The sequence below is a fragment of the Mytilus edulis genome, chromosome 8 (assembly GCF_963676685.1).
Source record: "Mytilus edulis chromosome 8, xbMytEdul2.2, whole genome shotgun sequence".
NCBI classification, from domain to species: Eukaryota; Metazoa; Mollusca; class Bivalvia; order Mytilida; family Mytilidae; genus Mytilus; species Mytilus edulis.
Genome location: NC_092351.1, coordinates 60,981,863 through 61,053,951, shown reverse-complemented (window position 1 = coordinate 61,053,951; position 72,089 = coordinate 60,981,863). Strand labels below are relative to the sequence as shown.

At 32.7% G+C, this 72,089-nt stretch overlaps 4 protein-coding genes across 4 annotated transcripts; all 4 read left to right on the top strand.

The window, feature by feature from the left end:
* The first annotated feature begins 4,435 nt into the window (after positions 1-4,435).
* On the top strand, positions 4,436-13,035 carry LOC139484259 (uncharacterized). The gene is made up of 10 exons (XM_071267995.1): positions 4,436-5,015; positions 5,552-5,673; positions 6,269-6,360; positions 6,742-6,782; positions 7,368-7,529; positions 8,861-8,977; positions 9,786-9,844; positions 11,029-11,701; positions 12,271-12,331; positions 12,506-13,035. The coding sequence occupies exons 1-10, from the start codon at positions 4,557-4,559 to the stop codon at positions 12,805-12,807; spliced, it is 2,088 nt and encodes a 695-aa protein (XP_071124096.1). The 5' UTR covers positions 4,436-4,556; the 3' UTR covers positions 12,808-13,035.
* A 7,219-nt stretch (positions 13,036-20,254) lies between these two features.
* LOC139484258 (uncharacterized) lies at positions 20,255-22,416 on the top strand. Its single transcript, XM_071267994.1, has 2 exons — positions 20,255-20,496; positions 21,243-22,416. Exons 1-2 carry the CDS (start codon positions 20,255-20,257, stop codon positions 22,414-22,416), a joined length of 1,416 nt encoding a protein of 471 aa, XP_071124095.1.
* A 2,584-nt stretch (positions 22,417-25,000) lies between these two features.
* Positions 25,001-35,188, top strand: LOC139487065 (sialate:O-sulfotransferase 1-like). Its single transcript, XM_071272074.1, has 6 exons — positions 25,001-25,114; positions 29,480-29,552; positions 30,218-30,236; positions 32,600-32,748; positions 33,895-34,042; positions 34,514-35,188. The coding sequence occupies exons 1-6, from the start codon at positions 25,110-25,112 to the stop codon at positions 34,780-34,782; spliced, it is 663 nt and encodes a 220-aa protein (XP_071128175.1). The 5' UTR covers positions 25,001-25,109; the 3' UTR covers positions 34,783-35,188.
* Positions 35,189-39,527: 4,339 nt separating this feature from the next.
* Positions 39,528-41,562, top strand: LOC139484257 (uncharacterized). Its single transcript, XM_071267993.1, has 3 exons — positions 39,528-39,540; positions 39,839-39,903; positions 40,165-41,562. Exons 1-3 carry the CDS (start codon positions 39,528-39,530, stop codon positions 41,560-41,562), a joined length of 1,476 nt encoding a protein of 491 aa, XP_071124094.1.
* The last annotated feature ends 30,527 nt before the right edge of the window (positions 41,563-72,089 follow it).

Genomic DNA, 72,089 nt, shown 5'->3' with positions numbered 1-72,089 from the left:
TGATCAAAGACTTCAAGATACATTTGGGTAGTTATTGGCGTTTTTTTTAAACCGAATATATACTGGACAGAAAAAGGGGGGTTTAAGGCGTTCGCTTATATACCTGGTTCGGACACATTCTAAATGTGCCTGTCCCTATTCATGAGCCTGGAATTCAGTGGTAATGTTGTCGTTTGTTGCTGTTTTATTATTTATGTGAGTTTATTAACATATTATTTTTTTCTATCCTTATTTTGTTCATACATTACGCCGTTAGTTTTCTCGTTTGTGTCTTGTTGAAGGCCGTATGGTGACATATAGCGGTAAATGTCTGTGTAATTTGGTCTCTTGCAGAGAATTGCCTTTTGTAATCATATCGTTTTTCTTTTATTACATTTATTGTTGTGATTATATCTTTCACTCCTTTTTAAAAGAATTTAACATATCAAATGCAGATCGATCATATATATGACTTTTCTTTGGGTATGCTTTAACATTAAGATCAGGGAAAATTGGTGGATCTTATTAACCTAATAAATCAGATAAGAGAAAGGTTAATCTGGTATTTTTGAGGATAAACATCGATTTGCTAGTTAGACGTGGGTAGCAAGACTAAAATGTTTCCTTTTTTTTTTTATATATATACAAAATTTCTCTCCTGGAAACTGCACATGTTTGTACCTTCCTATCCTATTTTCGACGTGCCATATACAATTTCCTACGACCATCGTATTAAATTCTGTGACAGTAAAATAACCTAGCACTGTATATTTTAAAATAAGCTGAACTTGTTTTTAGTCACGGGACTGATATCAAATGATACATTTTAAAAGTATGGGGTCAGCAGCGGACATCTAATAAAAAAAACACTTAGACAAGTTTATCGAGTTATGATTTTTTTCACAAAACAGACTTTAATATAATCTTGTTAATAGTAACGTATTAATCCTCCTAAACGTTACATGTATAATTGGAGATCTAATCGCATTACATGTAAGTGTTTTCTTGCTTTGATGATTTGATCGCGAGTAAGATTTTTCGTTATAGATCGGAATACTTAGTATACATACATTACTTTTACGGCAATTTTCACCACGGGGCGCAGCTTCTGTAACATTTTATCCGGACATTGCATAACTTAAAAGCTACGATCCACACATTCAGTGGGATTAAGTCTGAAGCAGTGGTGATTGTTTCTTTGCTATTTGTTTTAGCTACTGTAACAACTGTTTAATAAGCCTATATAATATTGTATGAATAAAGCAAGACGACAACTCTAAATAAAAAAAAAATAAAAAAAATAGGTAATTTATACAGACCTACAGTTACTTTGTGTTCTTGTTTTGTTTATTCCAGCACGTTTGTACATGTGTAAATAGTATTTTATTTCATATTCTTTAGTGACTTATATATATGCATTTTAATAGTCTCTTATAATGGCTCTCATTTTATTTGTGTTAGTTCAAGTTTATACAATGTATTTACATGTATTTGTTGAGGGATGAGACTTAAATAACACTTTCAATTGAATGTTGTATGTTAAATTAAGAAGAAAACCAAGAAAATTTAACGTCACAATTAAATTTCAACCAATCAGTTGCCGAGAACAGATTTTTAAATAGTGAGGAGAAATATTTTCTCTCACACGCACCTTACCCGAATAATTCAGTCGTTTTATTCCGCTGATCTACGAAGGCTACATTAACCTCGTGTAGGAGACAACCGGACACGGAAAGAACTTGCATTATTTGAGTTATCTCACACCGGTCAGGAAATGTGAACATAGCACACACATTAGAGAAATATTTTTCTCACACCGATCAAGAAATGTGAAAATAGCACCAAAATTAGAGAACGACCATTAAACTTCAAAGGGGAGGGAATTGTGATTTTTTTTTCCTTAAAAATATATGCTGATCCCAAATTTGATGGATTTTTTTTTTGGGTGAAGATAACAACAAAAATTAATTTAAATCCATCTGATTTTTCTCATAGCTTATATTATTTTAAATATTGAAGAAGATCAATTTTGATTGATACATTGTTGCGTCGAGGAACAACCCCTCCCTTTTTTTACTACACGCACTTACGTAAAAGTAAAACGTAAAGAATTCAAAACTATCAATAGTAAAAAAATGTCAAGCAATACAGTTTCAAAACGTTTACACTATATGTATGCAGTATATATATATATGGGTTGATGTTTAGACGAGTTGTATATATATATATATACGAGTCTAAATTGAAAACTACGTTCAAACCTATGATTGCGTTGGATAAAAACCGCAATTTTTATACGTGTGCATGTCAAACAAATTTCGTTGTAGAAGGGTCTATATATTATCCCTTAGTCTTTTCAATATTCATACGTTTCAAGGCTTCATCATTTTTACATAAATAATGCCGTTAGTATTCTCGTTTGAATTGTTTTAAATTGTCTTATCGGGGCCTTTTATAGCTGAGTATGCGGTATGAGCTTTGATCATTGTTGAAGGCCGAACGGTGACCTATAGTTGTTAATATTTGTGTCATTTTGGTCTTTTGTGGATAGTTGTCTCATTGGCAATCATACCACATCTTCTTTTTTATATATTCATCAGCTTTCTGATTTTTTACCGTATGAATATATATACGAGTAAAAAGAGATCGTGGGTAACATGAACACAGTAACACAACAAAAACTGCCGGAGTTCAGCGAATAAAATACGACTACAAATATCCATTGTCACTTTTAACAGTTTATGCTCATAATAATCGATTGTTTATTTCAGAGACGGATATTGACATTCTCCATTCAGGTGCCGGAAATTATCCTACCTGTTGAATCAATTTTGAATGATGTGACTGTTTTCGCTGATGCATCGAGCGCTACTGATGAATATACATTTGTAAATTCAAGTAATCTTGGTGGTTCTCATTTTTTAGAATCAGCGGAAAACTCAGTAGTGTGTTTAAATTATACCGAAAATCACGGGGTAAATTTAGGAGATTCATTGTCGGAGCCACATAATTTAGGGGATTCGTATAATCTTGGACATTCTGTTATACATAATCTTGGACAGTCTGATTCATATTGTTTTGAAGACTTAAGCAAGACTGCTGAATCCAGCCTGTCGTTAATTCTAGAAACAAAAACATTAGAGTCATTTGAAGAGGATGCAGTAAATTATGACACAACATTAAAATCGCCAAACAAAGCTTTAATGACCAGTACACCCAGAAAAATACCAGTGATCAGTAAGGTCGGAGACATATCAGATGATAATTATGACTTTGGACTGTTTGATTATTCCGTAACTGCAACTTTAATCGAGTTAGAACCAGCTTTCGGAATTTCCAGCAGTGAACATGAAAGTTCTTGTTATATGGGTTCAGAAATTAGCACAAAACTGAGAAGCAATATTTGCCCTTCGTCGCCTTATGAATTCAACGAAGAAGATACGGAAACACTTCATCTAGCATCAACCGAAATACTGTCACTATCTTCTGGTTTTGAAGGAATGTCATATCTTGCTAGTTCTCGCTCAGCAAGCAATATAAATGAAAATGTTTCAGTGTATTCAGATGCATCAATTGGTATGGCAGAAATGTATCATGATGTTAGAGCTACATTTCCCCAAGAAGAAACAAAACCATTGCTTGAATCGCAATCACGTAAGTGTTTTTTTTTGTTTGTTATCATAATAGATAAAGGAACTTGATGTGGTATGAGTGTCAATGAGACAACTCTCTATCGATAAGTTGGAAAGTAATATAAAGAGAAATACGACCTGCCTTTGCTCGTCAAAAGATAACACACTTGTTTCAGTACCGGTACATTAAATGGTTGTGAATTTCCTTAACAAAATTTAGTGTTTACTACCGTAATTAGAAACGTTTAAAACTACCTTCGGCAAAGTTGGCGTTTGAAGGACTTTGGCTATTATTTTTTAGTGATTTTTTATAAAATAGCTATTCAACTGTATCGTTTTTATACATCAGGGCTTTGTGAGTTCTTGTTGGGTGTTAATCTAGAAAAATGCACCTAACGCATTTAATTTATTGCGTATTGTTTTCGTGTTTTAAAAGAAGAGCAGCCTAGCTATTAAAATCTGACATGATTTGAGAATCATGTTTCAATGAGTGCCCATTATTGCTAACGTTGATTGATGGTCCTAAAGATTCATACAGATATTTTGTGAAGGTCAATTGTTCTTTATCAATTCATATGTTAAATGTTGTTCGTTAATCTTTTCTTTTGTCAGTTGATTAAATCACATGTGGTTGAAACACTTAGTACGGTCAATTGCATGTTCAAATACATGTACATAAGATTAATTGATTACATTTAATGATCCAATTATCGTATAGCTATAAGAAAAGCGGGAAAAAAAGCAAAGAGAAAAAATAAAAATAAAAAAAATTAGTGTTTTAGTTTATTAACAAAACTATCATATCACATTTTTGTAGATCCAGAGAGAAGTCGTCTCCTTGCTCGTCATACAAAAGTAGCAAGTATTCAGAAGGATTTAAAGTCATGTAGACGCTGTTGTAGTAAAGTTTGTACGAAGAAATTCTCTTTCGTGGAGGTTAAAAACATGCGATTAGAATTCTGGTCAAAGACAATAAATGGTCGCAACCAGTGGTTATTAAAAAAGTTCTCTGAAACTAATATGGAGTATACACCATACTTCCGTATACAGAACGGACATGTAGTTTGTCCAAAGGCATTGATGAGAATGCTTGGAATTCACAAAAATTTCTATTACTCTAATCGAAAAAAGTTCATAGGAGGAGCACGTTTTTCTGTATCGGAGAGACACTACTGTGCCAGCATAAAATCACTCCAAGCTATAAATTGGCTGGAGGAATACGCTACATATTACGTTGACAGGATGCCCGACTGTAATACACTATTACTACCTTATCGGACACGACAGTGCATGATTTATTTAAGATATAAAGAAGATATGAAGGAAAGATCAGAAGAATTTTTAATGCCATCAGCCTTCTACGGAATGTGGAAAAAATATTTACCCAATCTTAAAGTCAAAAAGGTATAAATTAAATCAAGTTAGGCCATATCTTTAAAAAATCAAGTTAAAACTTATATATTAAAATAAAAATAAGGTCTGAAACGCGTACGTTCCTTTGCGTTATAAAAATGGTACTAATAATATTATTCCATTATATTAAGTACATTACGAAACAAAGGTGATGCTGTAAACCAGGACATATTTTGGACAGTTTAATATTAACCAATTTCACTATAATAATTGTATATGCAGAGGCGAATTTAGGCGGCCCCCTTTTCTTGGAAACTTTGGTTGGTTATATAGGGAATCACTGAATCATGACCAGAGCTGGCCCCTTCTTGGGCAGTCAGTGGGTCCCCACTTATAATTTTTTTGGATCCGCCACTGATTTGATTATTTGCAAAACGTTTACTGTGGATTTAACTTATAAATTTAGACTTCTTACGTATATGTAGATGTGAGACTGCAACTAAAATAGTTACAAATTAGTATTTGGAATGTAGCTCAAACATTTGTCAGTATATGCTATGTGTATGTAATTGTATTTACACTTTCAGACCAATTCCTTTTCGAAATGCACAGTATGTACAAGTTTGGAACGACAGATAGAGACCACGCATGATCCAGTGATGAGAGAAAAATTGCGAGCTGAACGAAGAGAACACAATAGCAGACAGATGTATGTAAATATGCAATTAATAAATATGAAATCCAACTTAAGTTATAAAAAAGGGAAGAAAGACACCAAAGGGACAGTCAAACTCGTAAATCCAAAACAAACTGACAACACCATGGCTAAAAATGAAAAAGACAAACAGAAAAACAATAGTACACATGACACAACATAGAAAACTAAAGAATAAACAACACGAACCCCACCAAAAACTAGGGGTGATCTCATGTGCTCCGGAAGGGTAAGCAGATCCTGCTACACATGCGGCACTTTAGACTACACATAGAAGAATATAAATTAACTATAGCTACAGCCAATAACATTTATCGATAGTGTTCTGTTGTGTAGGTTTGTGTGTAACAGTGACGGTGTCTGCATATTTATTGTAAGCTGCAGGTCACGATATGAAGTTTTTTGTCGAGTGAGCGCAGCGAACGAATTCAAAACGCTCCATATTGTATCAAGCAGCTGATATTTAACAATACAAATAAAATAAAAATCTGACAATCAATTTATCGGGTTGTATTTGTGGACTTTGCTTGCTAGACACAAGCGGAACAGCAAACTAATATTTTAATATGTTTAATATCTATTTTTGCAGGTTGGAAAGAAAGTACTATTACACAAAGAAAAATGCTGCAAAGACATCCCCATCACAATATCTAAGCTTAATTATAGATGGAATGGATCAGTGTAAGTTATGATCTACGGATAAATATTTGGACTTTTTAGAGAAAAATGGGTCGACCGTAAGATAAATGGTCGGTCATTTTTGTAAAAGTCAGTTAACATTGCGTCAGTTTTATATAAGTCGATATACTATTGACTCAGTTTGCCAATTTCTAATTGCCTTTGAGCATCTGATTACTTTAAAGGCAAAACCAATAAGATCTGGAAGGAACAGAAAAAAACATTGAAGTTAAAATCTTTTCTATTTTATTTAAACTAATGAACCGAATAAGGAATTATTTTTTCGCATTTTTTTAATTTCAAATGGGAAGTGTGATGTTATTCTATTAAAACAAACTTTGATGACTGAAATATAATGAACTTTAAGTTTTGTTTTCATTGTAGCAAAAACGAATCTTCCTCATTTTGTTGGTCGAATGGCAAAGGTAAGTTAGGTATTTTATATAACAGAAAATTCCCTCTTCGGAAATATACGAACATCATAGTTTTTCTTTCGATTATAGAGTTTGATGTGGAACTTTGGAATTATGCAGATTTTATTTTGTATCTTTTACCATACGTTTTCTTTTAAAGAGCAATACAGGTTGAGCAACAAACAATAAATCAATCTATCCATTTAGAGCGATTTTTTTATGTACAATTAATTTAACATACTTTAGCTTTTATCTCATTGCAAGTTTTTAGACGGCAATTTGAGAGGAATTATTCGCGAATTGACGCCACAACTGTAAATTAAATGACATATCCATACATTCATACGTGTACATTTTTTTTTCTCATTAAAATTCATGTACCAAGCTACAAAAATGCAGGAATATGGCAGTAACTTGTTCCGTAAACATCGTTTGATATTGTCAGTTTGTTACAGACTTCCTCTTTATAGTATGCCTTGTAAATCATTGTTTTATTATATTTCTTTAGGATAGTAAAATATTTAATTTAAAACGAATTTATATATCTTTTACTTTGGTCCATATATGTGGTTGTCTTATTGACACGTTTTATTGCAGGCTGTGAATAAAGTTGACCAACTAACGACACATGTCACCGGAGTTTTAGCTCATGGACAAAACAAATTTTTCACCTTTCTCGACTGGAACCAATATGCGCACGACTCTAATCTGACCATGAATATCCTTATGCTAATTCTTCACCAGATTTCAAAACTTATGGTAAGTAAAACACTTCACAATTTAAACGTATGATCAGTCAATACATGTATGACTTCGGGTGGGGTAAGGGTGGTGATGAGCACTCCCTATACTGGTTTATTCCTCGAATGCCAACATCCTTGGTTGTATACAAGTGATAGGGCGTTCAGCTTGAATTGGTCACATTTCCAGCTTGAAGAATATATTGGAAAACAATCGGAAATAAGATGAAAAGAGTTCCAATTACTTGTTATATGACACGCCCTGTATTTTTTCACAGCAAACAGTCTCGCCGTACGTCAACATGACACAAGGAATCTCTGATTCTTAGATTTGAACTCCTATGAAGACATCACACAAAATCATAAGAATAAAAAGTTGAATTTATCCTAGGCAATATATGAAAAGTAATATATTTTTTGAATCGAAAGTATATGTAAAGGATAAGATAACAGACCCATATCAATTAAGTAGTGAATTGGTCCCCGAGTTTTACTGTGGTCCACATTTCTACATATCTTTTTAATTTGTTGAAACTAATTAATCTATACACCCAAAACAAATAAGTTCGCCCGATTAGCCATATAATTTGAATGACAGAGTTTTGTGCTTTTAGAATGGTTTATTGTTATATTTAACGTAATCCCTGTTATATTTAACAAGAATGTGCCCAAAGTACACGAACAAACGAACAGACGTACGGACGGACTTACGGACCCACAGACCAGAAAACATTATGCCCCTCTACTATCGTAGGTGGGGCATAAAAATAGCTATTGTAACTTGTTGCCTTTGAAAACGGGTTAATGTGCCCCCAAAAAGTTTTATGTAAATCCGTAATTCTACTCCATCATGATGGCGATTCAATATTTTGAATACAATCTTCATTAATTCTTTAAACAAACTTGATTTTTCCATAAATTGAATTCTTTTTTTTTATTTCTTTATGATTATCATTTTATAATCTCACTGCATTTTCATTAACGGTCCCAATTGCCTTCTTCATAGAATCTCGTTTAATCATTTATAAAGTAGAAACTCTCTTTGTCTGAATAGGCTGATCCCAGTTGACTTTGTATATGGTTCGAGTTAATCTATGAACAATCCCTGGTATCCTGCACCGCTTCACATCCACGGATTTATCTAACGAGTCCTTAAGCATCACACACATTTACAAACCCTTACGATTTTGTCATTTTTTGCGACAATTTTGACAGTTGAAATGAATTATTAGGGAGCTATTTACGGATTACTACGAGTAATTATAAGAAGTTTATTATAAAACTATGTCCATAAGGTAAAACATGGTAAGATACGATACTGAAGTAATTTTATGATTATTGTCCTTGTAGGGTAACAAGTTACCGCCTATTTTGTACTTGCAAGCAGATAATTGTTGGCGGGAAAATAAAAATCGATATGTATTGGGTTTTTGTGAACTCCTTGTTCACCAACGTATTTTCAATGAGGTAAGTTGCAATTTACATATCATTGCGATTCTTGTTACTTCATTTAAAAGAACAGTTACCAGGTGGTTGTGAAGGTACATGTATATACATATGGGCGTGTGCACCCTTAAAGGTGAAAATAGTTTTACGCATAAAATAATATGTTCCTCTTTCCTCCCCTCGGCAAATTTATTTGGGACTTCCTCTTCACTTAGAAATTATCTATTGCTAGATTTAAAAAGTGTGGTTATTTCTAGATTTAAAACGGTTAGGTTTAAGGGTTAAAACTGTGGGAAGTATTAAGCATATTTGCATAGGCAGATCCAACCGTGGGGGGTATGGGTATTGGATGATTATAAGGGCCTGTGCTCCCTAAAATTCTTGAAAATATAGTGCATTAAAATTCATCAGCACTGAATTCTTATGTGTTATCATTACGCGAGAAATAAATACAATGATTTGCTTTATTCGAAATTTAATGGTTCTTTGAGGGGCGGCAGGACCTTTTTCGGGGTGTTTTTAAGCTCGGGATTTACGCTTTGGGGATCCGGGAATTCTCTTTCCGAAGTTCGGGATGTCGGGTCTTTTTTTTTTTTTTAAATTCGGGACCTAGGGATTTCATGTTTTTAAGCCCGGGACTTCGGGATCAGGGCCGTCTTCCCCCTTCTTTTTCACGAGGAGGGACTATAATGTAAGACTGGACTTGAAAAACGTAGCCTCTTGTTATATACTATATTAATTTAATGATTTGTATATAATTCTTCTCTAACATATAATCTGTGACATCTTAATAAGGATTAATTATCTTGTGTCAACAATAATTCCACAGATAAAGATGCTAACCACATGGGGTCATTCATCTCAAGTAGATAAAAAGAACAGTGCACAGTATATACATACATTGTATACATTGTATCTTACCAGACAATGAAAATATATGATCAATTGACACATTAATTATTGCCTATCAATATAATTACCTCTGAAATTGCACACATGTATCATTGATTACAGTTTATACATGCTATTGCTACGCCTCTCTGTAAAACATCCATTTACAAGACCCCTTTTTGGGAATTTTTTGTGGGACTTTTGGTTGATCATGTAAGTTATGATGCCTGTAATATAAGGTTTTAGCATGGAAGTAAAATACTTCTACGATTTTAGTTAGAAATTGTTTTCCCAGTGACACTTATAATATTGAATAGAAATTACTATTTAGGATGAAAAATGTTGTCCTGCATTTTTTTTTAAGCTGTAATCTCTGTCCTGCCTTTTTATTTTTCACTCTGTTTGGTCCTGCCTTTTTTTTTTTAGTTTATCCTGACTTTTATTAACCTAAATAGTCGACCTGACTTTTTTTTCAAGTGTCTCATTTTTTTACTCAAAACTGTCCTGCATATTGTTTTCAAATTTCATCCTAGCCCCCCCCCCCCTCCCCCCCCCCCCCATTAAAATCAAATGGTAGCTCCCTTATATAGATCTGTCTACCTGAGTTTCTTTCTATTTTTATAAATTATAGATTTTAAAAGTGTTCAAGTTATAGGAATTTTATCCATTTAAAAGGGGCTTTTTCGAGTGTTTTCGTATAATAACTGTCAAATGCGTAGAACATTTTTCATGATATTTTGGTGAAGTGTTTATTGAAGTATACTATCGATGTTGCATATTATGGCAATTATCGTTCCGAGTTGTGGAATTTTAGTCATAAAAGGAGGGGGGGATTAGTCAGTTTTCGGACAAAAACTCAAAATGATTTCATGAAACCTTGTAGGCTGGTTTATATCTATCAGTATAACATCCCTTGAAGGTTATTTTTTTTATAGATTTATAACATGATATTTAGAAGTACTAGAACTTCATTCTTTGAAAATAATACGGGCATATCACGTGCTCTTTATTCATATACATTTTGAAGTTTCCTGCCTTTCAATACGAAGGGTATTGTCAACTCTTATAATACAAGACATACTATGAATCAATTTGGCATTTTACACACTTATAATGTAAGTTCAGTCTAGCATTACATGTTAGCGTATTTAAATCACCTATTATTATACTGTTACAAATAGGAAATTTTCTTTTCAGGTGCATTTATCATTTTTACCAGTAGGACATACACACGAAGATGTGGATGCCGCTTTTAGTCGAATAGCTGAAACTCTTCGTAGAAATGATGCTGAAACAATGCCTCGTCTGAAGGAGATGCTTCCGAACGTTAAGGATATAGAGGCTATTTATGACATTCGTTCATGGATAACATCAAGCCTTAACGACATTCGTAAGCATACGAAACCTTTGCATTATAAGTTTATACGGGATTTAGCAACAAATAATGTGAAAATGCAGTACAAAGCTTTCCAAGACAGCGAATGGAAAACTGAACATGGCATTATTCAACTCATTTCCGGAAAACCTAATTTACCAAAGGGAATACCAAAAGTTATCAATCCTCTGTTCGAGAAGATAGATATAAATAAGATCAAATCTAGAATACCACAGTGGCAATGTCTTTTCACCGATCAAATAGAACATACAGAGCAAAAGTGGTGGGGAGGATTTCTTGGACATCTAGAAAAAAATAGAGACAGTTTGCCATACAGAAGGACAAAAGTTCTATCAAAGGCAAAATGGATTTTACCTTTGTTACCCAAACAGCAATTGAAAAGACAAGGACCATCCGTTGATCAAGACATTCCAGCAGAACTAAGGAGATTATTGGAAAATGAGCGAGAGGAATGTTTTGTAAGTCGGTCTAGTTCTTATCTATATAAGTTTTCATATTTCTCATTTAATATATTAATAAATTTAATCTCCAGTTTCATTGTATTGAAATAAAAAAGTATAAAAGGTATATCATCACAATATAAATAATGCTTTAAGTCTGTGTGATAAGTTTGTCCGTATATTATGCTTTCCAGAGTTCATTAAACTAAAAGATAAGACATAGTTTATCAATATAGGACACAAAATTACTATACGTCACGAAATGTTTTAAATCAAAGGAACAGCGCTCTACGTTTTTCATTCGAAAGTGACAGTGAACCTTCAACATGGAGCAAAGTAAAAAAAAAAACCAGTCCTATCGCTCCAACTTTAGAGCGACCCACTACACATTTTAATACTTGTTTCTGTGGAAATCATTGCAATGTTAAGAAGTCGATCACGCTACTAAATGTGACAATTGTTTTTCGCCATCGTCTTCTGTTATATGTTAACTGAAATATTAATTATTTAAAAATCTGCATTCGATGTTATTAAGAAACGTGATTTGTTCATACAAACTACAATGTATATGATTTCTTACATTTCAGGTGCAAGTACAGCCAAAACAACAAAAAAGGACACCAAAAGGAAATAGAAAAGAATCAGAAGGTATTATGTGATTTATATTTTGTTCTTTCATTTGAATTGATTTTTTTTTCGTGAATAGTCACGAAAGTATCACCATTTTGAACCTCATATTGATATCTTCCTTTAAAGCTGAAGAAAAAAAGATGAATATGCATTAAGCAAAATTATGTAAATATATCGTTTCTTCTATTTCAGAGAAAACATGCCAAGGAAAGAAAAGGAAAAAGAATGTGAAAGAAATTACCAGAAAAATTTACTCTTCATACATTTATTTTTGTGAAACTAAAAGTTATTATCAAAAACATAGATTATACTTAGCGATATATTTTCTTTTAGAATCATTGTTCATGTATTTTTTGATAGACGAATATTTGCATTTAGTGTTGATATTTTACCTCAAAATATTTCTAAGTCTTTGGGAAAGAATTGTTACATCACATATTTATCCTTCTATTTCAAACCAACTTATATATTATTTAGACAGTTGTCAGTTGTAATTACAAGTTTCGAACACATTTGAAATATTTCATTAATAAAAGTTGTTTTATTCTCCTAAATATCTTAGTAGTTACTTATCAATAACATGTGAGAGACATAAAGCTATTAGAATGACATTGACAGTGAATCGTAGATGTTTCTTTTTGTCATATTTGTTTTGTGTTTTTTTATTATCTGGCCTCATTCGTTGATATTGATCTTTTGTCTTTGATAATAAATACTAAAAATTCTACCGAATCATTTTCTTCTTCTTTCCTTTTTCTTTTTTTTTTTTGGTTTAAAGACCAGTTTATGAGTATCAAACATACTATAGATTGGTTTAATTGTTTGATTGGTTTTTCTTTATGAATAAGAAAAGACATGAATATTTGGTCTATAGACCAGAATAATACAATATCGTTTGAAAACATTATTTTTGGTCGAAAGACCAAAATATCTATTCAAAACATTTGTGGATTAAACATTTGGTATTTATCAAGTTTTTATTGAGGTTGTGTTTTTACAACAATTAAAAGTCACTTCTCCAGTTTTGGACTAACGACCAGATAGCAAATTTTATGCTATGTGAATTGTTAGAAATTGTCTATGGACTAGTATATAGTATATTGGAGGAAACATTTCATAATAAATTTACAAGATATTGTAAAATTTGTTAAAATTCTTGAGCCAATATGAAAAATCTAATACTTAAGTTAGAAATAAAGCATTAAAAAGGCATTTAATGATTTAAATTAATCTAAAATTGGTTTACAAAGGTAAAAAGGGAAAACAATGGATTTTCCCTTTTAGAAATGGAATCAGTTCTATATATTTTTTATGACAAATGGCCGTCTTTTTTGCTAAGGGACTCCATAGTTGGTTTAGTTAAACAGGTACCATGCACAGATTAGAACATGTTTATTCTTTACGGGGAAGATTATTTTAATCTTGATGTCTGCGATATATATAAATGCATCATTTACGATTTTTTTTGGGTTGACCATTATGGAGTGTTTATTTTACAAATGTTTATAGACATGATCTCGTTGTCGTACATTTCTACTTGTTTAAGACAAGTGATTGGTCGTAAGTGTACTGCATTGTTTTCCATCTGCACACAATTTGCCATAGATTTAGAGACAACAAAAATCCGCCATAGATTAGGAAATTACAAAACTTGCCATAGATTAGGATTGTAAAAAGATCTGCCATAGATTTGGGATGGCATGACGTCACATTTGCCATAGATTAGGAATCTGCCATAGATTTGGAACCCACCATAGATTTGAGTCCTACATAATATAAGCCTCGATGTGAGAATATTTTATAACAGTGGGAGAGTGTTTTAAAAAAAGAAAACTAAAAAAAAATATTCGATTCTTGAAATTTTTTGGAGACACCGTCACACCGTCGGAGTATTACAAAAAAATGAACATTGTGTACAAATGAATACTTGTCTTGAATTTTTCAACCGAAACATGCAGACCGTTTTTTGCTTCGCATCACGGTGCGGTGCTATTAGTTTCAGTCGAAATACACACCGTGCATCTTGAATAAATTACTTATCACGTATAGATTGTGATTGGTTGCATTATAATGAGGCTGAGATACAGCAATTATTAATACGAGTTTAATTGCTTTGTTACTCTGCAATTTGCACGATTTGCTTTGCTAAACAATGTTCCTATACAATGTTTACAAAAAAGCATTATCTGTATTTTATAACTTCTGACAATATAGGCAAACCTCCAGAAAGGCACACCTCAAGAGTTGTGCCTAATTGTATAATTGTTTTAATTTTCAATTTTTTAAAGCATGGGTGTATAACGCACACCCTTAAAGTACATCCATTTTATATCAATCAATATCTAAAAATACCACATTTCCAATACTAATTTAACAACCACATGCACACATATAATCTTAAATTAGTGTAGAGCAAAGCAGTGCATAGCTTTTTAGAATGCTCAAACTTGTAAATTGTTATATTCATGAAAACTTTCCATTCGTCTCAACTCGGCCAATTTCGTACCCTCATCTTGAGAGCAGCGGATTCTATCGAGGATTGCCGAATGGAAAACTGTCTACATTGAACTGTCATGTCACCGGTGTACTCGGACACTCAGAATGTGAAAAAAAGTATATTTCGGGAAATTGTAACATGCTAAGGTCTTTGTGGAACACTTTAAAAAAGATAACCGAAAGATCTTCATATGTTGCTTGTAACAGTACATGATTTTTCCAATTTTGTTTTATCAATTTGCAGCAAAGATTGTCATATATTAAATTCCAGTTTCACAACCTTCTTAATTAATGCAATTATCTCGATATGAAATACTGAACAAAAGACATTGTGTATTTTTTATATTTATTTAAAAAAAACCTTTAACATATACAATTGTTATTTAGAAATATCTTTTGATCAGTGTCATCATCGGCATTGTTATTTTTTGGTTTTCTCGACTCTATTATAAAAAGATGTAATTTTCTTTTATTGGTTTTCATTAGATTTCCCACTGGATTGTTGTATGGCATTTCCTACAAACTAAAACTGCATATCTGTGAAATAATGGTACACACTGTTTTGTATATTATAGCATCAATATTTAAACCTCTATTGTAATAACGTTACATGTAGATGTCTCTTTGTTATTATATAAACATTTACATTGTGTCGTAGATCAAATCTATTTCTTCCGTGTACTTTTACTTGTTTTTTTAATATGTGTTTTGATTGGGTTAAAACATTTTAATTTATATTTTATAGTGTGGCTTTCTCTGTTTGTGATGTCACACTATTGTTTCAGGTAAGGGTGAAGGTTGGTACCTATTACATATGGTAAAACAAATTTTTGTTTGAACCTGTCCTAAGTCAGGAACCTGATGATCAGTGGTTGTCGTTTGTTGATGTGGTTCATAAGTGTATAGATTAGACTGTTGTTTTTCCCGTTTGAATGGTTTTACACTAGTCATTTTGGTTTTTTTTATAGCTTGCTGTTCGTTGGGAACCAAGGATTAGTGTTGAAGGCCATACTTTTACACATTGTGACATGTAGCACTGATAATGAATATTCGATCTTACTGAATATTTATCGCAGGAACTATTTGTGGAATGCACCGGCTGATTCTATTCTTAAACCCATCATGCATAGAACTCTACTTAATAGCATGAATGTAAGATCTAGCACATCATTGTTTCATTGAATGCAAACAGTTCTTTTATGTTCAAAAAGAAAATTTCAGACATACTATATATAATAAGATTACATAATAAAGTCAAATTATAATTCCACGGTCTTTTTGTCTATGAACTGTGACAAAGATATAGAATTCTAAAGATTTTTTTAAAACACATAATGAATTATTCATGAAAGAAGTAGAACGATCATGGTAAACTGATTCCCTCTTCTGTATCTGTTTGACTCTGACAGATATTACACAACAAGGTATCCGAGTTACTCGTATGTTACAAGGGAGAGAACCAGCTTTAGATAATGAATTCTATTATAAAAAAAAACTACACATGGGGGTGTTATAGACATTGGTGACTACCCATTCAGTATATTTCAAACTATAAGAAGGCATTTAGGGAAACTACATGTAAAATGTAAAGTTCCGATATAAAAGAGGGACGAAAGATACCAAAAGGACAGTCAAACTCGTAAATCTTAAATAAACTGAAATTTACGAAGGGATGATTTCAACTTCACCATTTTGAACTCTTGGTTTAATAGCTTCCTTGTGAGCAGCAACCATTTATCAAGAAAATCATGATAGGAAATGCAAGCACGGGAATATCGTATCAATTGGGAGATATCATCTCTTTTGTCATAAAGTTTTGTTTTATAAATGGCAACATTTAAACATAAAAGTAAATGTAAAGATGAAAATAAAAAGTGAAAAAGTCTTAGTATGTACGTTCATTTTAGTGGTAACATAGGTAAAAGTCATGATTAGGAGGATGGGGTGGGGGCAGGAAAACAGGTCTTTTTTTTTTTTTTTTTTTTTTAGCTCAAATGGCCCAAAAGACAAAATGAGCTTTTTCATAACTTGGCGTCTATCGTCCGACGTCATCTATTAAGTTTTACAAAAATCCTCTCCTCTGAAACAACTTGGCCAAATTCAACCAAACTTGGTCACAATCATCGATCACTAGGATATCTAGTTTAAAAAAATGTCCCGCCTACCAATATGGCCGCCATTGCTAAAATAGAACCCAGGGGGTAAAATGTAGATTGTGGCGTATATATCAAAAATCAAAGCATTTAGAGCAAATCTGACGGAGTAAAATTGTTCAACTGCCCTGACATTTTCAAGCGTATCAGACAACCCGTTGATGGTTTGCTGTTAATTTTGTTATTCTAATGACATTTGCAGTTTTTAATTGTTATCTTGAAAATTATTATATTAGATAGAAATTGTACATACAAGTTCAAATTTATAAAAACAAAAACACAAAATGAATAAGTTGACTATATTATATGTTCTTTGTTAGTTTTTTACTATTAACAAGTGAACATTGACGTTTCGTAAATGAAAAAATACTTTATGTTATCAAAAACTTCAGCGGCCGTGTCAACGAAGCTGTTCTAGGACAAGGACATTTCTTAGGACGCCTTTTGTCAGGTTTGGTCCTAAAGTTAGGATATATAAATAAGTGTCTTAGGATAGTCATAAAAGTTACGATATCCTTAAACGAAATAAAAACAACAATTAAAAACCAATTGTTCAGAGAACAATTGAAGGTCTCTCCACCAAAAACCATGTATTTTGATATGAAAGTAGTAAAATTCGGGTTAAAATGTAATTTCCATCGTCAAATGATAGCTTATTGAACGCTTATTCCAAAAATATATGGTTTCTATGAAATATTTTTTAAATGATGGAGATAATTTGTTACTTCCGGGTTGAAAAATGTTTCTTCTGGTATTATTTAAAAGTTTACTTGACACTGATTCCAAAAATATCTCGTTTTATATACTTTTATATTTATAAAGTACAAAAAATAGCTACTTCTGGTTTACACAAGGCCACTTCCGGTTGGCTTTTCCAAGGTTAAATGGCTTGAAACCTAATGCAAAAAGGCCCATGTCTTTATCATGTATACATATGAGGTAAAAGCAAAGGTCGAAATCTAGAACGTCAATTTAACCTATAACCTTGAGCTCAATTTCAAGGTCATCAACCAAGGACCTCGAATCAAAAGACCCTAGATCTTGATTATTTTTAGTTCATGAGTTATATCACCATATGCATATTTTTAAATAAAAGAGGGGAGAAAACTCTAATTTGAAGTAAGCGTAACCTTTAAACCAATATGTATGTGTTACGACATGTTGCAACTAACAATTAAGTAAAAATATGTTGTCGATATCTTATATCGTGTTTGAAAATAGGTGAAAATAAGCCAAAATCTAAATATAGAAATGACCTTGACCTTTGACCTTGACCCTATTTTCTTTTTTTTTGGACCAAGGACCTCAAATCAAAAGAACCTAGGTCTCTATCACTTATGGTTTACCAATTACAATTGCATTTTACCTATTTTAAATACAGAAGATGAAATAACTCTCATATGGAATGTCCGGACCGCTTGGCACAAAACTATTTTAAAGATCCATAGGATATAACGAGCAAATTGGTGAAATAATTTTGTCGTAATCTCTAACGGTTACGAAGGAGATTTGTAAAAAGAAAAACAGTGTTTGGGGAGATAACTCTTACAATAAAAAGTGTTTGGCTTAACAGTGTCAGTTTCAAAAGCGCAATAACTGTTCGATATCATACGCAAAAAATCTCAGCAACATCTTGCGAAACAAAAAAGCACCGTCAGAAAAAAGTGTTGGAAGAAGAAAAAAAAAATAATAATCAAAAGAAAAACAATAGGTCTTTCCACAGAAAAGTGGAAAGACCTTATAATCAATTGAATAACAATAGGTCTTTCCACAGAAAAGTGGAAAGACCTAAATATGGCATACAATTTTTTGCACCAGACTTAACGGTGTAATGTTAATCTAGATTTTGAAAAAATACTTTTTATCCTTATTCAATATATGTAATGAAATCGAGTGGACCCAAAGGAAAAAAATAATTTACGTACTAACATTAAAGAGGGACGAAAGATACCAGACGGACAGTCAAAATCATAAATCGAAAATAAACTGACAACGCCTGGCTATAAATGAAAGCAGACAAACAGACACACAATAGAACATATGACACAACATAGACCAATTTTCTGGGGCCGTGTCAATGAAAGTATCATAGGATATGTTTTCCATAAAGAGTCAACCGCCCTCACTTTCTCACATACATAGTGAAATACAATTAAATATATGCCATTGGCTTCTCTACATATTTTTTTTCACTTACACAAATGTGTTAGGATGGTTCTAGGCTAAGACCATCGTAGTTAGGATTGCAGCACGAATATCTCATTTACCTATGTTGTACGACTTTTTAGTTCTGTTGTCGTATGAAATTCATTTGTTTTTATCTTGTTTAATAACGTATCTTCTAGTATTATGTTCCAACTTTGTTTTTAGTAAATTGTTTTCTAGAAAGAGTCATCCTACCTCACCTTCTCACATATATAGTGAAATACAATAAAATATATGTCATTGGCTTCTCTACATATTTTGTTTCAATTAAACCAATGTGTTAGGATGGCCTTAAGGCCGTCGTAGTTAGGATTATCATAAGCTTTGTGTTACATCCTAAGACATGTCTCCGACACGTCATAAGACCATCCTAAATAATGTTCTTAGACATGTCTCATGACATATTCTAGGATACTTTCATTAGCACGGCCCCAGACATGTAATGCTATTGCTTTATCATCTTCCCGTTCTCTTTTTGCCAATTCCTTCTCGATATGCAGTATCCTTAACCACGTGAACTCTCGTAAGAACTGTCACGTGGCAACCTAAGCGAATTCAGTCAAAGGAGATTAAAGATTTTTTTTATTTGACGCATTTTTATTTAGCTCTTGTTGTGAACAATCTTAATTTAGAAAAAAAGATGGGATTAGTTTTTGTCTATTTCAATTTAAATCGGTAAATTGAAGACTTTGTTTTCAATTAACATGATTTAAGCTGTTAGAACACTTGGACTAGTATACTTATATTTAATATAAATTTGACCAATTTTATTTAGCTCTTGTGAACAATTTTAATTTAGAAAAAAAGTGGATTAGTTTTTGGCTAATTTTAACTGTTTGAAAACTTGGACTGGGATAATAATTGTCGAGGATTGCGGGAACGTTATGCGTTCGTTTGTGTGCCGTCGCCACTAACAATGTGACGTCGCGTTACCATAGATATTATACTTATGATTCTTGTTTCTTTTGGGTGAATATTGAACCATACACTTTCTTGTATTTTATTGCGAGTCCTAATCGAACACAACGTGAAGTACTAACACACTCAAAACTCAACATTGGTGCCGTGACTAACGGAGAGAGAGAGAATGGACATAAGCAGATTGAAATCGTTGAGAGCGGGAAACAGAGCAGCGGTGACGAAAGTTTTTAACAAACTGGAGGACGCCATCGTTGATACGCCTTTAGACCCGGAAGAAATATGTACATTATTGGGGGCAGTTAAAAAGAAAAAGAAAACTTTAGCCAATATAGACGAGCAGATTTTAAATACAGTGGACTCGGAGGAAATTACTGATGAAATTATAGAAACAGATGAGTACTATTTAGAGTTAGAAAGTAAAATTAGAAAATACTAAAAGTTCTTGCAACCCGTCGCCATCGCCACTTCTTCAATTCTAGATAGCAATGTACAAGAGTTTATACCACATTCAAACCCATTTACGCATTCCAGTCGGGAGCTATCACAAACAAGTTCAACCTCAAGCCAAAATCATCGCCTACCCAAGTAAACGCTACCAAATTTTAGCGGAGATATATTAGAATGGCAATATTTCGACGATTCATTTGAATCGACAATTCATCATAACAGTACACTATCCGACATTCAGAAAATTTCATATTTGAAGTTCTTATTGCAATCAGATGCCGCACACGTAGTTTCAGGCCTCACCATGACCAACCCAAATTACTACAAGGCTATTGAACTTTTAAAGAATCGTTATGGTCAAACCCACAAGATAATCAATGCATATATGAGATCACTTTTGGATATGCCGGTGCCTGATGAGCGTTTAGAGAGTTTAAGAGCATTTCACGATAAGTCCGAGGCATACATCAGAGGTCTATGATCATTAGGACAATGCGAAGAAATGATTGGTTCATTACTGATTCCAGTTATTCAAGGGAAATTGCCACAAGATTTCTGAAAAAATATTACACGGGAAAACGGAAGTGATGATTGGAGAAAACAGAAACTACAAGACGCTATTTGCAGAGAACTTTCAATTTAGGAATCAGGACATAATGAATACATGTATCAATCGTCGACAGCTAATCACACCGCAAATTTTGTAGCAAGTGTAAAGAAGGATTTTGGCAAAAGGGACAGGGACTTCACTATCTACATGGATTATCTCTAGCCCAACCCGTTACAGACGCAGAGTCTTTTGAGCTTACTCTTCTAATTGGAGCAGACTTTTATTGGAATATATTGCAAGAAAAAGTAATACGTGGAAATGGTCCGACTACTGTAAGCTCCAAACTCGGATATTTATTGTCAGGCCCAGTTCCAGTCGAGAAAAATAACCAGTCAACTTCAATGATGAATGTTTTGATATCTCATAAACAGGAAACTTGCGATTTAGAGAAATTTTGGAAACTGGAGTCTTTAGGAATTGACGAAAAGGAAGTTGATACGCAATTGATAGATGTCATGGAAACCTTTGCCGAATCGTCCATTACAAAACAAAATCGGAAATATGTGTCCAAACTACCATGGAAAGAAAACTGCCCGGAGTTACCAACAAACAAAGAGATCGTCAAAAGAAGAACAGAAAATGTAATACGTCGTATTTCAAAAGACAAAGAAATGTTCCGAATGTATGGAGATATTATATCTGACCAAGAATTGAGAGGTTTCATAGAACAGGTAAGCGATGAGACTCTTACTGAAAATCTAATTCATTATATACCACATCACGCTGTAAAGAAGGATTCCACAACCACGCCTATGCGAATAGTTTATAACTGTAGCTGTAAAGCAAATTCTTACAACGCTAGTCTCAACGATTGTTTAGCAGAATACCCTCCTATGATGAACGACCTTACTACAATTTTGACACGCTTTAGAATGGATAAATATGCAGTGACAGCTGATATAGAGAAAGCATTTCTACACATAGAATTAGACAAAAATGACAGAGATGTTACGAGATTCTTTTGGTTACAGAACCCTAACAATCCGAATAGTCCATTAATAACTTACAGATTCAAAGTAGTACTGTTTGGTGCAACCTGTTCATCCTTTATTTTCAGTGCTACATTGATGAAACACTTTAGAGAAAGCCCATCTAACACATCCTCAGAACTGCAAAGGAACTTATATGTAGATAAAATGCTAACGAGCTTTCCTGACGAGACAATTCTACTCAAGTTTTATGCAGAATCTCGCACATTATTACACGATGCCGGTTTTAACTTGAGATCATGGAATTCTATCAATGAAAACTTACGAAATAGAGCAATATAAGAAAAGGCAGGAGACGAGGACCAGACAGTTAAAATACTTGGAATGCGCTGGAACACAAAATCTGATAACATTTTGTATAATCAACTTACTTTGACAGAAAACGATGATATACCATTAACAAAACGAGAAGTGTTGCGCCAGTCGTCAAGAATCTTTGATCCGCTTGGATTAATATTCCCAGCTACTGTGACATCAAAACTCTTTATGCAAAGATTATGGAAAGAGAAGTTAAATTGGGACAAACTATTACCGTGTACTTTAAAAGAAGAGTGGAAATCGATCGCTATGGAAATAGAAGTGGCAACAAAAACAGAAATTTCCCGCCAAATAACACCTGAATCTGATGCGCAAGAGAGATTGAACTTCATATATTTACAGACGCCAGTCAACAAGCATATGGTGCGTGTGCCTATTTAGTCAAAGGGAACACGTCTGGTCTATTATTTACAAAAAAACAGAGTCGCTCCGGTAAAAACTATAACTTTGCCACGTTTGGAATTAATGGGTGCACTGATGGGCGCTAGATTAGCGAACTATTTAGTAGGATTTATTGACACATAGAAGACATATTTTTGGAGTGACAGTCAAATAGTGATGAGGTGGATATCGTCAACAAAAACATTACCTACATTTGTATCTAATCGTCTCAAAGAAATTAAAATTGGCCGAAAACAGTGATTGGAGATATTACCCAACAGACCAAAACCCAGCAGATTATCTTACCCGTGGAATTACGGCAAAACAGCTGTTGAATAGTGCACTTCGGATAAAGGGACCAAAATGGGTCGCAAACAAGGCAGAAGGGCCCAACTGGACAAGAAATGTGGAAAACTGTAACACATTTTCAACAATTACAGAATAATCTATGTACGCTGAGATACATGTACCACAGACAAATTGTGTTCAAATTGAAAAATATAGCTCGTTTAGTAAATTGGTTAGAATAACAGCATACGTGTTAAGATTTATTCGTAATCTGAAGACCCGTAAACATGGTAAAAGCGAGCGAACGATTGGAATATTCAGCATTCAAGAAATCGGAGAAGCTGAGAATACACTTATTCGTGATGTTCAGCGGACGACATTTGAACTGGAGATTGATAGTTTGAACCCATCATCGAAACATAAAGTTGCTATAATTAGACAACTTAGACTTTATTTGGACGACAACGGATTATTGCGCTGCGGAGGAAGAATAAACAACGCAATATTAGATTATAATACGAGGAATCAAATTTTGTTACCAACGAAATACCATTTTACGTCATTGATAATTAGAGACAAGCATCACAAAAATCTACACTCTGGACTAAACAGCACAATTGCACATATTCAGCAGAAGTTTTGAATTCCGAGAATTCGTCAATGTGTGAAATACCACCTTAGAAAATGCCCAAAGTAACAGGAAAACCTTACCGCGCACCTGAGCCACCGCCGCTTCCGAAAGATAGACTTAACGATGAATATTCCTTTTTTGTTACAGGTGATTTGTGTACAAAAGAACAAAATAACATTGATTGCAGAACTTATATTTGCCTGTTTACATGTGCAGCAACACGAGCAGTACATCTAGAAATTGTACCGGATATTAAAGAAGTCATTCATGTTAGTTTTTAGGAGATTTATGGCACGTCATTCACTTCCAAGAATAATGATGTCAGATAACGCGAATACATTTAAAGCTGCAGCCGAAACAATTCAACAAAAGGTGGTGGAGCGCGGAACCGAATGGAAATTTATCCCAAATAGAGCCCCATGGTTTGTAAAACGCACTATTCACTCCGTTCCCATCAACAGTAAACAAAAAAGGACTTTTACGTACCAATTACATTCAATGACAAAGGGGCAAATCGAAAGACAATTTTAAATTAGTTAAAGTAATTTTCAGGAGTCATTTTAAGTATCGTAAATTACAGAGACAGTAAGAGTAAAATCTTTTTGTATTCTATGTGATTGTAAATTTTATAATTTTTCTTTAGTAGTTTCCATTTCGGTGGCCCCCAGGATGTCAAGGATTGCAACGTTATGCGTTCGTACGTGTGCCGTCGCCACTAACGATGTGACGTCGCGTTAATATGTATATTGTACTTACGATTCTTGTTTCTTTTGAATGAATATTGAACAATACACTTGCTTGTATTTTATTGAAAATCCTAATCGAACACACCGTGACGTACTTACACACTCAAAACCAAACAATAATATTTAGTATAATAGTCCCAGTTAAAGAAAACTGTGACACATCACATCTGTTATTGTATGTTTCCATTATCTGTCGATTTCTTTGTTAAAATTACATTTTAATAAAATATGTTGTTATTTTCAGACGTTTAATGAATAAAAAATACAAAGAAGTTCATCGTAACTATTTAAATTTGTGTACTTCTTGATGTGACAATCTAACAATGAAAGAATTGTATCAAAATTGACAATTGAATCCATTGAAGGAAAATTAATATAGAAGTCTTTGTCGAATCTCTCTTTTATTAAAATTGAAAAATCGTTGGGGTAAATTTAATTAGTATTTTACAACATGTACAATAATTAGAAAAAAATATATATTACTAAAATTAGTACTGTAAATTTTTCAGGGAAAACATGGTTCAAGGTTTATTACTTTAATCAGACATTATCATACCAGTCATTGACATTGCTTACGAGGGATTGACGATTGTTACTATTTTTGTGAATACATGGGGTAAATATATATAAAGATTCTTTTTAAGATATGTAAAATGCAATTTTTGTTTAAGCTAGATTTAATTTGTTTTACTTCGTTGGTATTGCAATATAATGTGTGCATGTCGTTATACTTAAAAAAAGAAACAACATATTTTACACGTATCTCCAAAATGCATTTAACAAAAAGTTCTCTGAAACTGACAGTAACAAGATGCTTGATTTCTTGATTGACAACATATTTGATACGTTCGGAGGACGTGTTTTTCAACAGACTATCGGCATTCTCTTCTTGTCGACTTGTTTTTGTATTTTTATGAGACTGACTTCATACAGGAACTTCTTAGGAAGAAAGATAAGAGGTTAGCAATATCCTTTAACACGACTTTCTGCTATAATATAGATGATGTTCTTTCACTAAATAATTTAAAATTAGTGACTATGTCTAACGCATCTATTCCATGGAACTAGAGATAAAGGATACAACAGATACTGTTAAGTAGGCCTCATATCTTGACGCACATCTAGAAATTGACAATAATTGAAAACAAAACAAAAGACAAAAGAGATGATTTTAGTTTTCCAATTGTTAACTTTCCGTTTCTTGGTGGCAACATTCCAGCGGCATCTGCATACGGTGTATATGTCTCCCGGTTGATACGATATTCCCAAACCTGCATTTCCGATCATGCTTTTCTTGATAGAGGGTTGTTGCTCACAAGGAAGCTATTAAATCAAGAGTTCCAGATGGTGAAGTTGAAATCATCTCTTCGTAAATTTTACGGACGTCATCACGAATCGGTTGACCGTTGTGGAATGGACGTTTCACAAGTGATATCGGATATTTTCCTGGCGTCGTAGCTGCAACCCCCATCCCTTTCATGAATGTGACCTACCGAATTAGAATATTTACCGGATTTGTTATCTCATAAGGTAGCACTCCACAGTTATGTGTAGTTTCGCATTTGGCACTTGTGGATTTTTCGAATATAAGAGCTAGTGTGCAATAAAATTCATTTTTTGATAGCTGAGTATTAAATAGCCTTCGTATTGGGTTTATATGACTATCACGATAATATATTGTATGTAGTATAGGCTGTTTTTTGTATGACAGTCCGTATTTGTATGTCCATACCATACATTGGTCCGACAATTATTGTAATGTTTTTTTTCCAACTTTTTGTCGCACGAAATTTGTTATTAAATTTAACTAAAAAATGATGCGTAAGACACCCATTTTTTTATTTGATCATTAGGAAGATTTATGAAAACAGTTTCTAAAAAGGTATCACTCAAAGGCATTGAAATTCTAATTTGATCCAAATTTTGGGGGGAAATGTGACATGTTTACCCCCCCCCTTTTTTGTCATATTTTATGGTAAATAAATGCAGAATGTTGCCATGGATACACTGAAAAGGAATAATTTTTCACCCATTCAACTTTTGAAAATCAAATTGATGGAAGATACTGATTACATACATATGCAACACACACAGTTAGGTTAATGTATTAGAAATCCAGGAATAGATGATAAAACATTTTGTGGCTCATTTTTTATTTTCTTTTCTAACTGTGGAGTGCTACCTAAGCAACACGACGGGTGCCACATGTGGAGCAGCATCTGCTCACCCTTCCGGAGCACCTAAGATTACCCCTAGGTTTTGGTGGGGTACGTGTTGTTTATTCTTTAGTGTTCTATGTTGTGTCATGTGTACTATTGTTTGTTTGTTTGTCTTTTTCATTTTTAGTCATGGCGTTATCGATTTATGAGTTTGACTGTCCCTCTTGTATCTTTCGTCCCTCTTTTAAGATGCATTCAAGAAAATACGTTTTATATTAGAAATACAGATCTAGAAGATTTAAATCATGAATACATCATGCTTCTTAATGACACATAGTACTGTATTCAAAAGGAATTAAATAGCGCTATATCTTGTGTACTATAAATGTTGAATGTAAATTAACAATTCATTCGTTAAAGTCATATATGAAAGATCCAAGCAACGAGTTTCTTGTAATATTAATGTTGTGGTCTTAAAATTATTGAACCAATGCATGGATATTCTCAAGCTAGTTCTGTACTATGTATGCACATTTTTTTTGAAAAAAGATTATTACTAATCCATAACGTTTATTCAGCATAATATATATCATTCAAAGATAGCTGATCGCTAATTAATTAACTTTCGAGTTTTCTGCTGAAGTTTACCGGATCGTGTCATTGATCTTAACACTTGTTGGTGCATATAATTTGTTCTTTAAAAATAAGTTACTACTATTTATAGTCCATTGTCATGAAAAAGAAGTTCCTTCATAATACAAGTTCTAAATGGAAGACATTTTATCGTATTTGTTCCGTACGGAATAAAGGGTATAGCATATTTGTTACCAGATATTATGGCATTGTTTGTAACAAAGTTTCCAGGAGAACTTCTGTACAGCGGAACAAATATACATTTACACCAGTACGCCCTTTAATATTGGTTTTCGCCTCGCACTTTGACGGTGCGGTGGTCGAAATTCTAACCGGAGGTCTGAAACTCGCAGTTGATGTAACTGCATACGCAGTATTGAACATATCGGCGTATACGTATACTTGAAGACAATATAATACATAGCTGTACAGTTATGGAGAATTTGATAATATATATGATTTTCTTTTAACACGTACACTTGATTTAAAGTAGTGAAAAACTCCGCGATTTAGGTATATTAAACAAATTTTACACTTTTTAATAAGTTTCATATGAGTTTTTTTCTCATTGAGATATATGTAATGCAATCTTCAACAAAGCTTTTTTAAAAGTTGCCATTTTTGTAAATTGATATGATAAACAACACAGGGACATACCGAAGTACATCGAAGTGAAATAAGAAATCTCAAGACAAAGCATATTTTAAATCCTAAAATTACAACACTAAACGCATTTCAAACAAATGTTCAATAGTTAAAAAAACACAAAGCATCATGGTGTTTATAAATTGCTTAAAGCAGCAAATTGATAAAACAAAAATTTAGGCAGAATAAACTAAGTAAGATTCGAAAGAAAATACAACGCAATGGCAAAACAGAAAAGCGGCGAAAGACCAACAAGTTCACAAAACACTATACAGAACACTAAAAACTGAGCAACATGCACGAACCGTTCACAAAACAAGGTGGACCTTATGTGCTATAGAAGTGCAAGCATCTCCTGTTCCATTAGTAGCACCCGTTGTGTTGTTCACTTACGACACAGGATAACGATTGACTCATCTGCTATCAAAATCTAAAACTCTAAAAAGGAGTAGGTTCGATAAGGTCATAAACATGCTAAAATGGCCCCTATTTATGGAAAGGATTAATAAATTAGATCAAATTGACCGATACAAAAATGAATCATGGCTTATACAATGAAAATATCGAAGATGTATTATTTTTGAAAATTTAGGTACTATCGCACTGTTTATAAAGTTGCACTAATTTTTATTTTCGACGAAAATTTAAAGAAATTAGATTTTTATTGATTTCATGGATAGGAACATAGCACACAGTCGTCGACAAACAAATCTTTCAGCACAATCATTGACATGGCATTACACATATCTGAATCAATTATTTAGTTTGTCGGCGCTTGCGCTCTATTTTTTTCTACGCATTTATTTGGTTGAAATCAGTACGATTTTGTCAAATTTGTAAAAATTGCTGTTTTTGATCTATTTGGCATATAAAGATCAACGCTTCAGAATAAAACTTTGAAAACAATTACTTCTATTTAACTTCCTCAGACGTTTTTTCATCATCTTAAAATATATTTTATCCTGAAACATTGAACTTAATAATCGGGCCCTTACCGAACCTACTTCGAATTCTTTACACAAAAACATAAAACCACAAAACATTCGGACATATATCCACTAGAATGCTATAACACATTAAAGAAAACGACGGAAATATCACGAATACAGTGTGTTTGGAAACCATACATACGAAAATACCGTGTCTTAACCATGTTAACAAGAACATTAAACGTTACGAATCACCTGTAATTTATACAATGCGACTCAAAATATCATTGAAAAAGTATATGATTCAAACCTGATATAATTTGAATATACCAGTAGTGACTCAACCCAACGGTAAGACTTGCACGTCGACTATCTATCGTCAACAATTGATGCAATGGGTCACCCTATAACGATTGTATATCGATTCAAACAATATGAACTCGTTGGACCTTACTATAAGAATTATTAACAAATGGCAAGACATGTCACTGTTCGAACTGCTTCCAATGGTATTTACAAATCAGTATTTAGATGTTTTTTTTTGCCTTGTACAATTCAATTCAAGCATATATGCATAAATACAAAGTATTTCAGCTTTATTGTTGTTTGTTTCAGATATAAACGTGTCATGCATAGACTGATAGAACTTATGTTTTTGGTATTTCAATTAGAGCAGGTTGATTTACAGGTAAGAAAAATAAACCGAACTCTTCTCGTATTTCATATTATACGGAGTAAAGGGAAAGGCTAGGGTAACGACTTTTAACTTTTAGGTATGGGTTCAGGGTTGTAATAAGGGGCGGTAAAGGGTTATTTCCGTGAAACGTGTTTCCAATTTTATTTCACGTGCAGCCGTGAAAAAGCTTAAGGTTCGGTATTCACCGTGTTTCGTGAAATCGGTTGCAAGACATTTTTAATTGTTCTTTCATCGTGTAAAGGCAATGTTATTTCGCGTTCTTCCGTGCAGATATCCCCCTCATCTTACGACCGCCCCTCTGTAATGTTTCATTTTTATTATAAGATATGTTTTCGAACCACTAAAACATCTAATCATTGTTGTTGTCAAGAAATTACCATTGAATGTAAAGCTGAATTAATGTTGAATGTAATGCTTAATGGGTTGTTTTCTATTTACAGCCGCTATATGAACATATTATATACATTCTTTCAAAACATAGAGTAAAGAGTTACTAAAGACACAAAGAAACCCACATAAATCAAAACAAAACAAATACAGCTGAAACTAAACGAGGTTGGACCATTAAAATGCATTCAGAATGATACAAATTAAGATCGATTTAAGCTAACACCGTCAATAATATATTTATCATTGCCTTTGTCTATATGTTTCAGTGTTCATACTCTGCGCTTGGTAAGTAAATTATACACATTGATATCGTTAAATTTATTTCTCTGAATTGAAAAATACAAATAATGATTCCTAACATCAACCATGTAAGTAAAAAGTAAAATAACAAAAATACCGAACTCCAAGGAAAATTCAAAGTCCCTTATCAAGTGATAAATCAAAAGCTCAAACACATCACAGGAATGGACAACAATTGTCATATTTCTGACTTGATACAGACATCTTCTTATGTAGATTGTTTAATGAACATGATTTTATAGCTAGCTAAACCTATCAAGTTTTTATTATGACCCTACATGCAGGTTCATGTTTTTTTATTCTATTGATCAAGAGGCCTTAGCGGTAGAGAGTATGACAGCGTTTATTTTAACGGGATTTTCATTACCAGATTTCTAAGTTCGAAACCAGCACGTGGCAAGTCGATCGGCTTCAATCTTACTTTACTATGATTGTCAGTTTTCTTGCCAAAAATATATCCGAGCTCTCCGGCTCTTTTTTCCAATAAACACTGACCGCGACTGTATCTTATATAAAAGCCTTAGACTGTGAAGTTGTAGACTATTAAAATCTATAAATATACTCGTTTAGACATGGGACACTTTTTGTTGCTATCTATGTACCCTCATTAGTGGTTTTTAATTTTATAAGTTTGTTCGTCAATTAGAGATGTTGGTGTTGCTGTTTATTAGTTAACAACTTTGACAATTTTGTCATGCGTGTTCAGGGCTTTGTACATATTAACAGTAAATATTCTGGTATAAAGAAAAACACATTAAAGGATTAGAAATGATTACATTTTTCACATAACGGACGCAAATGTAAACAGCGACAAACGAAAACTAATTATTGCACACGTCTACCAAAGCCAATATTAGGATAACGTGCTTCTGACCTGAGACAAGTACATAAAAATGTGACTGGGTAAATATATATGATACAACCTAGTTCAGGTGTGTAACAGAACAATCTAAATAAAACACAAATTGTTGAAATCAGGAATAGAGAGCGTGCCTTATTTTTCTTATTTGCCAGAACGTTTTTGGAATATTGGGTCCTCAATGCCCTTCAACTTTATATTTTATGGGCTTTTAACATTTTTTATTTGAGCGTCACTGATGAGTCTTATGTAGACGAAACGCGCGTCTGGCGTATTATATTATAAGCCTGGTACCTTTAATAACTATTTACACCACTGAGTCGATGCAACTGATGTTTGACGTTTTTGTACCCGAGGGTATCACCAGCCCAGTAGTCAACACTTCGGTGTTGACCTGAATATCAATTATATGGTATTTTTTTTTTTATAAATTCAGTTTGCAAAAGTATGAAATACTAAGGATTTTCTTATCCAATGCAGATAGATAGTCGTACTTGACACAATATTTTTGAATTTTTGGTGCTTAATGCTCTTCATTTTTATATTTGTTTGGCTTTAAACTATTTTGATCTGAGCTTTACTGATGAGTCTTTTGTAGTCTGGCGTATAACATTATAAGCCTGGTACCTTTCATAACTATGTCTATGCACAAAGAAAAATAGCAATTGACCTAGGAGTCTCCAAAATGAGGCCCCTCATGGGGGGGGGGGGGGTCCTAGTAATCACATAATCACCATTTTTTTGCCAATATAATCACATAATCATTAAATATTTGCTTATCTTTAGTAATCAAATAATCATAAACTAAAAATACAGTCCTAGGTAATTAAATAATCATGAAATATTTGGCTTAATAATCAAATAATCATTAAAAAAACGGCCAAGTAATCACATAATCAAAAACCCCATGAGGGCCCTCCAAAATATGTGAATGCTAGTTAAGTACATTATTGTAATCAATTAATAAACCGTTTCATTCTAGACTTATATTTTAATTAGAAGTACACCTCTAACGAATTTAGTTGAATAGATCATAAACAGCTGTTTGATAAAAGATTGACGACAGCAGGGTGGTGGACTATTTTATATATGTGGTTATAACTTGACAGCAAAAAATGTCTCGGTTTGTTTAAAACTACTTAGAATAAAATTAATAATGATGAATACAGTATTGAAAAATATCACTACATTTTGTACTATGTTAGAAAAATAACTTTTCCGACTAATATTTTTCAATACTTAAAAATCAATGAGTACACATCCAAGGTATTTAAACAAAACTTCATAAACAGGTTGCAATTTAGATATAAATATCGGCAAAATGTAGCATTGTAAATGGTATTTTAATGCAATTCGTTTGTAACGATAATTTTCATTTGACAATATCACCGTAAACAATACTGTGTTTTATCTCTTTTCTTTTCTTTATTTAAAGGCTATGACGTAAAACAACTAATGATGAAACTGTAATGAAAGTTTAATTTTTCAGGACATGCAGAGTACGTAGGCTGTTTCATAGATTCCGATCCAATCAGAAAGTTTCCTTATTTATATGGAGGCACAAACATTTTAACCTTGACTATAGACTTGTGTATACTTGGATGCGCAGATGATGGGTTTAGATATGCCGGTGTGCAGGTAATAACCATATAATGTATTTTGAACGATAAAACAAGGCCCATGACACCTAATAACGTCTTTTTCCTCCTTTATTTAAAACCTTTTAATTTGTGTCCAATATGCATATGCTACATTTTATCATTAAAATATAAAAAGAAGATCTGGTATGATTGCAAACTCTATAAAAGAGACCACATGACACAGAAATTACCAACTATAGGTCACCGGACGGCCTTCAACAATGAGCAAAGCCTATACCGCATAGCGAGTTATAAGGGCATAATTCAATAAGTCGTGATTATGCATTATGAGTATCGCATCTACATTTAACTGGCTGAATAACTGTTGGTCACAGAATAATCTTAATGATACTGAAAAAAAAGAAGGACTTGGGTGTTCATTAAGGACACATGCTAAAAGCAAATATTAAGTAATACAATGAACAAAAAAATCAAAATCAAAAACTAACAGTGAGCCCAACATTAGTTCTTAGTTTGAAATGATTCATAGTATTGATTTTGCTCATAAGTAAAGATTGTACGATTGCTTCAATCCGAGTTATCTTGTCTCTGTTAGATTGATGCCTCATTTGCAATCACAACTACACCCCTAAAAAGCTCAAAATGTTCTCTTTTCCATTAAGAGTGGAATGCATTGCTAGATGTGAGCATTATAAACATCTTCATGTGGTGTCTTTGACTTATGAACGCAGAAATCAGCTAAAACCATTGGACAAACAATTAATAAAAAAAAATTATAAGAACATTACACAGAAGAGTTAAAGTATAATTTATAAAAGGTTTATCGGTGATGCTCGATACACAAATATTTAACGATTCAAAACATAATACATCTTGGATGAGTTGATCAAACCTATAAATTTCCTATGATAAATGTCCAGTGAAGCATTAGTATGCTAAAATTGAGAATGGAAATTGGGAATGTGTCAAAGAGACAAAAACCCGAACGTGTAACAAACAACAGCAGGAGTAAACCAATAAGTCTTCAATGAGGCGAAAAATTCCCGCACTCGGTGACGTCCTTCAGCTGGCCCCGAAAAGATATGTATACTACTGTAGTTACATATACACGACATACTATTACTATAAGTTGGATAGTTTTCACCACAAAAAAAGAAAGTTTTTTTTTATTATTTTTTTCCAGTCTCGACAATGGTGCCATTGTGGTAATGACCCACACTCAGATCTTGCAATCCATCCGAATGTCAGCGATTCAGAATGTAATACACCATGTTTAGGGAACTGGACACAAATGTGTGGTGCAGATTGGAGGCTATCTATTTATCGTATTAGTAAGTTTTGATTTTAGACTTAATTAAACAATGCACATTTTACAGAAATATGTTATATGTTCGTTGATGCTCCACTTACAAAACATTTAATTTGACACCACTCTCCGAGGTTAGGGCTAGGCTTTGGACTCCAGCTGATTTTTTGAACTCCATCAAATTCCGTATGTATGTGACTGTCCCAAAGTCAGGAGGCTGTAATTCAGTGATTGTCGTTTGTTGTTGTGTTAAATATTTGTTTTTCGTTGTTTTGTACATTATTAAGCCCTTAGTTTTTCTCATTCGAATTGATGATTTCAGTAAAAATATAAATAATGGTTGTAACAAACAAAAACCAAAAACGTGAAGTGAGAAAAATTCAATTTATAGAGTATACTATTCATTTTTTTAGAACTCTTCAACATGCTGAGTCACGTTATTGTTTTTGACAAAATTGTGATGATAAAAATGAAAACAATCATATTTGCATTGTAGGAGAAGTCATCAGTGTTCCAACTTTTCAACAGTATGGAACAGCATTCTACGGTAGTGCCATTTCAAGTCAGCCGTTGAAATCAGAAGTTATACACAGAAATGGTTTAAAAGCGAAAGTTGACTGTGCAAATGCGTGTGGAGAAATTATTGACTGTAAAGTGTTTTCTATTTCCTCACAGACTAAACTTTGTCACATGTTTGAGCACACTACACAACTTTGTGATGCTAATATCATGGAACCGAATACCTCAGTCCATCTCCTTTTATGAACAGCCTCACGCGTCTTGGAAATTTGTCTCAAGACATTTCAAGATGTCTCAAGACAAGGATCCCGGAGGTTCATTTTCTATGAGTTTGTGACTTTCTTAATTATTTAACTATCAGTCCAATTTTAACGAACTTTATATGACAATGTAAACTACACCAGATATCCTCTATCATTTTCGGGATCAGTCATCTTATTTGTGCAATTTTTGTTTTACTTTAACAAGTACGAATACATTATGACATAGAAAGGTCGTTGAGATAATATTGTACATTTGCACACTTATTTAGATGTGATTGTAGTAATACTAACAAAAGCTATTTTTCGTCATATTTATTATCTTATATGAAACAATTCTGATAGCATAGTACGTTTATTTCAGATAAAAAAATACCTATACATGTAACCAAGAGGGGCCCGAGTTATGGGTTGTGAGTTTTCTACCCTCTTTGAACACAATAAAGATTGTATTTAATTGTTTTTGACAAGCTTTTTGTTTTATCGATATTCACCATGATTACAAAATCTTTTTCGTTATTTGTAAAACCCACGCTAGAACTGTTTGGACACAGGCCAGACATAATTAAAACAATCCTAAACCGATAAAAATACAATACAGCACCTATTTTCTCATTGTTCATTATTATGACAGTTAAAATGTCATTGAGTTGGATGACTAGTAAACCAATAGTACTAAAGTAATAGAAAGATACAAAAGAAAAATTGTAAAGATATACAATTATTTTATTCGATCAAAACGGAACACTATTGCAACAAACACATTACATTACACAAACGATGACAACTTGTTAAGTGAATCGTATAACATGAGCCTTAAAAAGACAGAGTGACTTACAGGAAAGAATTCAGCAAAATCTATTAGCTTGGTTGTAATGAATATGTGTTATGTAAAGTCAACCTAGTCCTTTGAAAAAACACCCCATTCCCCCTATCGGTCACACGGGAAAACGTTTACCAATAATAAACAGATCACAAAAAGATGTACCGGACTATTCCCAAAATAGCCTTCCAATGATAAACCAATCATTTGGTAACAATCTTTAAATGGATAGAATCCTGATTTATTCCTAGATGGCACTTATTTATTTTCTGCGTAAATTCAAAGCTAACTGAGGTTTGATTCCTGAATTTTTATCTCCCAACGAGAATTAAAGACATTTACCTTGAAGCATTGAATCCATAAGGGGTATACAGAATCATAACTATCCCGCACTACCTGTTACATCTGCTAAAATCTAAAATATTGATGCACTGTATAATTTACGGGTGGTCTATTTAAGGCACAGCACGCTATTTTACACTTTTTATAAAATATCCCTAGAAAAATATACCATAGATTTTTAAATTGTTTGGTCTAAAAGAGGGACGAAAGATACCAAAGGGACGGTCAAACTCATAAATCTAAAACAAACTGACAACGCCATGGCTAAAAATAAAAAAGACAAACAGAAAAACAATAGTACACACGACACAACATAGAAAACTAAAGAATAAACAACACGAACCCCACCAAAAACTAGGGCTGATCTCAGGTGCTCCGGAAGGGTAAGCAGATCCTGCTCCACATGTGGCACATTTTATCTAATCGATAACTACAAAATGGGTAGTTCTGACCTGAATGGTTTATTGCATTAATGTTTATTGCTATCATACTTGAAGCTGAGGTGTATCTTTTCTAATTAGTTATCAAAAGTACCAGGATTATAATTTTATACGCCAGACGCGCGTTTCGTCTACATAAGACTCATCAGTGACGCTCAGATCAAAATAGTTAAAAAGCCAAATAAATACAAAGTTGAAGAGCATTGAGGATAAAAAATTCCTAAAAGTTGTGCCAAATATGGCTAAGGTAATCTACTCCTGGGGTAAGAAAATCCTTAGTTTTTCGAAAAATTCAAAGTTTTGTAAACAGAAAATTTATAAAAATGACCATATAATTGATATTCATGTCAACACCGAAGTGCTGACTACTGGGCTGGTGATACTATATTAAATATATATTAAATTGTAAGTGTTTTCAAAACCCCACACCTCACAGCCGTAGATGAGAACTGGCTGTACAAGGGCATCGAAAAGTCTCAGTTGTAAATCAACAGGTAAAGAGATATTTCGCAGTTTCCTGTAGAGTCCAAATAGAGACTTATTCGCATGGTTAGCTGCAAGTGTTCCTAGTGTCGTTCGAAGTACTGGACAATCTAGCTTGTGATAGCATATAATATACACATTTTGTATTTGTCTATAATTGCTAAAGGATCATATTTAGGCTAATGAACTATTCATTGCATTGTTTATCTTATCTGAATTTTATTCAAATTTTGTGTTCAATGGCAATAAGAATGGGATGGATAAAGTGTGCGTGTTTTTTTTATGTTTATTGCAAGATCTGAGTGTTTATTAATAGGTTTCTTTTATTTATCTCCGGAGTTCACCACAAGAAAAATGATTAAACAAAAAAAAAGTTAAAATGATTATGAGTTCCCTGAATTATGTTTTAGACACCGTTTTGTTAAAGATCAAGTAATTTCTAAATGCACACTGGAAAACAGTTGTATAACGCACTCAAAACAGACATTTGTATTAAATTAAAAAGAGATCCATTTTGATATGTTTTTGATGACTTATTGGGAATATATTGTCCGTCACTTAATTTCAGTTATAGACAAGAAAAAAGTCATTTTTTAAAGTCTGGAATACCTTTTTTCTTTATCAAATTTTCTGTAAAAAAACCCGGACCAATCGTCTAAAAACCCGGACGATTTCACAGTTGCTCTCGAAAAAACCCGGACAATAACAAACACTGATTATTTTGATTAAATACAAGGAAAATGTGCTTCTTTGGTGATCAAAACCTATTTAGTATTCAATATAAGATGGGTAGTAATGTCAAAACCTGTTACATGTATAATAACGAAATATCCGTTAATTGAACTTATTGCATGTTTTATAACCCGAAAAATACCGAACTACACTCGAAAAAATGGACCATATCACTCGAAAAACCGTGAACAGACGTACGAATATTTTGAAATGCGTTATTTTTCATTTAACATCCACATAAATTTCGAGTTGTCTCCCTTTGTACTCATTGAATTGTTAACACCGTATTAAGTTATTTAAACATTAGCTTTGAATATCGTAAATCAATATATAAAAATATTGATGTGATATTAAAAATTGGTATTTAAACTTTGAACCTGGTTACCTTGACTATTTACTTCCTTGTTATTGAATACACACCCCAACAAAGAACACCTCCGGTAATCAAATGTATATATCATACATTTTAAGATATATGTATATATTTATTCATTCAGATTGTATTTTTCTGTCAATATGTTGTTTTGCATAAAAACATGAAAAAGGCCAGATTGTACACGCAAAATGTGAAACTATATCATTCAATTATTTTATTTTATCTGTGATTTAAACGAAATGAAATTTTGCTGAATAATGAAAGATTAACATTGATAAAGAGATTGCTTAAATGAGATGAACTCCCTCAGGCAACATATATTTTTTTCTTATTAATAAAATTAACGGTACCAATTTTCTTGCACCATTAAATTGACTTTGAACTTGTCCGATCTAAAACAGAACAAGAATGTATTGACGTTTGTTCATCGTTAATTTAGACGTTTAATTTTGTTAACTTGAGTGTTTTTTTTGTCAGTTTTTTATAAATTTTCTGTTTACAAAACCTTGAATTTTTCGAAAAACTAAGGATTTTCTTACCTCAGGAGTAGATTACCTTAGCCGTATTTGGCACAACTTTTTGGAATTTTGGATCCTCAATGTTCTTCAACTTTGTATTGATTTGGCTTTTTAACTATTTTGATCTGAGCGTCACTGATGAGTCTTATGTAGACGAAACGCGCGTCTGGCGTATAAAATTATAATCCTGGTACTTTTGATAATTATTTACACCAATGGGTCGATGCCATTGCTGGTGGACGTTTCGTCCCCGAAGTTATCACCAGCCCAGTAGTCGGCACTTCGGTGTTGACATGAATATCAATTATATGGTCATTTTTATAAATTTTCTGTTTACACAACCTTGAATTTTTCGAAAAACTAAGGATTTTCTTACCCCAGGAGTAGATTACCTTAGCCGTATTTGGCACAACTTTTTGGAATTTTGGATCCTCAATGCTCTTCAACTTTGTATTGATTTGGCTTTTTAACTATTTTGATCTGAGCGTCACTGATGAGTCTTATGTAGACGAAACGCGCGTCTGGCGTATAAAATTATAATTCTGGTACTTTTGATAACTATTCCCACATATAACCATAAGTGGAAATTGACGGATTAACAGAAACACTGACCTTCTACGATAAAAATGCCAACATACATATAAACTGACTATTTAACTGCCATATTCCGGACTTAGTACAGGACATGTCGAGAAAAAAATGCTAGGTAAAACCTGAATTTTGGGCTAGCCAAATTTACAGTATGTATTGCAATGCTTGAAAAACCACTAAAATGACAACATAACGTAATAGTTATACAGTAAAAATAAACGAAAGAACACCTAAGACAGAAAAAAAACCATAAATGAACAAAATCATAATAATTAAATATCCAGATATCTTAATCATCTTAAAAGTCGAATTAATAAATGATTCAGTCATGTGCAGTCATTCAGCTCATCCGAAATTAAATACTGTTCAGAAAATTTGCTGACAGTTTATTTTGTACGCGTTCCTTAGTTACCCAGACAATTCAGTATGATGTGTGCAGGTAAATAAAAAATACTGGATAATCTGAACATAGACATTACAGGTCTTGATTGACTGAAAGCGAATTTGATCTTGAGTGTGAATAGTCTGGAAGTTGACTGAAAAAAATGGAATGACTTGATGATTTATTGTTTAATCTTAAAAGGTGCTCATATCAGATTGACCTTAAGAGACCAATATGTTTACTAGTTACCGTTTTACAGAACGACATGTCGTCATGTACTATGCAAGATAATATAAAACTAATTATTTTTTTCGAATAGCAGAGTCTCATGACTGTATATAATTTATATTTACAGATACAATGTCTGACTCTTCCGACAGTACATTTTGTGGAGTTTGTAAAGTTCGTCATATTACAAAAGTATCCGCTTATTGGTGTCCTGAATGCGATGAAGGGTTATGTACGGAATGCCATGATAATCATCACAGTATTTCGAAAGCAACACGAACACATGGTGTCATTTCTATGAAAAGGTATAGAAAACTTCCCGCATCAATTGCAAATATCTCAAATTTCTGCACGGAGCATGATATGAAATTTGAAAATTATTGTCCTCATCATAACAAACTATGTTGCCCGGCTTGTATTTCTACTATTCACCAAAAGTGTGTTGGTTTACAGCTACTTCGTGATGTTCTAAAGAATGCCAAGTCATCAACTTTATTTGATTCCATTGAGATAAGTATCAAAGACATAAAAAACAACATTGATGCAATCATAAAGGATCGCATAGATGATCTAACCAGGTTCCTCCACCAACGAGAAAAATGTCAGAATGAAGTCACACAATTGAGAATTACAATAAACTCTCATTTGGATGAACTAGAACAACAGATACAGACAGAACTAGATGCTGCCGAGATGAAGGTTAATTTAAAAACTAATAAATTGGTAGCAGATCTTTCACAGAAAACAAAATATGCAGATAAATTGCAGGAGAGCATAACATCCGTCAAGAAATATGGATCAAATCTTCAGGCATATATGGGTAGTAAACTAATTGAAGCTGATGTTGAAAAGGAAGAAAAATATCTCCAGACTTTAATAAAAGATGGAAGCCTTCAACAAAATATCTGGAAATGCAAAATTAATGATACAATAGGGATATTATCATCAATAACAACCTTTGGATTTATATCTGTAGAATTAGGGTCGTTATCAGTTATTTTCAATGCAGAAAGAGAAAAGCAGGCACAGATTTTTACGAAAATTCCCCAATCTATCCAGAGGACTGTTGAAGAAATAAAACTTACTTGTGCATCAACAATTGAAATGCCAGATGATTTGTTTAAGGGATCTGACATTCGTGGTGCCGTTGTTTTATCTAACGGACAATTTATATTTGCAGATTTGAGCCAACAGAGACTTATCATGCTCAGTATTGATGGTACTCTCTTGAAAACAGTTCAAGTAACTAGTGGGCCGTTTGACATTACCATCATTAGTGATAAAACAGTAGCCATATCCGCCATTCGTGCCGTTCAAATTATCGAAATCGACTCTGGGAATATTATAGAAAGTATTAAAACAAATGGTGAATGTCAAAGCATAGATTACCACTTCACAAAAAGAATGATAATATGTTATGTTAAATCAAAGGGAATTCAATCGATTCAATTATTCGACAAGACAATTTCAACAATCGTAAAAGCGAGAAGTGAGTCAAAGTCTGGTTCGATCTTCATTGCTGTCCAAGGTGACAACATCTACGAATCCAGAGCAGAACAGCATACGATTACATGCTATGCCGTTACTGGAATGAAACAGTGGGTGTTTAGCGACGCAGACTTGCTGGCTTATCCTTTGTCAATTTCCCTTGATGAAGATGCAAACATTTTTGTTTGTTCTTACTATACAAACAATATAGTTATCCTGTCGTCAGATGGGTCAAATGGTAAAGAGATTCTTACATTTGATGATAGAATATCGCGTCCATGTGCTTTGTATTTTGATAAAAAGAGAAAGAACCTGCTTTTTGCACAGATACGTGGACCAGCCGTTGTTTATAACGTGTCATAAAAGGGAGGAAATGTACCTTACAATCTAAAATCCGATTTAAAACATTTACGACCATATCATGACAGGACAAAAATCAGTTCAATTTTTTTGACAACTATCTGTCAAACTTTCATATATACACTGTATAATAAGTTGTGATCTCTTGTCATAACTTTCTGAACATGAATTTATATTAGTTTAAATGTCTGTTTCTGTCTATCCGGTAAATAAATATAATTCGTATCAAAGTGCCACTAACAATTTAAATTAATTCATTTTGAATAAAAGACAATACTTGATGAATTTCGTTTAAATTCTGACTGGATATTATTATGTTTTATATGTGTGTTACACTTTTATGTTATGTCGTTGTTCTCCTTTTATATATAATGAGTTTTCCTCATTTTAGTTTGTTACCCCGATTTTGTTTTTTGTCCATGGATTTACGAGTTTTGAACAGCGATATACTACTGTTGCCTTTATTTATATACTTCTTGAAACTATTCAATATTTAGTTGTTTTCTAATCACCATTAAATATATTCTTGTTTATATAATTGCTAAACGTTATTCAGACTATAATCTAAATTTTTCATTAAGAAAATACTACTGTTGTAAATTGTGGTAGTTGATCCGGAAGTTCTATCATTCTAGTGATAAACAAAAGATTCTGCCACTTCAGTGATCTTTCTGTAAAAAGTAAGTTACAACAAGAGTTCACATTCCCCTAAATTCGTGCATATTGAATATCATTTCTTCAAACATGTATTTAATCCATCTCAGATCATAATGTATTCAGAATAATTCACCGTATGTTCGATAAACAATACAAGTTGAAGTAATCATACATGAGAGGCGAAAGATAATAAACTGCCAATGACATTGGAAATAATGCAAAAACGGGGAAAAGACAATCAACAGTATACAAACACGAGATAAAAAATATACATTAAGGAAAAAGAAGCCGACCAAAAACCGGGGGAGATATATGCGCTCTGGCGGAAGGGTAGCCATGCAAAGTGGGAAAATGAAAACCACACCATATCAGCAAGATGTATTGTTCTGCCAAAAACCCAAACAATACTAAAATAGTTTCAACACTGACAAACAATTTGAAGAATGAGAAGCCACCCTAGGAAAAGAAAAAGATCTAAACAGACTTTAAGACTATTCAAACTATTCATGGTATTCACACACACACCCAACAATTTTCAATCTAGCAAGATTGGGAAAGTTGACTAAAGTTATTGTATACAATATAATTATCTTAACCTGTACACAAGCTTTTATCAAAACAATCGATTCAATTATTCGACAAGACAATGTCCGCAATCGTTAAAGCGAGAGTTGACTCACAGTCTGGTTAGATCTACATTGCAGTCCAAGGTGACAGTTTTAACTATTAACCTATATCAAATAGGGATTCGTTTCCATTTCATGTTTGAAAAAATGATATGGTTTGATGAAATAAAGTGTTACTAGTTCTTCAAAGCTGTCTTTAAGTTTTATACTCTCTTCTCACACACTGTTGAACTTTCTTCGCACACCCTGGTGTCGTTTTACAGATCTGCGTAGCAGCTGCAAGCTCTTAAATACCGAATAAGTCGTGAACTGTTATCCCACTGCAGGCAAAGTATATCGTACTATATTGTGCAAAATTGATAATTTAGAAGAACAAAAGTCGTCTCGATTGTCATAGATTCTGGTACAAAGGTTACAATGTATGTTAAATTCGTGGTATAAGTCTAAAAATGAGATAGATGAAGCCGTTTCTTCTGTTTCCTTAATTTATAGTTAATTTATAGTTCTAGGGGATATATAATTGAAACCAAATTAGACAACTTTTTATTGTTTAATGGGTACCAGCTGTCAAATTCTTGTTTACCGATTTGACTCAAATTCTCATATTTGAATTAAAACATACCAAAACGTATATCTAAATTACAATAATTCTGGAATAAACAGATAATAAATCATGAACTCGATAATGTATATCAGTATTTCGTGTGTATTTTAGTCTAGACACCCCTTATTAACTATTTAGAGAACCTCCGAATGCATGTACTGCCGACGATCACAGTTTTATAGGACTGATAGATTTCATGTGATAGGTTAACAAAGGCAATTAATGTTTTTACCGGAATAAGAATGATTTTTTTGTGAATCAAATCAGTCAACGAAATGGTCCGACTTTATTTCACTTTCAATGTTGACATTTTTTCCTTTAAGTGGCTGAACATGAATTATGCATGCGTAACTAATCCTTATTTAATGGGTTAAATTGAAAATCACATGGATACGGAATCAATGTGTTTAAATTATTCATTAGCAAGGGAATAATTCGACAGCCATATTTATTTGCTTATTTTGACAGAATTGAACCTAATTGTCAACTTTAAATGAATTATAATTTCTTTAGAAAATCAAACCAAACGAGATCATTCCCTTTTTTCATATCTCGTAGCCAGTACTCCTTTAATGGATAGTATATCAACAATATATCTGAATGGGAAATAAATTGACATACATTTCGTCGTTGATCTCCTAGTTTTTGATAGTTTTGCTTGTGTCTGAAGGAAATCCGATTCGTATAAAATTAAGAATCAGTCGGCAAAGAGGCGCACAGTTCGTTCCCATATGAATGTCCAAATTTAACAAATATGTTTTCAATAAGAAATTCCAGCATTCTGATCTCTCGGTCCTTTAATTTGTATAGCATGTTTTACCTTTTAGTTTACTATTAACACATATGCCATAGAGTATCCAAACGTTATAATTAATTGCTTATGCTACCATTTTTATGTTTAAAAGCATTGTGGATTATTTCTTTTAGACAAGTTTTAATAAACATTTAAACGTTTGTCAAAGTTCAGATAAAAAATATAGGCCATAGTATCAGGTAGGACGAACATGTGAGTAATAGATATTAGCCATCTCGCAGCTAAAAAAACTGTAAAGGTATGACCTATAACAATAGCAGTTGTTTCATTTAAAGGGACAATCCGCCAAAAAAAAAAAATGTTCCGAATGTATATAAAGCTCAAATTCATAAATATTTACCGTTTTCTACATACGATCCCCACCGATTTTAAAAATATTTATTCTCCACAAAAAGCCATCTTAACAGCACGCAGTTAAAGAAATCCACGTAAAAACTACAAACCGCAAGATACCCAACTAAGCAGGAACTAAAGAAGTCGTAATTACATTATATATGTAGTGACAATATTATATCTCTTATCAATCATAAATATGTATTACTCGACAATATAATGACAAATGCATACACAGATTCATGGATCCTAAAACCAATTATACCAAACATGATTTCTACCTATCGACAAGCCTTTTTCTTAATTAAAACGAAACAATGTTTTTTTTTTTAAATAACTATAGTCTGTTGTTTTTAACGTTGATGAAACATATTATTATAAAGGAATTATAGTTAAGGTTACGTTTATAGATTTTCTAGGTTAGTGTCATAATTAACTAATGGTGTTCCGCGTAAAAAAAGTTTTAATGAATTGATTTGTTAAAAAACTTATTAGTTTGAATATCACTTTGCATATTTCGCCATTCATTTACAATAAAACAATTTTGAAAAAAAAAACAATACGAAAGACTGACAGGAACCAACTACAACAACTGAAATACAGGCTACCGATTTGGGAAAGGTACACACAGAATGTGACTAGATAAAATCTGATGATGGGCGCTCAAACCCTGCAAATACTCGTGGACAGTGGTTTAACTTTTTGATTCTCTTTAATAAAGAGGGACGAAAAATACCAGAGGGACAGTCAAACTCATAAATCGAAAATAAACTGACAACGCCATGGCTAAAAATGAAAAACAAAAACCAAACAGACAAACAATATAGTCCGGCGGATACAAGCATATTTCAGACGAATTGTGCACATCCTGCTACAAGCATGCACTTTGGCATAGACCATCCTCAACTATTACTCTTTTATTTCAGATAGGGAGGCATTTAAAAAAAGTCTCACTTCCGGGAAATTCCAAAATGGCGGACATTGTACTTTAATCGGCTCAATATCAAAGGCTAGTATGTGAAAAGGTATTATTATCATGCTGCTATAACGATATTTGGTACAAACCTTTGTTATGTACTACTGATTTATTATATAGATTAGATGACTTTTAAAACCCTACTTCCGGTAAAATCCAACATGGCAGACATTGTACTAAAATAAGCTTATTTTCTAGAGAGAGTGATTGAAATGTGTTTTAACGTATTGCTACTATCATTAAATTGTGCATGAACCTTTCTTTGATGCCTCTAAGCGATACAATGTATGAGACATATGTCTTAAAACCCTTACTTCCGGTTATATTTTTCAAGGTGGACATAGAAAAATATATTTTTTTTATTTTGATATTCAACTTCTTTTCAAAATGTGAAGAACGTGGATTTTTTTTGTGGTGGTCATTACATTTTTGGCTTTAAGTTAATATCCTCTAAACCACTAATCATGTTCTGTAGTTGATATTTACAATGTTAATACAAAGTTAACACTTACGGTAATAAAAAACAATATGGAGTAAAAATGTCAAAAGATGAGTCCTCAATCCATATCTTCGATGTAGAGTTTTGGACAGACTGATTAAAACAAAAAAATCAAAAGTACCAAAACATTTTAATAAATTACCACTATTTGGCCAATAGAAACAAGTTAATTCCCAGTCACCACAACAATCACACGACACAGGACACAGGAGATTTGATTTTTCACATTTACAACAACCGCGGCAACCTTTCTTTAATCCACAGTGTGCAAGCTTCTGACAAAATGATGAGGCCTCAGAAAGAGTTTAAAAGAGATCCTCTTTCTCCCTTCGTCATCCATTAGCGCCTGGACTGGGTAGCATAAGAGCCAATTTCAAGCTCGTCCCCTAAACACATGTCTGTATATATTGTAAGTTTTGCATGCTGAAAAAAGACTAGACTAAGTTGAGGGAATAGCCTCAATTAGCCTTCCCTTTTGCGTCAATCGTAATTTCTTGCTTTTTAACCATGCTTACCCCATCTGATAAGTTTGTGCGATCTTACAGTAAACATCGCTGATTAAGTCGGTTCAATTATCGTTCTATATGTTAAAGTCACATCTTCAAATGCCATCAATGTCTCCCACGCAGTCTTTTTTCCCCTTTTCGAACAAACAGAAAAACGTATCACAACCGGTAAATACATGGATCACAATATGTGTGTGTGATCACTAATCGCTAGTGCATTTCAAAAGGTCATTGAAAGATATTTATCCAAAGCTTTTCCCCCTCCTAAACACAATCCGTAGTTTGTTTACCCCTATGTCACGGAATATCGAAACAGTAATGACAGCATCATCAGTAACGACTGTTCGAATAATGACTCGTTTAAGCTCGTGTTTCACTGCATCAGACACATTCATCATGATTTTAGTGTCATCCTTTTAATGTGATTATGGTGCATAATTTGAAATACATCACGTGGTGGTTAAGATAGAATATCCTGAACATGTGTTGCTACAAATACCATATGCATCCAATACTTCATCCACTCTTGTAACAGTTTCACGGTTTTTTTTAAGGTAAGGACATAATACACTATCAGCATACTCGTTACGAAACACCTTGAAACTGTAATAACAGTGGATGTACCTTAACAATACCGGTAGTTTGAAGGCTGCTACAAGAAACCAAAGCTACATTTAGGGGAAAGGGAACACAAAGACGAATTCAGGGTCGAAACAAATTTCTCAAAATTGGCAAAGTTTTCTGAGAGAAGACAACATTACGAAAGAACTTTTTAGTTTTTATTCACAGGAGCTTGCTCAATAGATTTTGAGGAAAAGGTAGTTGTATCAACAAATGCTCAGCATGTTCTGTGTTATCCACCACATGATGGTGTTTCAAGTTTAGCCCCATGTTAACATGAAGAGGCTTATACTAGAATCAAGATACATGTGTCTGATGCATTGATACACAGACTCAACTGAGTCATGCCTCGTACAGTCGATACTGATGTTGCCGTCATTGCTGTTTCGTTATTCCTTGACATAGGGGCAGACGAACTTTGGCCTGGCTTTGCATTTGGAAGTGGGAAAAACTTTAGATATGTATTTATCCATGACCATTCAAATGCACGTTTACTTGAAAGGGAACTTCGTTGTTGACATGGATGGCGTTTGAAGATGTGACTTTACGATTTAGAATGATGATTGATCAGCCAGCATCACCATATATGGATTTGATAATGTAATTGATAAAACGATACGTGTTTTTTGATGGGGTTTACGAAGCAAGAAAACATGTTTTTGGAAGAGGAAAGACTTATTGGTGCTATTTGAACGACTCGGTCTATTGTTTGTCAGTTTTGGATGAGTAAAGAGCTTGAAATATTTTTCTATGCTAAATAATCCAGACGCTAATACGACTCGGTCTAGTTTTTTTCAGCATGTAAAACGTGCAATATACCTTGACAGGTGTGGATGAGTAACAGGGCTGGAATTGGTTCCAATGCTTACTATTCCAGACGCTTATGAATAGCGATGAGAAACATATGATCCATTGGAACCCTTTTGGACAACTCTTTGTGAGGCCTTTTGCCTTATCAGGAGCTTTTACATTATTAAAATAATACCACGGTCTTTGTAAATGAGGAAAATCAGCTCTCCGATTGAGAATAAACATGTATTTGTGGCCATGAATCAGTAATCTTAAAGATGTTTTAGGTCTTTAGTTATTCTATTTGATTTTAATCAATCTATCCAAAACTCTACATCGAAGATATGGACTGAGGACAAATCTTTGAAATTTACGCCATATTGGTTTTATTTACCGGAAGGGTTAACTTTGTTTTTAAACTTTAACTATATAAAAAAATAAGTGGTTTAGAGAATAACCTAAAGCCAAAAGTTAAATGACCACCACAAAAAAAAAACCATTTTCTTTACATTTTGAAAAAAAATATATTTCTCTGTCCTCAATTTTGATTATAACCGGAAGTAAGGGTTTTTAAGACATTTGTCTTATACATTGTATTCATTAGCAGCATCAAAGTAAGGTTCCTGCACAATTTAATGATAGTAGCAATACGTCAAAACACATTTAAATCACCCTCCCTAAAAATAATGTTGGCTTTTACCGGAAGTAGGGTTAGTAAAGACATCTTATCTATATAATATACTCAAAAGTAGTACATAACAAAGGTTAATACCAAATATTATTATAGCAGCATGATAAAAACACCTATTCATACACTAGCCTTTGATACTGGGCTGGTTTCAGTATGATGTCCGCCATTTTGAATTTTACCGGAAGTGTGACACTTTTTCAAATGCCTCCCTATCTGAAATAAAAGAGTAATAGTTGAGGAAGGTCTTTGCCAAATTTCATGCTTGTAGCTGGATGTGCGCAATTTTCGACAAAGCTGCCGTACTATTGGATATAAGTCGCCATTTTGAATGGTCTATCCTTCTTTAAATAAAACAAAAAAGTTTTTGGTAGCCTTTGAATTATATAAAATTAATACATTTTATGTATCCTTTGTTGTATTGTTTATAGAAAGAGTTCATGCTACGTATTGTTGAAAAGTTGTTGCATATATATATGACAAAATACCCATATGGTACAAATGGACTGGCCTGTTTATAAACAAACGAGTATATACTCATATGGTCCGACAATGTGAATATACGCATATGGACATGATCATACGCGTATGGTCAAATTTTCTTATGGTCCGGAACATTTCCATGTTATATTAATTACTTTTCAATTTACTTTCAAGTAGATTGTTTGTTGTTCATTTTTGAAAATCTGAAGATGACCGATGTTTACCTCCTACGTTATTATTCTCTGATGGGGAGTTATCTCAAGGACAACGCTTTCTGGACGACATTTATATGAAATAAGAAATTAGAAAAAGGAAACGATCCATTGCTTCAGTTTCAAATCGCAGGATAAAAAATATTCTAAGAAACGGAAAGTATATAATTTTTTTTTTACATGTTACGAAAACAAAAATTAATTTGGCGAACCTGCTTTTCTAAAGAAATTTAAAAGCTCATACTAATACAATGTGTGTGTTTTCCGACCCGACGCTAATGATGTTTTATACATTCTGTTGACTTACCATACCTTTAAAATTTATACTTTATATATTCATGATATTCAATGTTTTGAATAAATGTTTATTTTGATACACGGAAGACGTCTATAAACACAATATCACTGCTATCAAAAGTAAAAATACGGAAGCAACGTTGAATTATTACTTAATATGTAAAGTACTACATATATTTAAGCTTCTCTAAGTTAGCTTACCTTTATAAGTATACACAAATTGGCTTTTTACGTTTTTGTTTGACATCGTCAAATGCTCACAACATGTAAACATTATTATTATCGAAAGAATTTCTTTAAGGAATGACTGTAATATTTTTTTCTGTCTATGAAGAAATAACATAAAAAATGTGGTGCACACTGAATAACGAGCGTAGCGGGTTATTTAACACTGTGCACCACATTTTTTATGTTATTTCGAATAGACAGAAAAAATAGTACAGTCATTTCTTATAATTTAATTCTAAATTCCATTTTAAACCGTAGAAAACCATGAAAAAACGTTGATGAAGTCACGGTCACATGACTTAATTATGTCTATGGGCTGATAACAAAATAATATCAGCCAATCAGAAGACACGTTACATCCAAAATTAAATTATTCCAAGATATATTAGAAACAATACCAGATGAATGTCTGTTTTCGGTCAGAAGAATTTACAATTACTATCTTGAACAAATCGACTTGAATATGCATCCATTTTTTATTTGACCAACACTCTCAACTTGAAAATCTGTCATAGTCATTTACAATGATAGAAATCGATCAAAAACATGTTATGCTACAACGACGTATTGTTTGACTCAAGGGGGACCAGTATTTGATTGACTAAAAAATGTCCATATTTTTGTTATTCTGACATGCAACAGTACTTGTTCGTTGAATTGTAGACATATTACGTTACTTTATCAATGAAAGATTGGACACGTATTTCACATTCACACTGAATAAAACCGTGTTGAACGGATAAAAAAGTATAAAAATAAAAATACTAAACTCAGTATAATTTCAAACGGAAAGTTTATAAACAAAACGCAAATTCCAAATCTCAAATTGTGTTAAAAGAAATTAGTTCATAACTCGTTATAAATAATATGTAATTGACTAATATTTGATCCAGTTTAGTCGATATTCATCATGAATTTTAAACACATATGTGAGAAAATCAGGTATAAAATCAGGAACATGTCTTATTGATTAATTGCAGTTGCTACGTTTAACCTGAATCATATGATGTTTCAAGACCTATATCATTAATATTAATGTTGGAAGTTCAATATATGTGCTTAGTACAATGATTTTATTATGTAGACTTAAAAGATATGTTAAATGTAGTCGTTTACGAGAATCTTCGATCTTCATTTTTTTGTGATCACTCTAGTTGAAACGAGACGGTTTCTAATGGGCAGAATATTTTTTTTTTAATTTGTTATTGTTTCCATGCGCTGGTATTTCAAAAATTTCTGCAGTCTTCGAAAGTATTTCACTATAATGTTCATGTGTTTTAACGTTTGACAAACCATCTCCGTTTTTTGAATTTAAATAATTGAACTTTAACTTTTACGTTATGGGAAAGAAAAAGGATAGCGAAAACTCTCTCTTCGTCACTCATGACCGATTATTTTCAAGTGTGTATCATCTAAGGGCTATTAACACCTTTTTTTAATTACGTAAACAGTCTGTACAATCAAATTCCCTTTTGACATTCTTGTGAACACAACTGATTTCAAAACGTGAATTTCGATTTGCTGTTGATTTTTATTTTTTTATTTACTATAACGAATGTAAGGACACGATAGTTCTGCATTGTAAGAAAGGAGTTTGCATTTTTCGCGTTTAACACAATATTACATTTTTTGCTTTTAGATATCTATTTTATATTTAAATTGTATAACCTTCGAAAGCTTGTAGTCACACGTGCATCCTTTTCTAGAAGAAATGTCAAAATCCTATTGAATTGATTTAAGGAAAGTAACAAAGTAAATGTATTCGTTTTCGATGTGTCTGGTTTCGTATACGCCTATCATGAATATTGATAAGTCCAATCACCATATAAATCTTATGCAGGCATTTTAATACACAGAGTTAGATTATGTAATACATGTAATAGTGTAGATAAAGACAATTCTGTTTTTGGACATATTATTCCTATCACCGAATGGTAAGAAATTGTTTGTATTTTGGGTGATTTATTGATATTAATGCATTCATATTTTTTTTCAACAGGTAACCAATTGTCTATTATTTCACATATTTTCGGAACCTTTCTATGATATGTTCAGATGACAACCTGTAAGCATCAATGTCAATATAAACTCTTCGACTTAAACTTTAAAACATTAAAGTTAATGTTTTGAACTTTAAATAAAAATAGTAGTACATATTACTTTTATATCTCGTATAAAGTTCTTTACGTCTTTTAGTAAAAACGGAAGAAGAAAAGACTGAGAAAAATACCCAAACCCTCATACACAAATAAATAATTTAACCTGTAAATCTGTGATTTTATCAACAAAAGATTTTTAGTAAGAACGCAAAAACATTTTATCAGATTTTTAGCAGTCAATTCTGTTACTTTTTTAAATGAATTTATAAGTCAATCGAGTAATTTCATATAACAGTTTTTGCAAACATGCCTGTGTTTAAACACGTCTAGTTCAATTTGTTATAATTTGGTATATTTTGATACCAGTTCTACTCATTGCATGTGAAAAATTATGCACAAAGTTTACTAAAATCAAATTTTTTTTTCTTTCTGATTATTAAAAAATTGAAACAGGGATAATTGGTACTAACTATACTATAAAAGAAAAAGAGTGAATCCAATGATATCTTTTGAGCTATGATTCTGCTAAAAAAGCAATTGAGTTAAACCATTTAAATTGATATTTTATAGTTTGTCCATTTATGTTGTGATGTTTCACTACTGTTTCAGTTTAGCGTGAGGCTTAAAAGTTAAAGTCTGTTGAAACGTTTACACCGGTTTTATTTGGTTGCAGTTGTTATAAGTCCGTAACTTGTTTTCCAGTGGTTGTTGTTTGATGATTAGGTTCATAAGTGATTCTTGTTTTCGTTTTTTATGTAAAAAAATCGCTGGTTTCCCTGTCTGAATTGGTTTATGCTAGTTATATTGTAGCCGTTTCATGCGTTTATAGCTGTAGCTTGCTGTTTGGTGTGAGGCAATGCCTTTCTTTGAATTATATATTTGTTTTCATTTTACTTATTGTGACTAGGATTCAAAGTTGTCTTATTTACACTCATGCCTCATCTTCTTATTTCTATTGTTGATTGTAAAAATTATTTTCAAGATTCGTAAATCTTAATAAATATTATACTGTAAATTCACAAATTATTGCAATGTTTTCATTAATACAAAAAATGCGGCAGGTTTATAATCACATTAATTCAAACTCGCATTTTGATATTTGTATATATGTATAGTATTAAGTATAGACAAATGTTAGAACAATACATTTCGAACAACACATTCCTGACGTAGCACAATCAATCGCAGTTTTCTCTTATGAGAGCCTGTATAAGAAGCTGAATTCTGAATAAATACGGAAGGCCAGAATCATAACTCTTAATTTCCACTTTCCATAAGTTTTACATATCTATACTTTTAAACGAGGAGACCTAATTTTGTGTGTCGCTTCTCGTTCTTCCACAATAAATAATCATCATGCCTCTGTGTCCTTTAGGTACCATGCATAGTCGCATTTGACATCCATTATTATGATTATAAAGTTTGGGTTATTTTAGGAGAAAAACGAAAGTAAAGGCGTCCGGATATTGTTTCCGTCTTCAGACCGACTTTTAAGTCAGACACAATACCGGTTTTTACCTACACATAGTTTTTATTTCAGTTTTTAAAAAGTACTCTGGGAGAGGACAATTTTTTTTCGCTTTTATCTGCATGTATACTATGATTATACTACTATAATATATAGAGGCTCTCTATATTATATAGCAATCACGGATCGCCGTGGAGAAGAATCTTAGACACTTTATTTATAAAATATATACATATGTTCATACGAAAAAATTATGAAATATAACAGCAAACAAAAAAATAACGGACTTTGAAAAAAAGGGAGAGGGTTTGAAAATATTGCCCTATCTCAATATACCTACTTGACTGTTGTCTTTTCTGAAATTCTCCAGACATAAAATGTTTTACAAAAATTCATCCAACAATAGTTTACATACTTCCAACTAAGCTTAAAATGCCCACGATTTAGCTGGTGAGTTCTAGTGATAAATAAATAACCTATATAGTATACTTTTAAACAAAAAGAAGTAAGGAAACTACGGAGGAAATACCTGATATACATGATATACTAATACTTCACGGGAACAATATTCAATGACCACAAACAACGGGAAATATTTGTAGTCTGTAGCCACAATTCAAATTGACCATCTTACATTTTCAAGGCTGTGCACTATCAATGTTTTGTTTTAAATTTTAAATTTTATATAGTTTATTTTGAATAACATAAAGAGATTAAACTATCAAATTGACAATCTTCACTAGAAATTTAAAGTATGTTCCAAAAAAGCCTGAGTTCAAATATATTTAGAATGAAATGAATGAACAGCTGACCTTTGACAAACACTGACATCGAGCCGATAAAAAGTTATTGAATGTCGGATGTTAATTTAAGCCCCAGTCCCACTAGACCATGCTCACCGCGATCTAAAATAAATTCAGATCGTGGTGAGGTCGTGGTATGAGCGGCATGACAATGTAAATTTCCGTTTCTTTCACGATGCTACTACGTCCTTATTACGCTTTTACAACGATCCCGCTACGATTATTCCACGTTCTCACCGCGCCTATTCTGCGACCTCACTACGCTTATCGAGGTCTTTCTACGCTCATCACGTTATCACTACGACCATACCACGAGTTATCCGATTTCAACACGATCTTACCACGCTTCTACTGCGTTTATAGCACGTTCTTACCACGATTATACTACGCTCATACCGCGGTCTTACTACGTTCTCAACAATAACGTCAACATCGTGTTCCATATGAATACAGTTCCATCCCTTTTATTTCTGATTAATACGTAGATTTAGAGGAAACAATACAGTCAAAAATATTGTGATGAGATATATTATCTACAAGTGGTGTTAACCAGATGTGGTATCTCAAAAATTCTAAAGATCTTCTGCTTTATTTTTCATCACAATCTTTGCAATTTTGCAGCAACACAAAGACTTTTAATTTTTCGACCATTTACACTACTATTCCCGATGTGCAGTTGAAAGATCGACTCCACATCACATTAAACAGTGCTATTTCTATAAAAATGGGAATCTTAAATACAAATTTCTTGTTTTGGGTTTCAATAATTCATATTTTGTGAAGAACCACAATGAATCGACCGTAAAATATACAGAAGATGATATTATCAAAATCCTTGACTTTTTGATCGACAATGTATTTGTTGAGTTTGGAAGATTCATATTTCAACATACAATCGGTATCATTGTGCATCCCTACTAGCCGATTTGTTTTTGTACTCGTATGAAGCAGAATTCATTGAAACCCTTCTAAAAGACAAACAGAAAAAGCACCTTGCGAAATTCTTTAATTTAACTTTTCGATATATTGATGATGTCCTATCACTGAATAACCCATATTTCAGCAAATATATGCATCTCATATATTCAGGTGAACTTGAAATTAAGGATACTACTGATACTAGAAGGACTGCTTCATACCTTGATCTTTTTCTTAATATTGACACAGATGGACGACTTCACACGAAAATCTATGATAAACGGGACGATTTCAACTTCCCAATTATCAATTTCCCATTTCTCAGCAGTAACATACCCTCTGCTCCATTGTATGGTGTTTACATATCTCAATTAATACGTTATTCTCGTGCATGTTCACACTATACGGACTTCATATACAGCAGTGTGCTCCTAACGCAGAAACTGCTCCAAAAAAGTTATGAGGAGGACAGATTAAAAATGACACTCCGTAAATTTTACGGACACCATCACGAATTGGTTAATCCATACGATGTATCTTTGTCCAAACTAACTATGAACATTTTTACCACGTGTTAGATTGTGGTTTGTCAATACGTCGTCTGATCTTTTTATTACAAAACGTAACTTATTCCCGAATGTGACTGTTTTGCTGCGTGTGCATTCGTATTGCTTTAAGACGTGGCAAGGTACTTTTCCATCCCAAATTAATTTGCTGGGTTCTGATGTTGTGTTTGTTGTTGTCATCGGATTTTGTTAAATGTCTTAACGTTTGTAGTTGTCAATCGAATTTTTTTCTGTTGTATTCGTGTGTTGTGCATGTTGTGTTAGGGATAACAACTCACCCAGTTCATTTGGCAGATTTAATTTTTGATCAACGAAATTTACAATATATTTGGTTTGCAGTTTGATCAAAACAAACACCCCCACTGCTAGATAATACAATTAGTTATCTAATTACTACTAACATCAAACATTAATTAGTATTATAAGTTTCACTGTTATTAATATAAGTTAGATAAGTCATACAAATCTAATCTTGAATTTCATCCAAATTCTTTCTTAATTTTCGGCACACGTTTAAGAAATTTAAATGTGACGTCACTTTTGGCGTTGCATTGACTATCGTTAACAGGGCTGTGATTTTGTAATGTATTCGTTTTTATTCTATAGATAGTCACCACTTCAGTTTAATCATGTATATAGTCATTTTATAAAATTTACTGTTTGCAAAACCCTGGATAACCTTGCTTCACAACTTTTTGGAAGTTTTGGTTCTCTGCGATCCTCAACTTTTTAGTTGTTATGGCTTTTCAAACTTTTAACATCTGATCATAGTTTTGTGTTGACGTAGCACGCGTTTGCATGTTTTGATGGCTATTATTCGTTTGTTTCTCTGTCCTATATTTTCTCCTATTTATTTGTTTATTTATTGTAACCCTGTCGTGTAATGTTGTCATTTTAATGTTATAATTAACACTGCCATTAAGGCGAGAGGTTTGGCATGCCACAAAACCAGGTTCAACCAACAAGTTTTCATAAAATGCCATGTACCAAGTCAGGAAAATGGCCATTGTTGCAGTATAGGTAGTTTATGTGTGTGTTAAATTTCGGAGTTGTGTCTCTGTTAACGTTGTTCAGTAGTTCTCTTTTATTTGATACGTTTTCCTCAGTTTTAGTTTGTAACCTGATTTGTTTTTTCTCTATCGATTTATTGATTTTTGAACAGCAGTATACTACTGTTGCCTTTTATTATGCCAGCAAAATCTTTTAAAAGACGTGGGCGTGGTGGTAGATGTTGATGAAGAGGTAGAGGGAGCTATCATAGTAACGAATCTTGATTAAACAGAGATGTCGAACCGACCAATCCAACCTAAATTATAACCTTTTGCTGGTTCATAAAGCTCATATGACGATGATTTAGTGAACGATAGCAGAGATGACACAGATGTGTCAATAGATATAGGAATATGTTGTATGAGTGCCAATGAGACAACTCTCCATCCAAGTAACAATTTATAAAAGTAAACCATTATAGGTCAAGGTACAGCTTTCAAAACGGAGCCTTGGCTCACATCGAACAGCAAGCCATAAAGGGCCCAGTGTAAAACCATTCAAACGAGAAAACCAACGTTTTAATCTAAAAAAAAACCGAGAAGCATGGTTGAGCCGTTGGAGAAAAAAGTCCTAATTACATACAGACAAACAAAAAAACCTGAAGAGATTTGATATATTGTATGTGAAAATGACAATGAGAATGGTGGTCGTAGTATGAACGTAGTCAGGTCGTTAGAAGAGTGTGATGAGGATGGCAAGGGCGTGCTAGAATCGTATTACGGTCTTGATCAGCGTGGTGTAAACGTGGTATAGTCGTAGAGGAAGCGAAGTTGAGTCGCGGTGAGAACGTGACGATCGTAGTGAGGTCGTAATAACGTCGCTGTGAAATCGTAGCGCAGTTTCTCCGAATAGAATCACGCTTTCGCTACGCTCTCGCTACGATGGTACAGCGACCTTTGCGATCTTACTAAGACCTTAGTGCGCTCTCACTACGCTTCTATTACGACCTGATTTCACGACGACCGCACCACGATCTTGAACACATCACCACGACCGAGATACGACCTTACTGCGATCTACACGATCGTACTACAATCATCAAAATTTGCATTTTTTTTCACAAATCGTAGTGCGATCGTGGCCTAGTGGGATTGCGGTATTACATTATGCGGTTTAGTATCATTTTTTTATGTGAAGACTTTTAATAACTGTACATGTTACAACAAGAAAAGGAAATTTCAAGCGAATATGAAAAGTAGTACTTATAAACAAATTTAAGTAGACAATTAAAAACCAGTTGTCCAAAGAACAATTGCAGGTCTTTCTACATCATTTTTCTATATTAATGAGGAGAAGCCACTTCCAATTTATTCGATTAAGTAAGTAAATATAAGCGTCCTAGCATATGTTTTTCCGTAATTTCAATAAATATATTGTTTCTAAATATTTTTTCAAGAAACAAGGGAGATAAATGTCAACTTTCGGTTTATAAAAATGTCACTTCCAGTCTCACGTGATAGCCTAATATTGATTTAAACACTATATAGTTTCTATATACTTTTGCCTGTAATAAGGAACATATATAAGGTTTTTCCTGTTATTGTAGGTCATTTCCTGTCTCTATTGATAGGTTAATACATGTGTTTTCTATAACAAAATACAGTTTCTAGCTATTTTTTAATGAAGTATACAAAAATGGCTACTTTTTTGTTTTATAAAGGTCACTTCCGGTTGATATTTTTCAATGTCACATGCCAACTAACATGCTGCAAAAGACCTTATGGCTTTATCATGTACTAATTAGTTGGAGTAATGTTTGATTAACCTTAATTTTATCATTTCAAGGACAACAACTCCTATAGGATGCCATTGGGTTGTTTCAGACTAAATGTATCAGATCTGAAACACAATTAGCCAAACATTTTGAATTTGTTCTTTTATATGTATATGAGATCAAATCACAAGGAAAAGTCAAAATTTAGAATATGACCTTGATCTTTGACCTTGGCCTCATTTTCATTTAAATGAACAAAGGACCTCAAATCAATATACCTTAGGTCTCTATCATTTATCATTTATGCTATGCATTTATATAACGCTTATGTCAAATACAGAAAAGGGACACAAATCTCATATGGAGTTTGCGTATCGCTTCGGTCAAAACAGAAAAATCATCCTGAAGATATAATGAGCAATTTGTTAAAATAAATTTGTCGCTTTCTGATACTGTTACGGAAGAGATGCAATCGCAAGGAAAACACTGTTTTGAGAGATAACTCTTACTAGGAAAAGTAGCCTATTAAGCAGGGTCAATTTCAAAGGCGCATAAACTGTTCGATATCAGAAACCAAATATCTCTGCCACATCTTGCGACACATAACAGTGGCGGAAGAAGAAAAAAAATATTAAGAAGAAGAAATTCAATAGGTCTTTCAACAGAAATGTGGAAATATATACTTAAAAGAATATAATACTACAAAGTTAAACCTGGTCTTTCTAGTTCATTTAAATAATGCGTAGACACTATCAGTTAAACCAGTTGGATAGATAAAGTCAATGTCTATAATGGTTACATAAAGAAAAACAAAATCACTAATTTATATAATATATATATAAATTAAGCAACTTGTGCGTTTAAAATAACGGGCAGTAATATTCTTGTTTCTTTAAAATTTCTTTCTTATAATTACTAATACCCTTTTAAATAAGATATTTTGTTGGTCCCTTTCAGCCATGCGGAATTTGAAATGTTAAGGAACGAATAAAACCTGTACTTTTGTTTATTTTGGTTTAAATGTTTCTGATTAATACACAGCGCATCGGTCGAACAAAATTCCTGGACTTTTATTTTCATTTTGATTAACCTCCATTACATACAATTCCATCTTTTTGGTATCATGTTTGCATTAAATAGGATGTCGTGAACACATAAGACTAATTATTATCACTAGGTTAGAACTTAGTACGTTAGATAATGTAAATCAATTTGTTAATATTTTGTTTTATAGCAGGATAAAAGCCAGACGGAAAAAATAAATATACTTGTTTCTAAATGTGCAATCAAAGGTTATAAACCTCCTCCATGATGTCCTCAGAAACTGCATTTTCAGCCTTTTTTCTTTTGAATGCTCACATCTGTAATCAGATATAAAATAAGGTATATTTAATCGCAATGCAATCAAGTTTTGTTTTCGGCAATCAATCATGAAATGGTTGATACTATATTAAACACTATTTTCTTTTCTTTTAGGTGTTGAATGTGTCATGTATATACTTCTTGAACTGTTGATCCTGATTTTTCAATTTGAAAACAGTTATATGCAGGTAGGCAAAAGTGATTTACTCCCCAAAAAAACATACTGAAAATAAAAAAAACAGCTAAAATAAAGTGATAATCAAAACTAAGAAAGTTGAATGAATAAAATGCTGATGGACCAACGTCTGATACACCTATACATGATACATCGGTACTTCGTTTCTTCATTTCGCCGGTCCGAGTCTTTGATCTTAAATAAAGGCCCTGTGACAAGACCGAACCACCATAAGACTGAAATTTGGTGTTGTGCCTTACAGGAGTTCAACCGCGTTGGTTAAACACCATAGTCGAACTGGTGGATATGCATGATACTGAGTATATGTTAAAAAGCCTAAGCGAGAGAATGAAAATGAAAATAACATGAACAATAGTGTAAAATGTTGTTTTCAGAATACTAAGTGTCTTATCCAATTTTAACGAAAAGTAACCGATTCTTGAAGGTTTTATAAACAAACTTACTCATGTTATTAAATGTTTTAGTATGAAAATATGTTTTGTCCAATTTAGTTTATCAAAGAGAGGAATGTTATTTAGGACAAATAAATAATTGTGTCTGCTAGTTTGTTTTAAGGTGGTACCAAACACTACAGGGAGATAACTCTGTAAAATCAGCAGAACGTTTTAATGACGTTGTGGCCATAAGGGAATATTAAGCTTCTCAATGATAAAAAAAAGTGTTTGTCAAACTGCTATATAACCAGTGAAATGTTTCTGAATAAACGGTTGGTTCAAATTTTTAGAAATTTTTATATTTTTGTCAAAGGGTCAAAGAAAATACTTTGTCAAAATTTTAAGAAAATTAAACGAGCCAAATTAATTTTACTTAAAGTGTTAGGTACCACCTTAAACATTGTTCTACCCTCAGATCCCCGTTTTTCATCTAGCACTCGTCAATTTCAAGGTGTTCGAAAACGGGTGAATCATCAGTTAGTAATTGTTTCTAGTCCAACTGTTTGGATATTTTAAAAGTTAAATGTTATTCATATGCAGATATGCAAATTTATTTGTCCCTATACATATGATAGATAGATGTATTTATGTGACGTGCCTTTTAATACACAAATAAAAATGCTTAATAGGAAAATCATTTATTTGAAATTTTCTTTTTCTATTTATTCCAGTGTTCGTATTCTGCTCTAGGTAAGTTTGAGTGAGTTATATATTTAAATCTTAGAGAGTAATACAATTTGACAAGCTCACCAGGATTGCCTTAAACCATGTAACTAATTTTTATCATTATGTGTATTTTATGCAATTTTACTCCATGAACAAAGATTTAAAAATGATTGGGTGATAGGGAAATACGAGAGAAACCGATTTTTAAATCCTCAATATGCACTAGTCAGTACTAGTTTTGATTTTGATTTTTCGGTATTAATGATTTTATATAGTCACTGTACTTTATTGTTTCTGTTGTTTAGTTGTTTTCCTCTCATATTTGATGTGTTTCCCTCAGTTTTAGTTTGTAACCCGGATTTCTTTTTTTGTATTTTTCTCAATCGTTTTATGGCTTTTGAACAATGGTATACTACTGTTGCCTTTATTTATATAATATATATTTATTTGTTAAGAATTCCATATCATGTTTATCTTTGGTTTTCTCCAGCTCCCATTTCCATTTTATTTACTAAAAGCATCTGATATTCTATTCGAAAAGTACCTGATTTACTATATATGAATGTTTATTTTTTCAGGACATGCAGATTACATAGGTTGTTTTGAAGAAAACGGAATTTTTCCTTTTACATATGGAGACAGACATTTTACAAGTTTGACTGTAGACTTCTGTTTACTTGGATGTGCAGATGATGGGTATAAATATGCCGGACTGATGGTAGGTGTTACGTAAATTTCATACTATCAATGTTTTAAATTCATGGAATGATTCTATAATTTTGATTGGAGGTGGTATTAAAGAAATGCCTTGACTGCACTTGTATACTATTTTGATAATCTTTTAACAATTCATGGGTATACTTTCGGGAGATTAGTGGTCTTTGTAGGCACGATTTAAAATAACTTTAACATATGTAACCAAGTATAACTCAATATACATGTACACCTGATCATCTAAAACTTGAAGATAAAACTACCAAAACATTAAGTATCGAACATGTTTTTAAAACTTTCATCAAAACCGAATTTTTGTTAACAAAGGGTAGATAACTACATTTCATTTTCTAGGACATTTGTAGGTGTCTTTTTCTATTTTGATGAACGCAGCAAGGCCCTTGACTGATATTTTCTATTTATTATTTATGAAGTTTTGATGAAAAGGTTTTTCTATTTAAAATTGAACCAATTTTATCGTTTAAACTATAAAATTAGTTCAATTTTAAATAGAAAAACCAATTACAAATAATAGTTCACCTCATATATTACACATTTAGAATATATCTGATATAATTCGTTATAATGTATTTCAATGATAAAAACAGGTACGTGACCACTATTAACTGTCTCTCACATTTCCCCCTTTAAAATGACCTTTTGATTTGTGTTCCATCTGCAGAATAAAGTACTTAAGTATTACATGTATAGCTTAAGGGTACCCAAATTGCAACTATTTTGGACCGTTTTTGCACCTATGTTTATTTATGATCTAGACCAAAGTTCCCAATCTGTTATTTTTTTTGTAGATGTATCATTATTCACTATATGTTTCCAAAAATTGAATTTTGGATAAACATGTATACTGAATCATAAAGAAATTAGGTTTGAATAGACCTCCAAACGATCTATGATTCAGAAAAAAGGAGTACCCAAATTAAATGCTTAGATTTGCAGCCTTAAGAAATAAATTCGGATAATTTGATTTATTTCTGCAAATATTTATAACATTTGAACATCAATCTATGTCTATGTTTCCTTTCTTAAGATATGGAGGCTTGTTACAATCTTTGTTTTCTATTTTTTTTTTTAAAGATGATGTTTTGATAAACATCGCATGGTGACGTTTTGTACATTACCTTATGCAGTTATTCGTCATCTGTGTATGTATACTATGAACGTTTTGTGCATATTTTAATATATTAAATTGTGTTAAGAGGCGTGCATAATGAAAATTATAGAAATAATAGTTGTTTCTTCTCTAACATGTCTAATATAACGTGATTTCCGCTGCTCCTTTTACTAAATAGGTGCAATTTGGATACTCGGTGCAATTTGGGTACCGTGACGTTACAAGTTATAATTCGTGATTATCCATAATGAGTATCGCATTAAACTGGTTCCATTACTATTGGTCACATACATAATTTTGACGATATTATATAAATAAAGTAGATAAGTTTTCATTAAAGACTAAAAATCACTCTGCATACAAATATAAAAAACAAATAATGTATTTTCATTACCCAAAAGTAAAAGTGAGGCCATCATTGGGTCATCGTTTGAATTGCTTCACGATATTGATTATGCTCATTATTGAAGCATGCAAGGTGACCTATGATTGCTTCATTTGCAATCACACCAAAACACATAAAAACTAATATAGATCAAATATTATCTCCTTCGGTAGGAGCGTATTTCATGAAGAGATGTGTTTTAACTGAGCATTATAAACATAGATTCGAGTGATATTTTCGATTCATGAAAATAGAAATCAGTTACAACAGTGGACAAATAAAAGAAAAAAGGAGCACCAAACAGAACAATTATGTGAACAAGACACCCATAAGATGTAGAGACCCGATAGAAATAATAAAAAACATTGAAGATGCCAATTTTATTACACCAAATGTGCCTTTAGTTCACAACAATAAATATAAAATAAGAAGATAGAGTATGATTGCCAAGGATACTTTTCCCAACAGACCAAATGAGACAGAAAGTAACACATGTAACATATATAGGTCACTGTACGGCTTCAACATCGAGCAAAGTTCTCATACCACATAGTCAACTTTAAAAGGCTTCGAAATGACAAAATGCAAACGAGCAAACTTACGACCTAAATTATGTCAACCATGTCGATCACACATAGCAGAGCAGATCAAACCCAAAACGCCTCCGGGTGGGGGAATTTCTCGCTACATTGAAGACCTGTTGGTGACCTTCTGCTGTTGTTTTTTTTTCTATGGTCGGGTTGTTGTCTCTTTGGCACATTCCCCATTTCCATTCTCAATTTTATCATATAATAAATGTCTCATGAAGCATTAATATACTAGTTACAAATAAAGCAATTACTTATAAAATACATTTTTTTACAGTTTGACAGTTTTCACAACATAGGATAAATTCTTCTTAACGTTTCTTAATTGCCTTTTTCAGTCTCGACAATGGTGCCAATGTGATAATGACCTACACTCAGATACAAAAGGTTATAAGGTCAGCGATTCAAAATGTGATACACCGTGTAATGGGAACGGGTCACAAATGTGTGGCGGAGACTATATGCTATCTATATATCGTATCAGTAAGGTTTAATCTTGTACTGAACATTTAACTAAATACATGCATGTTTTAAATTCGTAATCATTTTGACTTTCGAAACCCTCTGCGTTTAGGAGATAGAAACCCATTGCCACACGAAAATCTGACAAAAAGTTAAAATAAATATTACAGAAGTCAACAGACAACATGTGTATAAATGTGATGGTATAAATCACACTTGTGATTATATTTGACAGAAGTTATCAAACATCTGCTAGCAACCAACTTACTTGTAGTATTGATATTTCCCTAAAAAAATTATAGACATACAGAAACAGAGAATTTGTCAAATATGCGAACAAAGACCAGAAAACGACTAGAGACCGACAGTGGACCGGTTTTCTACATAACGAGTTATTCCCACACCCAGTGGCGCTGTTTAGTGGCCCTAAACAATTGATATATACTTATTAAGGGAAATAATATTACTTTTTTTAAAAGAACACTCTGTTTACAGGAGCCATCGGAACTACCAATAACAATGTGGTCGGATATTGTTGCGTAAAAATCGACACATGGCCTCTTTAATCATAACAAAGTCTTATATGGCTTTTATCGGGTCTTCAAAAACCTCTGACCTAAATACATTATACGAATCATATACCAACAAACCTACATAGTAAAAATACTTTTGACTTTTCTGAGGGAATTAATATATTTAAAATATTTGAACTAATACTTCCAAGATCTAACTCACAAAAAGTAAAATCACAAAATTATTGATCTTCGTGGAAAATTCAAAGCGGAAAGTTCCTCATCACACGGAAAAATCAAATGGTATAAACCATCAAATGAATAAACAACAACTGTCATATTCCCGACTTGCAATTGGTACAGGCATTTACATTTGTAGAAAATGGGGTATTGAACCTAGTTGTTTATGTAAAGTTTGTTGAATAATGTAACAAAAGACAGATTTTCATTGCAGGAGAAGCCATAAGTGTTCCAACTTTTCAACAGTTTATGACAGTGTTCAACGGTAGAGCAATTTCAAGTCTGCCGTTGAAATCAGAAGTTTTACACAGTAATGGCGTGAAAGCGAAAGTTGACTGTGCAAATTCGTGTGGAGGAATAATTGACTGTAAAATGTTTTCTGTGTCCTCACACACTAAGCTTTGTCACATGTTTGAAAAGACTATAAAGCTTTGTGACGCAAATATCACGGATCCAAATAGTTCAATATATCTCCTTTTATGACAATGTATGGACAGTTTATGGTTATCTGAATTCTTAGATATCCTCACAGTTTAAACGCTTTATATAACAATTGTAAACCAGATGACCTCTGTCATTTCGATGTTTAGTTTACTTGTTTGTTATTTCACTATACATTTGTTGTCTTACTTTTAACCGAAAACATGATGACAAAATGCCATGGATATTGATTTTGTACATTAGAAAATTATTTAGATATACTGTAGTAATGTATATTATCTAGTATGAGTTCATTCTGAAAGCATGTTACATTCATTTCACATAAAAAATGACCTTACATATAACTAGGAGTGGCCCGAGAGAAGGGCTCATCGTGTTTTTCCCATTTTGAAAACAATAAGGATTTTATTATATTGTATATAGGCATTTCTAATAAAATTGACAGTTACCAATATATATTCATGATGGATTTTTGTGTATTATTTCTCTAACTTTCTGGAAACTGGCTTGAGATATATAAGAAAATTCAAAATTCATAAGGAAAGCCATGCAGCACCATTTCCAAATTTGTTTCTAAATTTGACAGTTACATTCTCGTTGAGTTTGATGACTAGTATACCACTGCTAATAGAACGAAACAAAAAAAAATAGAATAATTAGTTAAGAAATACAAATACTTGTTTAATATCTTAATGGAACACAATAAAAACAAACACATTATATTACAAAAAAACATGACAACTAATAAAGCGAACACTTTATTATAAGCTTTTCGAAAAAAAAATGGGTGCCATAGAGAAGAGAATTCAGCAACATCTATTGTGTGATTATGATGATTTTGTGTAAACCAAGTCCTTTGATCCCCAACCCGCAACGGCCGCGAGAAAAGAACACGGAAAAGGAAAAACAGTTTCCCCTAGAAAAAGTTTAGTATGAAATAATCAGATCATAAAAAGAATTACCGCGCCATTTTTGAAAAAAAAATCTAAAGAAAAACTAATCGTTTGGTAACAATCTTTAAATAGGTAGGTTCCTAATTCATTCATTGATGCCACGTATTTATTAGCGGCATGAATACAGTGCATACTAAAGTAGGATTCTTGAATTTTCATTTTTAAAACGAGAATTAAAGCTGTCTACATGCAGGCATTGAACTCATTAGGGTATACATATAACAAGATGAGCCGCACTATTTAAAGAAAAGACTTTCGATAATAAAACTAAACGTTTAGTAACAATCTTTTAATTTGGTAGGATCTCCGTTTATTCAAAGATGGCACTTATTTATTTTCAGCGTAAATTCAGAGCTATTTGAAAAAAAGCCTTTCGATGATAAAACTACACGTTTGGTTACAATCATTTAATTTGGTAGGATCTCAGTTCATTCAAAGATTGCACCTTTTAATCTTGTTAATTTTCAGCGTAAAATTAGTGCATACTGTAGTATGGTTCGGGAATGTTCATGTCCAGCGGAAATTAAAGCTTTCAACGATCAAGCATTAAACTTATTATGGTATACATCTAAAAGATGAACAGCACTATTTCAAAAATAAACTTTTGATAATAAAACTTAACGTTTGGTAATAATCTTTTAATTGGGTAGGATCCCAGTTCATTCATAGATGGCACTTATTAATTTTCAGCGTTAATCCAGTGCTTACTGAGGTATGAATCCGGCATTTCCATGTCCCGACAAGAATTAAAGCTATATACGTTCAAGTATTGAACTCATTAAGATATAGATAACCATAACTAAAGTAATACTATCCCGCGTTACCAGTTGTATCTGCGAAAATCTAAAATATTTTAACGCATTGTATGATTTACGGGTGTTATATTTAAGGTAGCAATAAACAGTTAAAAAATACTCACAATTTCAAACACCCACTTTGCTTCCTTTTTAAAATGTAAGGCTCAATATTTGTGTTATACATGTATATATTTGTGGAAAGAAAATCCTCCATAGATTTGATTTCCAATAGTTATAATGGTGAAACATAATATCTTTTTGGTGTAACCATGGCAACAATCTGCATTTATTGGATATTAAATATAGCAAAACGGGGGTGAACATGTCACAAAAGTCTTAAAAATGTGTTCCAAAGGAAAAGATCGAGCGTCAAATCTTTGTTGAAAAACACTACAATTTCTAGACCTATGGGCGTAACGGATAGGAAAATACGGACTGTCAATCATTTAAATGGCCTATAAAACATGCTACAAATAATCTAAATGTTCATATTAACCCACGTAGAAGGCTATATTAGTCTTCAACTATTTAAAATCAATTTTATTGTACAAAAACTTCACTATGGACATAATACGCAACTAAACTTCAAATGCTACCTTGCAAAAGGATTTACGGGTGGTATATAAAAGGATTTACGGGTATAGTATATTTAAGGATTTACGCATGTTACGGGTGGTATATTTAAGACACCCCACGCCATTTATCGCTTTTGAATATAATATCCCTATAAATATATACCATATATTTAAATGGTTTGGTTAAGGTGTATTCAGTCAATGTTACAAAAAAAAAAGAAGATCTTAACTGGGTGGTTTATAATGCTAATTAGTTTATTGCTATCATACTTAGTATTGTAGGGTAGACATGTATATGATATATGTATAATTGCTGAAAATACAGCGTATCTTCATTTTGAATGTCAACAATATTAATATACTGTCTGATCAAAACTCGTGCCGTAAAGTAAGTTATAAATCAGACAATGGAAGAAGCGAATCGATTAAAACCTTTCCGACTTTTTGAAAAACAGAAATGATATTAATTTCATGGAGCATAAAAATGAGATAAACAATTAATCAGTGTGACGTTATATTTCGTAGTTTCTGTTGCGCAATGCAACATTGAAAACTACCTTAAACATGAAACCCTACAACTCTATAGACAAATTTTGCCGAACTCTGTTTTCAAATGCGCAATATTGCTTTCGGTGTTATTTCCTGGCTTGATTTATAGCAAACTTTTTAAAGAATCTCCGCCAATTAAAAATATTTTTATCTTCCGGCCAACTGCCCTTAGCTGATTTTGACTATATTTCAAAGTTCATTTAAGACAAAAGTCGTTATCGTATTCAACCTATTTTTGGTGTTCGGGCGTTCACGATAAAAGTAAATAACAAAAGTTTTATACTGGGTTTATATCGCTGTTGGACTGTTGGTCAAGATATCATTAAATCGGATGTAAGTGAATCAGTGGTGAAACGATTGATAACATTTCTATCTTAAATTGCCTTTTCATAAATTTGGAAATAATTGAACAACTAAAGATCCGACACCCGAAAACCAATAAAATTGAGAATGAAAATGGAATGTGTGTCAAAAAGGGAAAAAAACCCAACCCGACTAAAAAGACAGAAAAGATTACCTTTAGTTAAATAAACTGAAAAATGTCGATTATTCAATTTATCTGCTTTTGATCATATAGCTCCTTGAATAGCCAATAGATATAGGAAGATGAGTTGTGAGTGCCAATGAGAAAACTCTCCATCCAAATAAAAATGTATAAAAGTAAACCATTATAGGTCAATGTACGGCCTTCAACACGGAGCCTTGGCTCACACCGAACAACAAGCTATAAAGGGCCCCAAAATTACTAGTGTAAAACCATTTAAACGGGAAAACCAACGGTTTTATCTATATAAAAAAACGAAAAACGAGAAACACGTATAAATTACATAAACAAACGACAACTACTGTACATCAGATTCATATTCATCTCAGTTTTCAAATTTATGGTTATGAGCGTTCCTGAGGACGGATTATTTAAAAAAGCGAATCTGATGCAAGAATATAGTAATTTTAATTTACCATCAATATCCATTTCGATTTATCTCCCTTTGATAGTGATAGTGTGCTGATTTATAAACTGTGTTCAGTTTTTAAAACTACAGCTTTGATACCGTTAATTAATAAATGAAATATTGATATGATATCGTAAATTGTAATTTACACATGAACCTGGTTATCTTGACAAGCAGTGTATCACCAAAAAAAAACAACAATTAGTCTTCAGGCCGCGCTCGAGCGGATTTCTTCTAATATACAGTACATTGAGTTATTTTGATTACAGTTTGATTTTAGTGTATTTCACGCCTTCAACGAAAGGTGAATATTTTGTGCTATAAAATTTTCCGTTTATTTCTTAAAAATCAATATTGAGCAAAATTGCTAATAAATACAGTGACAACAACACTGTATAAATTTTACTTAAAAATTGTCAAGATAGCACAATATGAATTTTACTCACACATATCAGAGATATACCAGACTATCGACATTGATCATAAGACGCCGTTATTCATCATTAGAATATCAAGACATTGATATGTACTACCAGCTGAGGCATAATAACTAACATTGATGTCATTGATCATCAGTAAATATGCATAAACTGCAATGTTAGATAATGATTAAAATCTATCCCCTTTGATATATATTTGTAATATGAAATAAATTATCTATTAATTTTTTTTTTTTATGTATTTGCAATTGCATGTACATCCGTATCCGACTCCTTGTTTTAGTTAACTTTATCGTGTCGCTTGTGTGGGCAATTTAAATTAAATACAGAACTCGGATATTTTGTCAATATCAACAAAATATGACACGCCAGTTGGAAGAGGACCAATATTACAAACGCCATAATAAAACGCATGAATTTTGATAATATACTGCTAAAATATACCGGAGCCAATAATAACTCAACTTACGGTATGTGCGAAATGTGTAAATATAAAATCTTAATATGCATGAATACACAAGTGCGAGTTCTTAACTTTGCCCCTCTAAAAAAAATAGGAACAAGGATGCAAATTGAGGGTTTTTGTAAGGACATAATTTTGAAATATTATTTTCCCTCACCTACGTAACAATATACCAATATGTCCCCTGCATTTTGGAAAAACATTTATAAACTCATTCGGTATTCAAGATCGTGCAGCTGCTCCTCAGACTTACAAAAAGTCACTAGTGTCTGAATCAGGGTTATGTAAAGCAAAATCTCGTCCTTTTTCTTTTAAAAGGTCATCGAGAGATTTGAGACCTCATTCATAAATATGCCGTATCATTTTCACAAATAATACAAGATGGTATAAAGGTACATTATCTTAGTTCTAGGATCGTTTATCTTATCATATTTCAAAATTAGGTGTTATAGTGTTTTTTTAATTTGACATTGCAAATCATCACTTTTACTGTTTAGTCTATTTGACGTGGCTCGGTACTAATACATCCCTTCATTGTGTTATTGTATTGTGGTAAAGTTTTATATTCTTCTCTTCAATTTTGCTTAATCTCTGCTTTGTTTATATGCCTTTCTGTTCTTCGTTGTTGAAATATTTGTTTGTTTCGTTATGAATTTTTTTAACACAAATGTGACTGATGTACCCCTTTTGACATGTTTACATATTGTGCGTGTTTGTTTTAATCACATATTGTGAATTTAATGCGTCTGTCATATTAGTCAGAGGAATAGCTATCTATAAAACCAGGTATAACCTAGAAAACTACGTCAACAATACTGGAAAATACTGTACACTTTCCGTAATCATTGAACAATTTTTTTTTTTTGCAAAATGTATACATGTAATAACCATGAACTGTAAAACTAACTATCTATAAATATAAATTCACTGAATAAATTCCCTGGTTAACCAGTGACTAATCCACAGGGACATTCGGCCAACTGCTGTAGGTCGAGTAATTTGTCACAACTGCAAAGAAAAGTGCAATAAAGATATTATTTTAATAAAAATAAAAAAAAAAAAAAAATACGTCAGAAAATACATGCACTGAGTCATGAATATGATCATGATGATAGTCGTTTCACATAGCCTAAAACTGACTACCAATCAATGATCGATGTCACTGCTGGTGTACATTTCGTCTCCAAGGGTATCACAACTCCAGTAGTCAGCACTTCGGTGTTGACATGAATATCAAGTATATGGTCATTTTTACAAATTTCCTGTTTACAAAACTTTGAATTTTTCGAAAAACTATTACGATTTTCTTACCCCCAGGAGTAGGTTACCTTAGCCATATTTGGCACAACTTTTTCAAATTTGGGGTCCTCAATGCTCTTCAACTTTGTACTTGTTTGGCTTTTTAACTGTTTTGATCTGAGCATCACTGATGAGTCTTATGTAGAAGAAACGCGCGTCTTGCGTATTAAATCATAATCCTGGTACCTTTGATACTTATTTACATCACTGGGTGGATGCCACTGCTGATGGACGTTTCATCCCGAGGGTATCACCAGCCCAGTAGTCAGCACTTCGGTGTTGACATGAATATCAATATATGGTCATTTTAATAAGTTTCCTGTTTACAAAACTCTGAATTTTTCGAAAAAACTAAGGATTTTCTTAACCCCAGGATTAGATTATCTTAGCCGTATTTGGCAAAACGTTTTGGAATTTTG

What these genes read in the sequence shown, in the direction of transcription:
- LOC139484259 (XM_071267995.1), top strand. Translation starts at nt 4,557, where the DNA reads ATGCGATTAGAATTCTGGTCAAAGACAATAAATGGTCGCAACCAGTGG. An exon ending in GAACACAATAGCAGACAGAT is followed by an intron (nt 5,674 to 6,268) that starts GTATGTAAATAT and finishes CTATTTTTGCAG; the next exon opens with GTTGGAAAGAAAGTACTATT. An exon ending in TATAGATGGAATGGATCAGT is followed by an intron (nt 6,361 to 6,741) that starts GTAAGTTATGAT and finishes TTTTCATTGTAG; the next exon opens with CAAAAACGAATCTTCCTCAT.
- LOC139484258 (XM_071267994.1), top strand. Translation starts at nt 20,255, where the DNA reads ATGGACATAAGCAGATTGAAATCGTTGAGAGCGGGAAACAGAGCAGCG. An exon ending in ACAGATGAGTACTATTTAGA is followed by an intron (nt 20,497 to 21,242) that starts GTTAGAAAGTAA and finishes CAAATTTTGTAG; the next exon opens with CAAGTGTAAAGAAGGATTTT.
- LOC139487065 (XM_071272074.1), top strand. An exon ending in TTAGATATGCCGGTGTGCAG is followed by an intron (nt 32,749 to 33,894) that starts GTAATAACCATA and finishes ATTTTTTTCCAG; the next exon opens with TCTCGACAATGGTGCCATTG. An exon ending in GCTATCTATTTATCGTATTA is followed by an intron (nt 34,043 to 34,513) that starts GTAAGTTTTGAT and finishes TTTGCATTGTAG; the next exon opens with GAGAAGTCATCAGTGTTCCA.
- LOC139484257 (XM_071267993.1), top strand. An exon ending in AAGTTCGTCATATTACAAAA is followed by an intron (nt 39,904 to 40,164) that starts GTATCCGCTTAT and finishes GTTGGTTTACAG; the next exon opens with CTACTTCGTGATGTTCTAAA.